This window comes from Lathyrus oleraceus, chromosome 2 (genome assembly GCF_024323335.1).
Source record: "Lathyrus oleraceus cultivar Zhongwan6 chromosome 2, CAAS_Psat_ZW6_1.0, whole genome shotgun sequence".
NCBI lineage: Eukaryota > Viridiplantae > Streptophyta > Magnoliopsida > Fabales > Fabaceae > Lathyrus > Lathyrus oleraceus.
In genome coordinates this window covers 209,207,401-209,279,489 of record NC_066580.1, presented here as the reverse complement: position 1 = coordinate 209,279,489, position 72,089 = coordinate 209,207,401, and the positions used below count along the sequence as shown (strand labels likewise).

General features: G+C 39.5%; 1 protein-coding gene across 1 annotated transcript; it reads right to left on the bottom strand.

The window, feature by feature from the left end:
• Nucleotides 1–34,521: 34,521 nt before the first annotated feature.
• LOC127122627 (uncharacterized) lies at nt 34,522–35,025 on the bottom strand. The gene has a single exon (XM_051052931.1). The coding sequence runs from the start codon at nt 35,023–35,025 to the stop codon at nt 34,522–34,524; it is 504 nt and encodes a 167-aa protein (XP_050908888.1).
• Nucleotides 35,026–72,089: the final 37,064 nt, after the last annotated feature.

Here is a 72,089-nt window from a genome sequence, read left to right as displayed (position 1 = left end):
TCTCCGTGAAGTACAGACGAGTTGGGAATACAAGATGATGGAGCAGAAAAGTCCAGAAGAGTCTGGGAGTTCTTAAAAGTGGAAAGTCAACACTATGGGTGGATGATGGATACCAGTGTTCGACGAGTCGACCGACATCCCTGTCAAACAAGCTATATCTCCCTAGAGGATTGAGAGTGTGATCTCCCTGGCAGATTCGAGATCGTTGTCTCCTCAGCAAGCCTGAAGGTTGTCACGTCCCCAGCAGGGGCAGGGGCAGAATGTTTCTCAGGGAGGAGGACGTTTCCCCCAGCCCAAACCAGTATTGAAGCTATCAGGGTTATTTCCCTTGCAGAGGTGTCTGTGGACAGTACCTTCTTTCCCCAGCAGATCTAAGGATTGCTTCTCCCCAGCAGGCCTATGCTTGCAGATTTCCCCAGTTGAGAATCCCCGCTGAGCGCCTGGCAGTTATTTTCCCCGGGAGTCCCCTAGTGGAGTTTATCAGTAGACTGTTGGTGTGTTCCCCAACAATTGGTTTTGTGATGCTACCTCCAGTATGGCCGTGAGTGCTTATCCCAAGCAGGTTTGTGGGAATTCATCTCCAGTATGATATGACGTGTTATCATCCTCAACAGAGTTGTTACTCTCACCACTATGGTTGTTCTCTCCACTAGGATCGTTCTCCTCAGCAGAATGGTGTGGTTTTTCCTCAGCAAGTTCCCCGAGTGGAGCGGGTCTCATGAAATACATCTCCAGCAGTGATTCTCCTACATATGGATTGGTTGGGTCGTCCCTAGTGGAGTAGCATTTATTTCTCCAGCAGAGTTCATCCTACCAGTGGATTGGGCGGGTTTCTGTAGTAGACTGATATCGGCATCCCCAGCTGAGTTGATTCTACCTATGGATCGCGTGGGTTATCCCTAGCGGAGTAACAGACATTCTCCAAAGCAGGGTTTATCCTATCTGAAGATTAGTTGAGTCTTCCTCTCAGTGAAGTCGCTTTACCATTCCCCAAGCAGGGTTCCCCGCAGAGTATTTCCCCAAGAGGAGTCTCCCCACAGAGTCAGAGTATCTGATCATTTCGGCTCCCTAGCCAGGGTTCATTTGCATTTTGCATGTAGTGATCATTGCATCCTCAAAAATCGCGTAGCATTTCCATTCATAAATGGAGCATTACGCCATAGAAAAATCAAACATATGCATTCATATGTTCGAAACCCCATTAGACCGTATTCCCTGCAGAGACGGATTTTTGTTCAACCTGAACAACGCATTTGCTATAGTTACTCCAGTCAACAATTGGTGTTGATAATCCCCATAGAGGTCTATTTCCTCATCCGTTGGTGAAAGGAAAGCCTGCTTCTCCCCAGTGAGACCCCCCTGCAAGTGTTCAGCCTTGCCCGGTCATCTTGTGGATGTCAGTACCCCGTCAGCACCCGCGTGTGTTTGTTTTCCTTGGTGTCGGTAAACACCATCTTTCGGTGATTCCCAGTCATGCGTAAGTGTCTGGTCTTCTTTGATGTCTGTAAACATCATCTTTCGATGTTCGTAACGTCGTCCCTCCCCTAGTGAAGATTCCTCCTCTCCGTTGGTGTCGATAAACGTCGAGTTTTTCCTAGTCATCCGATGATGTCTAGTCGTACCATTCCCCATGTGGACTTACCTCTCCGTTGGTGTCGATAAACGTCGAGTTTTTCCTAGTCATCCGATGATGTCTAGTTGTACCATTCCCCATGTGGACTTACCTCTCCATTGATTTCGATAAACGTTGAGTTTTTCCCATTCGTCCGTTGACGTCTGGTTGTATTTCTCTTTTGCCCATTCATCAGTAAATGTCTGGTTGATCCTTTTGGTGTCTGTAAACATCATCTTTCGATGTCTGTAAACGTCGAGTTTTCCCATTCATCAGTAAATGTCTGGTCGATCTTTTTGGTGTCTGTAAACATCATCTTTCGATGTCTGTAAACGTCGAGTTTTCCCATTCATCAGTAAATGTCTGGTCGATCTTTTTGGTGTCTGTAAACATCATCTTTCGATGTCTGTAAACGTCGAGTTTTCCCATTCATCAGTAAATGTCTGGTCGATCTTTTTGGTGTCTGTAAACATCATCTTTCGATGTCTGTAAACGTCGAGTTTTCCCATTCATCAGTAAATGTCTGGTCGATCTTTTTGGTGTCTGTAAACATCATCTTTCGATGTCTGTAAACGTCGAGTTTTCCCATTCATCAGTAAATGTCTGGTCGATCTTTTTGGTGTCTGTAAACATCATCTTTCGATGTCTGTAAACGTCGAGTCTTCCCATTCATCAGTAAATGTCTGGTTACCTCTCCGTTGGTTTCGATAAACGCCGAGTTTTTCCTGGTCGTCCCCAGTTGGTTACCTCTCCGTTGGTTTCGATAAACGCCGAGTTTTTCCTGGTCGTCCCCAGTTGGTTACCTCTCCGTTGGTTTCGATAAACGTCGAGTTTTTTCTGGTCGTCCCCAGTTGGTTACCTCTCCGTTGGTCTTGGTAAACGTTGAGTTTTTCCCATTTCGTCCGTTGACGTATGGTTGTATCCCTTCCAGTCATTCAATAACGTCTGGTTACCTCTCCGTTGGTCCCGATAAACGTTGAGTTTTTCCTAGTTGTCCGTTGGCATCTAGTTGTGATTGTTGTTCCCATTCACCATCGTTGTGATGTCTGGATGTGGCCGTACCCTTTGAAAACGAGACCAAAAAATATATACCCGGTAATAAATATCAAATCCCAGTGGATGTTTCCAGTGTTGGATCCCTGTATTGTGCAAATTCTACGGTTCTTGGTATTCAATCCCTGTGTACCCTGAAAGTCTGACAGCCGTTGCTATCATCCGTTCGGGTTCCCAGCTGATTGAATAGGGGCAGCTGTAGCACCACAAATTTGCACCCATCATTGTACATACATTCTCATATTAGGCCATAGCATAACATGGTCCACTGCATAGCATTGCATTGTCCCATTTGCCTCAAGTGCAAGCCAATCAAGAAGTTAGGTCAAACTGGTCAGGAGATCAGTCAACCAAGCAAGCAAGTACAAATTCCATTGAGCCAAGGCCCTAGGGTTGGTCCAACATGTTCACATGACTTGGGGATCCATTTGAAGTGTTTTGGTCAAGGATTGAATGTTCAGAAGTCATCAGTTCATGCACAGTCAGTCAGAAACCCTAAAAAGTCAAACTTGGTCAACTGTGTCTGATTTTATGGTTTTGATGGATGAATTTGGTTTGAGAGAGCTCATTCATGTCCAAATAGGCCTCATATATCATGTCAAACACCATCATGGAAGAATTTGAAGCCAGATCAGAAATTTCCAAAAATGGAAACTGGACCTGTAATTGAAACCTGCCAAAAATGGAAAGTCTTGATCCTCAAACTTACATCATGATACAAGCTTCAAATGAATTTTTGCCCAACATGAAAGTTGAAGATCTTGTTCTCCCATTTCCAAAAAGTCCAAGAACACTCAATTCCCATGTATGGTTGGCAAGTTATGATCAATTCATTTTCAGAAATTCTTGAACTTCAAAAGGCCATATCTCCCAAACCATTTGGCCAATTTGGGTGGGGTTTTTTCCAACAAGTCACATTTGACCTCATCTTTCCAAATATGTAACCATCATTCACCAAAACATCACCATGCAAAATGGCCTTTTTGAACTTGCCTTAATTAATTTCAAGTGAGTTGAATTTTGACTTTTCAAAATAATCATCTCTAACCAATTCTACCAATCAAACATGTTCTGAAAATGCATTTGAGACTTGTTGGAAGCCCATTTTCATGCAGTACATACACACATTACCTACTTGCTTGAAAATTGGAAAGAAAGTACACTTTCTACTAACTCTATCCCACCTTTTCATGGACTTGGATTTGTACCACAAGCAACATCAAACAACAGATCTTAACATCATTTTCTGTCATTTTTGAAACCCTAGTTGCAGCCTCAAAAACACAGAACTTCACTCATTCTCTAAAACTTCATCTTTGCATTTTTCCAAAATCTGTCAACATTGGCCAAAGAACTGAACCTTGCCTTGCTTAATACAACATCCATTCATCATTTTGAACCTGTTTTCACCACCATTCCCCACCTGGAAGCTCACTTACACGACTGTTTTTCTTCACACATCATCCATGGCAGAACTCGGTTTAAGCATTTCCAAGGGTTGTGGAGCTACAAACCACTCACCATTCATCATTTCAAACCACTAGCTTCATCTGTTTGAGCTTATAACACACAAACAACACTGTTTTGTTGATTTCTTCAAAATCAAGTAAGAACTCGAGTCACTCTTTTCTCTAAATCATGCATTGCTTTGTGTAGAGCTCTTTGTGCTGGTCATTTTGGAACTTGAACCACTAAAAATGGTTGAGTATTTGTGGAGTTATGATGTTTTAAAGTTTGATGATGAAATGAGTTTTTATTCGATTCTTCTTGTTTAGCTTGATTTAACGAAAATGAATTTTGGAATGATGATGTGCATTGTGTGCTGGTTCGAATGTTATGTCCAATTCCCATTTCTGGGATTTTTGTTCATCATTGATGATGAACATCACTGTTCATAAAACCCTAAACTACTTTGTCTGCCCAGAAAATGGTTCACGTGTGTGCATGCTTTCGTTACTGTTCCAGCCCCCTTGCCCAATCAGAACATTTCCAGCCCTGGCCCTAAACGACCGTGTTTCAATTAGTGACCCTGGGAATTACAAAATTGCCACTGGCGTGGCATGGGACATATTAAAATATGTTGTTTTCTTAATTCTTATTCCATTTTGTGACCAATCTTTGAAAAATCATTGCGCATCCAATTTTAATCCAAATCTCATGGAATTTTTTGCATTGTGTTCATCTGGATCTCTACTTTTTTATCATGATTTTTGCTGATTTTTTTGATGGATGGTTTTTAATTGGTATGAGGGTTTGTGACATGTATGCATATTTTGTACACTTTGCCAAAACATTTGTGAAATGGTGATACTTTATCCAATGGCTCCCAAATTTTTTGTGCTTAAACTAGACACACTCATGATGATTTTGATGTAGAGTTTGTGAATTTATCTTATCTGGATTGTGAGTTATGAATTTTTGAATTAGGGTGTGACAATTTGTGTCACACCATTGATGTCCAACTTGCTGATTTTTGTATCCATGCTTCTTGACCTCCAATTGATCTGATTTTTTGCATGAACCTGATCTTGTATGTCTAGTTTACATGTGAATTTTGTTGGAATTATTTGTGGCATTTCCTAATTGTTTGAGATTTTCTCCCCTGTTTAGTCATATGTTGACTTTTTGTGACACATGTTCCCATTTCATTTGTGAAATTCTCATACTTTATTAGATGGACATGAAATTTTACATGAGATAACTAGACATCCCAATCTTTGCCATGGTTTTAGTCCCATTCATTTATCATACACCATCCCTGATTTATGATTTTTCTAAGTTGATGCATGTTTGGTTGACTTCCTTGAGCATGTTCAAAATTGCCTTGCCTTTCTGATTTTCATTGACTGCCTTCCACTTGTCCAAATGAGATGAAATTTGACATGCTTACCATGATGTGGGTTTTGATTGATCATGATTTATTTGGTGATTTTTGGAAATGTTTAAGATTGCTTTTGAGTTAAGTCTTGCTGTTGACTTCTATGAGCTTCTGTTTGCTATACCTTGACCTAAATTGTTTATGAAATGATGATAGTGATTGATATGAATGTGAACCCAATTGGTTGTGTTTCTTAATTGTTTGAACATGATTTTGGATGCTTGCCCTTTGCTGTTTTGACTTTTTCATTCTCCTTTGACCCTAGGCTTGCCCTAGTGGTCCTGTTACTCACTTTTGAGCTTGTGTTTTCAGGTTGACCAACAAATGACCAATGAGACCATTTCTTTTTGATTGAGCTTGCTTAAATATCATTGTCTAACTTGTTTGTTTTGTAGGTGGCTTGGCTCACATGCCTTGAGCCTTGTGCCTTGCACATTCATTTGCTTCTGACTGACTGTTGACTTCTGTTTCCTTTTGCTTTGTTTGAGGTTGTATACTAATGTCTGCTTGACTATTTCAGGTGCTTTTAGTTGCTTAGTTCCTTGTGAACTTTTGCTTTGCTTTGCTTGTATAAGCAATTTGCATTGAGGTATATTTCTCATCTTCATGTAGTCTGGAAGACCTGGCCTGTTACTTGGCCAGGCAACTGTCTGAAGTCCTCCTTAAGAGGCAATGTTTGTGACTGTTTACATTTGTCCTTGCATAGAGTCAAAGACCTCCTAAGTGAAGAGGCAATTGGCAGAACCCAAGGGATATGCAACCTATCCCCTGCTATTCTGTGTGTCATCTGTTCTGCTCACACCACTGTGTTGATGCATTGCAGATACAAACCCAAGATCTTGTACAATTGTACAGTTGAGTCAGTTTTAAATGTGTAGAAGGGTTCCCCCTTTCTGAACCCACACATTCTTGTCTTAAGCTCTCCCAGGCCAGGGATAAGAGCTGTGAAGTCTTATCTTCACTCACCTTTCATCTGCTTCACCTTAGCCCCTCAATGGCAAGGTTAAGAGCACATTCACCCAGTTCCAGAGGTTTGTTTGTTGAGGTTGATATGACCCCTTGACTAAAACCTAACCCTTGTTTGAGCCACTTGCTTGTGTATAGTGTGTGCTACTTGTGCTTGTATGTTTGTTTGACTTGCTTCCTGTGCAAGTTAGGGTTAGTTTAGACTTGCTTCCTGTGCAAGTTAGGTTTTGCTTGGCTTGCTTCCTGTGCAAGTTAAGTGTGTGTGTGGCTTGCTCCCTGTGCAAGTCATGTTTAGGATAGGCTGGCTCCCTGTGCCAGTTAGCTAGAAACCTTAACTTAGGGATGAATTTGCATGACAACATCTAGGCTCGAGTCGTAGTCTCCCTAGTTGTGTCTCCCTCTGTTATCTGGTTAGGCTAGTCCTTTATCCCTCCGTAGGGGAACTACATCGCCCTGATCCTCATACCAGATGAGGTACGTAGGCAGGAGATGAGCTGATCTCTCCGGGCGCCTGTGTCTTTGTTTTGCCTTGTTGTGTGCTTGGAAGCTGATGTAAGTCCATCGAGTGGCAGTTAGGTTCCAGTGTGCGTGCGTTTTGGTTCGGATGCTGATGTAAGCCCAGTGATTGGCATTCAGGCTCCATGTTTGCCCGTGTCTGTGTTTGTCTGTGTGCGTGTCAGTCGAGCTACGAATGCTCTGATTCTCCTTCGTCCAAAGGAGATACGTATGCATAGGATGCGATATCCTAGCGAGCATGTGTCGTTTCCCCAGTCCGAACTACTTCGACTCTGATGTCTATGCCTGATAGACTAAGTAGGCCCAGGATGCGGTATCCTGCCGAGTCAGTTTCAGTCAGTTTCTTGTGTCTCTTTCAGCCAGTGTGTGTGTGTTTGAGCAGCGTTTTAGCAACCATTTTCCTTTCTATTGTGCGTGGATCCCGTCGAGTACGACGGATGCGTAGGGGTGCTAATACCTTCCCTTCGCATAACCGACTCCCGAACCCATTCTCTTTGGTCGCGAGACCATGTTCTTTCCAGGTTTACTCTGAGCGTTTCCTTTCCCTCCTTTGGGATAAATAACGCACGGTGGCGGCTCTGTTGTTCTTATTTTCCCGCCGGTTTTTCGCGTGATGCAACAGCTGGCGACTCTGCTGGGGATAAAGAGAAGTTGACCTATGCTGGTCCATCTTCCCTGAGCGAGTCTCTCCTAGCGCTCTCTAGGTTAGGGTTTTGGTTGCTTTGTGCTGTGTTTATTTATTGCATTCATTATTTACTGTTTGCATTCATGTCTATTGTTTGCATTTATGTTTGTAATTATGTTTGCATTCATATTCATTATTCATCTGCCTGGCTGGTTGTCTGTTTTCCTTTGTTGGGGTGGGAGTCACTTGAGGTAAAAGGTCCAATACCCAGACCATGAGTGAAATCTAGGAAACCTAGGAATAGAGTGATTCATGGGAAGCGGGTGGTGTACGCCACTTAGCGGAACATTGATATCACGAGCAGTTCAGACCCTGGTGGGATATTATCGGTGCATACATCGGGTGTGCACAGGATGATATTCTGCGAAAGGTTATTTATGCTGCGTTTCTCTCGACCTTACCCTGGCCTAGATGACACCCGTGAGTGGGGAAGGGTTTGATCATTACAGGTACAGTTGCTGATTGGTGATGTGTTGGTGACTCTTGGTACTGATGGTGACTGTGAATTATGGGGCATTTATTTCTGGGACGCCAGAGTTCTGTCCGTGGTTTATCAGCGGGTTCCGTTTATTTCGGATCCCCGGCTGAATTGAGAGTACTTGTTCAGAGGATCCGTTTGTCACCCGTTCAGTGGTTGTTCCTGTGAAGCTAGTGATGTAATCTCCGGTTCCGTTTATTTCGAAACTCCCCAAGTTGGATTTATGGTGACTTGGTCCCGCAAATTGACTGATTCAGAAAAGCAGAGGGTCTACAGTTGACTTGGCGGCACAGTGGCCTGCATTCATGCATTTGCATCATATCATTTCGCATTCATCTGCATTCAACTCATGTCTATCCGTACTCAGGGTCCATTATTTTTAATTAAAACTCAGGTCGAGAGACATCCAGATGTCAAAATGTTGTTGATAAAATTTTATCTGTCTCAATGAAACCAAAAAAAAACAGGACTGAATATTCCTAGTACGGACAGACATTGCATGTGTGAGTCATACTAACCCATTTGCTGTTTTGTAGGTTCCAGTAATTCAACCGGTGCGCATAGCTTGTCTGTTCAGATAACCTGCTAGGGGTCAACAAATCCAAGCTGATGGATCTTCTCAACGCCAATATCCTTGAACTGAAAGAGATGATGAGGGAGTTGTTCAGTGTTGTGCAAGGACTTGCCTTGGGGGCAGAAAGCCATGTCTGAAAGATTGGAAAGGATCGAGAAATGGCTGATAGTGGAGAAAGTCCAGGGGAAGGCTCCGTCCTCCGAAGTGAACAAACCTTCTGGTACTACAGCAAAGAAACCCTCTGACAGTGGTCCATTCCAGAAGGAGGTTGAGCCAGTTGGTGCGCCCGCAAAGAAAGAACGCAGCAAAGATCGTTATCATCCTTATGCTGCCACTGTAACCACTCCTGTCAGCAATCCACCTGCTCAACAGCAACAACTGCCACCTCAACAGAAGACACCGGGAGCTAAGAGCCGGGTGAGGAAGAAGAATGGGGATCGTCAGTTTGAGGAACCACCTGTGACTTATGCCCTTCTTTTCCAAAGGTTGAGGGATCTAGGATTAGTTCGACCGAGGATTTTGATTCCGATAGAACAGCAGCGGAGGCATGCAAACTATGATGAGAGTGCCAAGTGCGAGTTTCACTCTGGGGCACCCGGACACAGCATTGAAGGTTGCAGAGCTTTTAAGCATATTGTCCAAGATCTGGTGGACTCCAAGGCTGTCAGCTTGGCACAGATAATGAATGAGGATGTCAACCCCGTACTCAGGCAGGGACCAGTAAAGGTAAAGATGATGAAAAAGGTCAAGAAAGGAATAGAAGTGATTGAAGAGGGTCAGCTAAAAGGTCCAATGGCTATGGTTCCAAAACTTCTGCTACGGGATGGAGCCTTCCCTGCTGTTGATAATGCTTGTGCGACTGTCACTACCAAAGGGTGTGTATTGATGAAGGACCCGACCCAGAAGATGAAGAAAGTAGAAATGGACAATGAAAGATGTAAAGCACCCAGTCTGGCAGTTGAAACCGTCCAGGTGGAGAACGCTCTTGTCGCCGAGAAAGAGAAGAAGCTGTCCATTTCTTCTTATAAACAAGCTCTGGAAGTGGTGAAGAACAAAGAGGCCCAAGGCTGGGGAAGGATTATTGACATCGTGATAAAAGCAGACATGTTTGGGGTCGGTTATCAGCCGGGTCAAGAGTCGTCTAGATCAAATAGAGGATGTCGCCCACCTTACACCTTCGTCAGTGCAGGGATGTTGGATCCTGGCCATGCCCGTTCAATGGGTGAAGATGTTGACAGCGACCGCGAGCTTGAGGCGTGGATAAAGTCGTGCGTACCAGGCGATTGGAAGGCCTCCAAAAGCATCACTGTCACTCATCCGGAAGTGTAGTATTTCTGTGTTTTAATTTTTGTTTGCATGAAAGCCATACGTTTTGCCCGAAACGTAATGGTCCATTGTAAGGGCCATCTCACGTGTTTTATTATGCAACATTTTGCATCAGTAATGAATGGATGTTTTTGTAGTTAAAAGCGGTGTTCCCTGTTTTTCATTTAATTTTGCAATTTAAAAAGGAAAAAAAACAAATAAAAATGGCAACGTTTTTTCATTCTCTTTCCTTTTGACTTTGTCTCGTTCCAAAGTGATTATTCTCCTGATCTCACCGATAACGATTTGGCTACACCTCTGTATGACTTCGACAATTCGATCTATCATGCCAGAGAAAAAGGCGAAGAAGATTGTGATTTGCTGGAATTAGCCAGGTCATTGAAACGAGAGGAGAAGGTGATTCAACCGCACGAGGAGCGATTCAAGATTGTTACTCCAAGCTCCGCCGAGGTTAGAAAGCGAAAAGCTGAGGCCGACAAAGGATAAGAAAAGGAGAGAATGTGTATGGACCACCAAGACGTGAACAAAGCTAATCTGAAGGATGAATTCCCGGTACTTCACAATGAGGTATCGGTTGATTATATGGCTCAGGTCTCAGTGTTTATCTTCATGGATGGCCTCTTGGCCAAGACCAGATTGAATTGTCGCCAGATGATGTGAAGTAAACCAGGTCTACCACACAAGGGGCACCTTCTTGTTCTAAGGTGATGCCATTCAGTCACAAGAGGCCGGTGCCACGTATCAGAGGTCTACGGTGACTTTGTTTCATGATATGATTCATCATGAAAGCAAATGCCATGTTGATGACATGATGACAAAGTCCCAAGCAGAAGAGGGGCATCCGGTGGGCTTGATCGAGTTGGTTGATTGGTTGAGATAACTCACACTGTTGAGCCCAAATCAGTGCACTTATGGAGTGCTATTCATCAAGCTACCGAGGCTTGTTGTGAGTAAGTCAGAGGAATCAAAGTTGATCCTGCAAAAAAAAAAAAAAAAGAGGTAAGTTGCAGGAACCTCTGATTCCGATACTTCAGTGAAAGAAATAACTGTTAATCCGGTGTTTGATAACCCTCGAGGGGTCTATGAGGTGCGTATTGGGTCAACATGACTAGTCTTGTCGAAAAGAGTATGCAATTTACCTAAGCAAAAAGTTTATCGACTGTGAAACAATACACTCACTGTTTGAAAAAACTTGATGTACTTTGGCATAGGCTGCTCGCCGACTGAGACAGTGTATGCTGATTCATACCACTTTGTGGATGTCCAAAATGGATCTGATTAGGTATGTGTTTGAAAAGCCAACAGCAACCCGTGGAAGGTCATCAACCAAGGAAGTTTGAGGTCCCTGATGAGGACATCTCGAGGTACTCAAATCGAAAGATTGAGAGTGACTGATCCCGGAGGAGGGGTCTGACCCCGAATCCGAACGGATTCCGATGTCTGAGGGGGAAGGAGACGAGGTGAATAAGGTAGTGCTTCCCGGATCACAGTTGGTTGCACCAACAATGGTGGCTGAACATAAAGTCTGTATCCTGGATATTGAACCTAGGGATGTGCGTCTACCTGGGGCAGTGTCTTCCTCACAGAAATATGAGAAATCAGAGAAGACTGAATGGATAAAGACTCGGAATGACACGTTGAGCCCAGCTGAAGGAAAGGGCTGACAGTTACCTGGCATGGGGCAGTTGTACCCAGTGAACGAAGCATGTTGTTAACCAAGAAGTGTGACCTCGCGCGTACCACGTGGAAGAGTTGGTTGAAAGGGATCCTTCCTCCTCAAGACGATTGTGGGGAAAATGGAGGAACAGTCATGAGTGTCCATTCGTGGTCAAGAAGGTTTCCTCTGACAGAACCTTGTTATTGACAACCACGGATGACGACAATTTTCCATCCCCTGTGAGTGCGGACGCAGTTAGAAAATACTTCGTGAAAGAGACCCGCTGGACAAAAAGAATAAAGAGTCCAGGCAAAAATGGGCATCCCGGCGAACCAAGAAAAAAGAGAAAAGGTTCGGGCAAAAGTTAGGGATAAAAATAAAAGAAAAGAACTGTACACCCGGCAAGTTGAAAACCCGCAAGGGCGACTTGGGCAAAAAAGGGTATCCCGGTGGACTGAAACCCGAAAGGGCGGTCCAGGCAAAAGAGGGAATGAAACGAACCACTGCGTCTAGCATGATCATTTGTGCTCATGATGACTTGGATAATCTCCGACAGAGACCGATCGGAAGCGTCTTGTTCAGAAGACAGAAGGTGCGGAAAGTCCTGAGGACATATGAGGTGTAACTGAGTGGGAACCCGATGAGATCACAGTTTCACGTTGCCATTAGGATAGATTTTTTTCTTTTATGTGCAATCACCTCTTTCCAGGGTTTGCTTCCTGTGTGTTGCTCAATTGTGAGCCATCTTTTATTCCAGTCAAATAAAGCGTGTGTTCGGTCAAATAAATTTCGTTTTTGTGTCATTACTGTTTTGATTACAAAAACATCTATTCATTTTGATAAGAATATTTGCATTTTTGAAACATAGAGGTCCCTTCTGATGCATGCTTGTGAGATTGAAATCTGGAAATCTTACTTGGAAGTCTGAGTGACCTAAGTGTTGAAATATCAGAACACCTGGGGCATACCTGGAGCACGTTTTTATCTGACGATCTCTGGTGCAGGTGCTGTTAGATATCTTCATTCACTAGCCAGTGGTAATATGGACCTTTTTGACAAGAAAAATCTGCAGAGCCCGATCAGGGGCAATGGATAGTTGAACGGTGAAAAGACGGTGAAGGATTACGACAACGATCCTGGAAAGTTAATCAAGAAGACTCTTCAAAGTCTGATGATTGGAAAGTATGTATGAATCCCAGGAGTTTGATCTCCGTGAAGTACAGACGAGTTGGGAATACAAGATGATGGAGCAGAAAAGTCCAGAAGAGTCTGGGAGTTCTTAAAAGTGGAAAGTCAACACTATGGGTGGATGATGGATACCAGTGTTCGACGAGTCGACCGACATCCCTGTCAAACAAGCTATATCTCCCCAGAGGATTGAGAGTGTGATCTCCCTGGCAGATTCGAGATCGTTGTCTCCTCAGCAAGCCTGAAGGTTGTCACGTCCCCAGCAGGGGCAGGGGCAGAATGTTTCTCAGGGAGGAGGACGTTTCCCCCAGCCCAAACCAGTATTGAAGCTATCAGGGTTATTTCCCTTGCAGAGTTGTCTGTGGACAGTACCTTCTTTCCCCAGCAGATCTAAGGATTGCTTCTCCCCAGCAGGCCTATGCTTGCAGATTTCCCCAGTTGAGAATCCCCGCTGAGCGCCTGGCAGTTATTTTTCCCCGGAGTCCCCTAGTGGAGTTTATCAGTAGACTGTTGGTGTGTTCCCCAACAATTGTTTTGTGATGCTACCTCCAGTATGGCCGTGAGTGCTTATCCCAAGCAGGTTTGTGGGAATTCATCTCCAGTATGATATGACGTGTTATCATCCTCAACAGAGTTGTTACTCTCACCACTATGGTTGTTCTCTCCACTAGGATCGTTCTCCTCAGCAGAATGGTGTGGTTTTTCCTCAGCAAGTTCCCCGAGTGGAGCGGGTCTCATGAAATACATCTCCAGCAGTGATTCTCCTACATATGGATTGGTTGGGTCGTCCCTAGTGGAGTAGCATTTATTTCTCCAGCAGAGTTCATCCTACCAGTGGATTGGGCGGGTTTCTGTAGTAGACTGATATCGGCATCCCCAGCTGAGTTGATTCTACCTATGGATCGCGTGGGTTATCCCTAGCGGAGTAACAGACATTCTCCAAAGCAGGGTTTATCCTATCTGAAGATTAGTTGAGTCTTCCTCTCAGTGAAGTCGCTTTACCATTCCCCAAGCAGGGTTCCCCGCAGAGTATTTCCCCAAGAGGAGTCTCCCCACAGAGTCAGAGTATCTGATCATTTCGGCTCCCTAGCCAGGGTTCATTTGCATTTTGCATGTAGTGATCATTGCATCCTCAAAAATCGCGTAGCATTTCCATTCATAAATGGAGCATTACGCCATAGAAAAATCAAACATATGCATTCATATGTTCGAAACCCCATTAGACCGTATTCCCTGCAGAGACGGATTTTTGTTCAACCTGAACAACGCATTTGCTATAGTTACTCCAGTCAACAATTGGTGTTGATAATCCCCATAGAGGTCTATTTCCTCATCCGTTGGTGAAAGGAAAGCCTGCTTCTCCCCAGTGAGACCCCCCTGCAAGTGTTCAGCCTTGCCCGGTCATCTTGTGGATGTCAGTACAGTACCCCCGTCAGCACCCGCGTGTGTTTGTTTTCCTTGGTGTCGGTAAACACCATCTTTCGGTGATTCCCAGTCATGCGTAAGTGTCTGGTCTTCTTTGATGTCTGTAAACATCATCTTTCGATGTTCGTAACGTCGTCCCTCCCCTAGTGAAGATTCCTCCTCTCCGTTGGTGTCGATAAACGTCGAGTTTTTCCTAGTCATCCGATGATGTCTAGTCGTACCATTCCCCATGTGGACTTACCTCTCCGTTGGTGTCGATAAACGTCGAGTTTTTCCTAGTCATCCGATGATGTCTAGTTGTACCATTCCCCATGTGGACTTACCTCTCCGTTGATTTCGATAAACGTTGAGTTTTTCCCATTCGTCCGTTGACGTCTGGTTGTATTTCTCTTTTGCCCATTCATCAGTAAATGTCTGGTTGATCCTTTTGGTGTCTGTAAACATCATCTTTCGATGTCTGTAAACGTCGAGTTTTCCCATTCATCAGTAAATGTCTGGTCGATCTTTTTGGTGTCTGTAAACATCATCTTTCGATGTCTGTAAACGTCGAGTTTTCCCATTCATCAGTAAATGTCTGGTCGATCTTTTTGGTGTCTGTAAACATCATCTTTCGATGTCTGTAAACGTCGAGTTTTCCCATTCATCAGTAAATGTCTGGTCGATCTTTTTGGTGTCTGTAAATCTTACTTGGAAGTCTGAGTGACCTAAGTGTTGAAATATCAGAACACCTGGGGCATACCTGGAGCACGTTTTTATCTGACGATCTCTGGTGCAGGTGCTGTTAGATATCTTCATTCACTAGCCAGTGGTAATATAGACCTTTTTGACAAGAAAAATCTGCAGAGCCCGATCAGGGGCAATGGATAGTTGAACGGTGAAAAGACGGTGAAGGATTACGACAACGATCCTGGAAAGTTAATCAAGAAGACTCTTCAAAGTCTGATGATTGGAAAGTATGTATGAATCCCAGGAGTTCGATCTCCGTGAAGTACAGACGAGTTGGGAATACAAGATGATGGAGCAGAAAAGTCCAGAAGAGTCTGGGAGTTCTTAAAAGTGGAAAGTCAACACTATGGGTGGATGATGGATACCAGTGTTCGACGAGTCGACCGACATCCCTGTCAAACAAGCTATATCTCCCCAGAGGATTGAGAGTGTGATCTCCCTGGCAGATTCGAGATCGTTGTCTCCTCAGCAAGCCTGAAGGTTGTCACGTCCCCAGCAGGGGCAGGGGCAGAATGTTTCTCAGGGAGGAGGACGTTTCCCCCAGCCCAAACCAGTATTGAAGCTATCAGGGTTATTTCCCTTGCAGAGGTGTCTGTGGACAGTACCTTCTTTCCCCAGCAGATCTAAGGATTGCTTCTCCCCAGCAGGCCTATGCTTGCAGATTTCCCCAGTTGAGAATCCCCGCTGAGCGCCTGGCAGTTATTTTCCCCGGGAGTCCCCTAGTGGAGTTTATCAGTAGACTGTTGGTGTGTTCCCCAACAATTGGTTTTGTGATGCTACCTCCAGTATGGCCGTGAGTGCTTATCCCAAGCAGGTTTGTGGGAATTCATCTCCAGTATGATATGACGTGTTATCATCCTCAACAGAGTTGTTACTCTCACCACTATGGTTGTTCTCTCCACTAGGATCGTTCTCCTCAGCAGAATGGTGTGGTTTTTCCTCAGCAAGTTCCCCGAGTGGAGCGGGTCTCATGAAATACATCTCCAGCAGTGATTCTCCTACATATGGATTGGTTGGGTCGTCCCTAGTGGAGTAGCATTTATTTCTCCAGCAGAGTTCATCCTACCAGTGGATTGGGCGGGTTTCTGTAGTAGACTGATATCGGCATCCCCAGCTGAGTTGATTCTACCTATGGATCGCGTGGGTTATCCCTAGCGGAGTAACAGACATTCTCCAAAGCAGGGTTTATCCTATCTGAAGATTGGTTGAGTCTTCCTCTCAGTGAAGTCGCTTTACCATTCCCCAAGCAGGGTTCCCCGCAGAGTATTTCCCCAAGAGGAGTCTCCCCACAGAGTCAGAGTATCTGATCATTTCGGCTCCCTAGCCAGGGTTCATTTGCATTTTGCATGTAGTGATCATTGCATCCTCAAAAATCGCGTAGCATTTCCATTCATAAATGGAGCATTACGCCATAGAAAAATCAAACATATGCATTCATATGTTCGAAACCCCATTAGACCGTATTCCCTGCAGAGACGGATTTTTGTTCAACCTGAACAACGCATTTGCTACAGTTGCTCCAGTCAACAATTGGTGTTGATAATCCCCATAGAGGTCTATTTCCTCATCCGTTGGTGAAAGGAAAGCCTGCTTCTCCTCAGTGAGACCCCCCTGCAAGTGTTCAGCCTTGCCCGGTCATCTTGTGGATGTCAGTACCCCGTCAGCACCCGCGTGTGTTTGTTTTCCTTGGTGTCGGTAAACACCATCTTTCGGTGATTCCCAGTCATGCGTAAGTGTCTGGTCTTCTTTGATGTCTGTAAACATCATCTTTCGATGTTCGTAACGTCGTCCCTCCCCTAGTGAAGATTCCTCCTCTCCGTTGGTGTCGATAAACGTCGAGTTTTTCCTAGTCATCCGATGATGTCTAGTCGTACCATTCCCCATGTGGACTTACCTCTCCGTTGGTGTCGATAAACGTCGAGTTTTTCCTAGTCATCCGATGATGTCTAGTTGTACCATTCCCCATGTGGACTTACCTCTCCGTTGATTTCGATAAACGTTGAGTTTTTCCCATTCGTCCGTTGACGTCTGGTTGTATTTCTCTTTTGCCCATTCATCAGTAAATGTCTGGTTGATCCTTTTGGTGTCTGTAAACATCATCTTTCGATGTCTGTAAACGTCGAGTTTTCCCATTCATCAGTAAATGTCTGGTCGATCTTTTTGGTGTCTGTAAACATCATCTTTCGATGTCTGTAAACGTCGAGTTTTCCCATTCATCAGTAAATGTCTGGTCGATCTTTTGGTGTCTGTAAACATCATCTTTCGATGTCTGTAAACGTCGAGTCTTCCCATTCATCAGTAAATGTCTGGTTACCTCTCCGTTGGTTTCGATAAACGCCGAGTTTTTCCTGGTCGTCCCCAGTTGGTTACCTCTCCGTTGGTTTCGATAAACGCCGAGTTTTTCCTGGTCGTCCCCAGTTGGTTACCTCTCCGTTGGTTTCGATAAACGTCGAGTTTTTTCTGGTCGTCCCCAGTTGGTTACCTCTCCGTTGGTCTTGGTAAACGTTGAGTTTTTCCCATTTCGTCCGTTGACGTATGGTTGTATCCTTTCCAGTCATTCAATAACGTCTGGTTACCTCTCCGTTGGTCCCGATAAACGTTGAGTTTTTCCTAGTTGTCCGTTGGCATCTAGTTGTGATTGTTGTTCCCATTCACCATCGTTGTGATGTCTGGATGTGGCCGTACCCTTTGAAAACGAGACCAAAAAATATATACCCGGTAATAAATATCAAATCCCAGTGGATGTTTCCAGTGTTGGATCCCTGTATTGTGCAAATTCTACGGTTCTTGGTATTCAATCCCTGTGTACCCTGAAAGTCTGACAGCCGTTGCTATCATCCGTTCGGGTTCCCAGCTGATTGAATAGGGGCAGCTGTAGCACCTCAAATTTGCACCCATCATTGTACATACATTCTCATATTAGTCCATAGCATAACATGGTCCACTGCATAGCATTGCATTGTCCCATTTGCCTCAAGTGCAAGCCAATCAAGAAGTTAGGTCAAACTGGTCAGGAGATCAGTCAACCAAGCAAGCAAGTACAAATTCCATTGAGCCAAGGCCCTAGGGTTGGTCCAACATGTTCACATGACTTGGGGATCCATTTGAAGTGTTTTGGTCAAGGATTGAATGTTCAGAAGTCATCAGTTCATGCACAGTCAGTCAGAAACCCTAAAAAGTCAAACTTGGTCAACTGTGTCTGATTTTATGGTTTTGATGGATGAATTTGGTTTGAGAGAGCTCATTCATGTCCAAATAGGCCTCATATATCATGTCAAACACCATCATGGAAGAATTTGAAGCCAGATCAGAAATTTCCAAAAATGGAAACTGGACCTGTAATTGAAACCTGCCAAAAATGGAAAGTCTTGATCCTCAAACTTACATCATGATACAAGCTTCAAATGAATTTTTGCCCAACATGAAAGTTGAAGATCTTGTTCTCCCATTTCCAAAAAGTCCAAGAACACTCAATTCCCATGTATGGTTGGCAAGTTATGATCAATTCATTTTCAGAAATTCTTGAACTTCAAAAGGCCATATCTCCCAAACCATTTGGCCAATTTGGGTGGGGTTTTTTCCAACAAGTCACATTTGACCTCATCTTTCCAAATATGTAACCATCATTCACCAAAACATCACCATGCAAAATGGCCTTTTTGAACTTGCCTTAATTAATTTCAAGTGAGTTGAATTTTGACTTTTCAAAATAATCATCTCTAACCAATTCTACCAATCAAACATGTTCTGAAAATGCATTTGAGACTTGTTGGAAGCCCATTTTCATGCAGTACATACACACATTACCTACTTGCTTGAAAATTGGAAAGAAAGTACACTTTCTACTAACTCTATCCCACCTTTTCATGGACTTGGATTTGTACCACAAGCAACATCAAACAGCAGATCTTAACATCATTTTCTGTCATTTTTGAAACCCTAGTTGCAGCCTCAAAAACACAGAACTTCACTCATTCTCTAAAACTTCATCTTTGCATTTTTCCAAAATCTGTCAACATTGGCCAAAGAACTGAACCTTGCCTTGCTTAATACAACATCCATTCATCATTTTGAACCTGTTTTCACCACCATTCCCCACCTGGAAGCTCACTTACACGACTGTTTTTCTTCACACATCATCCATGGCAGAACTCGGTTTAAGCATTTCCAAGGGTTGTGGAGCTACAAACCACTCACCATTCATCATTTCAAACCACTAGCTTCATCTGTTTGAGCTTATAACACACAAACAACACTGTTTCGTTGATTTCTTCAAAATCAAGTAAGAACTCGAGTCACTCTTTTCTCTAAATCATGCATTGCTTTGTGTAGAGCTCTTTGTGCTGGTCATTTTGGAACTTGAACCACTAAAAATGGTTGAGTATTTGTGGAGTTATGATGTTTTAAAGTTTGATGATGAAATGAGTTTTTATTCGATTCTTCTTGTTTAGCTTGATTTAACGAAAATGAATTTTGGAATGATGATGTGCATTGTGTGCTGGTTCGAATGTTATGTCCAATTCCCATTTCTGGGATTTTTGTTCATCATTGATGATGAACATCACTGTTCATAAAACCCTAAACTACTTTGTCTGCCCAGAAAATGGTTCACGTGTGTGCATGCTTTTGTTACTGTTCCAGCCCCCTTGCCCAATCAGAACATTTCCAGCCCTGGCCCTAAACGACCGTGTTTCAATTAGTGACCCTGGGAATTACAAAATTGCCACTGGCGTGGCATGGGACATATTAAAATATGTTGTTTTCTTAATTCTTATTCCATTTTGTGACCAATCTTTGAAAAATCATTGCGCATCCAATTTTAATCCAAATCTCATGGAACTTTTTGCATTGTGTTCATCTGGATCTCTACTTTTTTATCATGATTTTTGCTGATTTTTTTGATGGATGGTTTTTAATTGGTATGAGGGTTTGTGACATGTATGCATATTTTGTACACTTTGCCAAAACATTTGTGAAATGGTGATACTTTATCCAATGGCTCCCAAACTTTTTGTGCTTAAACTAGACACACTCATGATTATTTTGATGTAGAGTTTGTGAATTTATCTTATCTGGATTGTGAGTTATGAATTTTTGAATTAGGGTGTGACAATTTGTGTCACACCATTGATGTCCAACTTGCTGATTTTTGTATCCATGCTTCTTGACCTCCAATTGATCTGATTTTTTGCATGAACCTGCTCTTGTTTGTCTAGTTTACATGTGAATTTTCTTGGAATTATTTGTGGCATTTCCTAATTGTTTGAGATTTTCTCCCCTGTTTAGTCATATGTTGACTTTTTGTGACACATGTTCCCATTTCATTTGTGAAATTCTCATACTTTATTAGATGGACATGAAATTTTACATGAGATAACTAGACATCCCAATCTTTGCCATGGTTTTAGTCCCATTCATTTATCATACACCATCCCTGATTTATGATTTTTCTAAGTTGATGCATGTTTGGTTGACTTCCTTGAGCATGTTCAAAATTGCCTTGCCTTTCTGATTTTCATTGACTGCCTTCCACTTGTCCAAATGAGATGAAATTTGACATGCTTACCATGATGTGGGTTGTGATTGATCATGATTTATTTGGTGATTTTTGGAAATGTTTAAGATTGCTTTTGAGTTAAGTCTTGCTGTTGACTTCTATGAGCTTCTGTTTGCTATACCTTGACCTAAATTGTTTATGAAATGATGATAGTGATTGATATGAATGTGAACCCAATTGGTTGTGTTTCTTAATTGTTTGAACATGATTTTGGATGCTTTCCCTTTGCTGTTTTGACTTTTTCATTCTCCTTTGACCCTAGGCTTGCCCTAGTGGTCCTGTTACTCACTTTTGAGCTTGTGTTTTCAGGTTGACCAACAAATGACCAATGAGACCATTTCTTTTTGATTGAGCTTGCTTAAATATCATTGTCTAACTTGTTTGTTTTGTAGGTGGCTTGGCTCACATGCCTTGAGCCTTGTGCCTTGCACATTCATTTGCTTTTGACTGACTGTTGACTTCTGTTTCCTTTTGCTTTGTTTGAGGTTGTATACTAATGTCTGCTTGACTATTTCAGGTGCTTTTAGTTGCTTAGTTCCTTGTGAACTTTTGCTTTGCTTTGCTTGTATAAGCAATTTGCATTGAGGTATATTTCTCATCTTCATGTAGTCTGGAAGACCTGGCCTGTTACTTGGCCAGGCAACTGTCTGAAGTCCTCCTTAAGAGGCAATGTTTGTGACTGTTTACATTTGTCCTTGCATAGAGTCAAAGACCTCCTAAGTGAAGAGGTAATTGGCAGAACCCAAGGGATATGCAACCTATCCCCTGCTATTCTGTGTGTCATCTGTTCTGCTCACACCACTGTGTTGATGCATTGCAGATACAAACCCAAGATCTTGTACAATTGTACAGTTGAGTCAGTTTTAAATGTGTAGAAGGGTTCCCCCTTTCTGAACCCACACATTCTTGTCTTAAGCTCTCCCAGGCCAGGGATAAGAGCTGTGAAGTCTTATCTTCACTCACCTTTCATCTGCTTCACCTTAGCCCCTCAATGGCAAGGTTAAGAGCACATTCACCCAGTTCCAGAGGTTTGTTTGTTGAGGTTGATATGACCCCTTGACTAAAACCTAACCCTTGTTTGAGCCACTTGCTTGTGTATAGTGTGTGCTACTTGTGCTTGTATGTTTGTTTGACTTGCTTCCTGTGCAAGTTAGGGTTAGTTTAGACTTGCTTCCTGTGCAAGTTAGGTTTTGCTTGGCTTGCTTCCTGTGCAAGTTAAGTGTGTGTGTGGCTTGCTCCCTGTGCAAGTCATGTTTAGGATAGGCTGGCTCCCTGTGCCAGTTAGCTAGAAACCTTAACTTAGGGATGAATTTGGATGACAACATCTAGGCTCGAGTCGTAGTCTCCCTAATTGTGTCTCCCTCTGTTATCTGGTTAGGCTAGTCCTTTATCCCTCCGTAGGGGAACTACATCGCCCTGATCCTCATACCAGATGAGGTACGTAGGCAGGAGATGAGCTGATCTCTCCGGGCGCCTGTGTCTTTGTTTTGCCTTGTTGTGTGCTTGGAAGCTGATGTAAGTCCATCGAGTGGCAGTTAGGTTCCAGTGTGCGTGCGTTTTGGTTCGGATGCTGATGTAAGCCCAGTGATTGGCATTCAGGCTCCATGTTTGCCCGTGTCTGTGTTTGTCTGTGTGCGTGTCAGTCGAGCTACGAATGCTCTGATTCTCCTTCGTCCAAAGGAGATACGTATGCATAGGATGCGATATCCTAGCGAGCATGTGTCGTTTCCCCAGTCCGAACTACTTCGACTCTGATGTCTATGCCTGATAGACTAAGTAGGCCCAGGATGCGGTATCCTGCCGAGTCAGTTTCAGTCAGTTTCTTGTGTCTCTTTCAGTCAGTGTGTGTGTGTTTGAGCAGCGTTTTAGCAACCATTTTCCTTTCTATTGTGCGTGGATCCCGTCGAGTACGACGGATGCGTAGGGGTGCTAATACCTTCCCTTCGCATAACCGACTCCCGAACCCATTCTCTTTGGTCGCGAGACCATGTTCTTTCCAGGTTTACTCTGAGCGTTTCCTTTCCCTCCTTTGGGATAAATAACGCACGGTGGCGGCTCTGTTGTTCTTGTTTTCCCGCCGGTTTTTCGCGTGATGCGACACATGTCTTTTCCAGGTTTACTCTGAGCGTTTCCTTTCCCTCTTTTGGGATAAATAACGCACGGTGGCGGCTCTGTTGTTCTTGTTTTCCCGCCGGTTTTTCGCGTAATGCGACACCAAGACCTTCTGCAGAGCCTCTCTGTGCGGTTCTGAATTCAGAAGCAACGATAACACGGAGATCTTGGATGGTGTTTGTAGAAGTTGATCTACAACATTGTACTCACTCTTCTTGATGAGCCTCAGCATCTCATCACAGTCTTCATTCACAATGCCACTAGGGCCAACAGAAGAAGTAGGAGTCTTTTGTATAGAGGAGGGTTTAGCAACAGGTGCCGGATTCGGAGAATTCACTGCATTCCCAACCGGACGCTCAACAAAATCAGCTCTAGCCTGAGGCTTCGGAGGTGCAGAAAACACACGACCGCTACGGGTCAACCCGCTCACATCAGCTATATTCACAACAGAAGGATAAGGCAAAGGCACTTCTTTCCCATCTTCAACAGCAACGACATTATAGCGGAAGGGAATTGCTTTATCAGATGAATAAGGCACAGGACCTGCAGGCTTGATAATCAGGGAAGGAGAAACCTTCTGCTTGCTACCATCATATCGAATGACAACAGGCTCAGGGATCCTGAACACCGGAGAAATCACGTTAACCTCTGGCTCATCTTCATCCACGTTCCTGTTCTGGAGGATCTCGATGGTCCCATCGTCCCACAAGTCTTGAAGATCTTTCCGCACTTGGCTACAACCCAATCTATTAACAGAGAAAATACGGCATTTGTCATGGTCGTGCTCCAGATGACTGTAATCACACAGTAGACGATGCAACTCAACAAGCGACTGTCGGATATGGCTAACATATTTGACCTTGTATTTTCCAGGGCAACCCTGGACCATGTTAACTGATTTCCCATGCTCGGGCAATGGGTTCTTTGTAACATTAAGACCTGAGTCCTCAAAGCTCAGAATACCGCATCTCATAAGGTCTTGAACCTTAGTCTTCAACGGAAAGCAGTTTTCCACATTGTGGCCCGGAGCACCCGAATGGTAAACACAATGCTGATCAGGCTTATACCACCACTGAGGGTTAATAGGTATAGCCGGAGGATCCTTGGGAGTAATCAATTTCCGCTCTATCAAAGAGGGATACAACTCTGCATATGATACAGGAATCGGATCGAAAGTGATCTTCTTCCTTTCATAACCCGTACTAGCTGGATTACTGTTGCGAGGCTGGTAAGCCTGCTGTTGAGGACGATGTTGTTGCTGATACTTCTGAGACGGTTGATGATTATTGTTCTGCTGATATTGCTGATTGTTGTCTCTGAAGACAGGTGCTATGTGAGCCACCTGGTGCTGATTGCTGGCATGACGCACAGGCTTCCTCTTCACAGAGGGTCTTCTGGGTTTCACATGGGATTGCACAGCATGTGCCTCTCCATCTTTCTTCTTCGCAAACGCCCCATATCGCTTGCTAGAAGGGCCTTCATCTTTGGTCAGACGTCCTTCACGGACTCCCTCCTCTAGTCGCATCCCCATGTTCACCATTTCGGTGAAGTCCAAAGGAGCGCTAGCGATCATCCGCTCGTAATAGAATGAGCTCAAGGTCTTCAGAAAGATCTTGGTCATTTCCTTCTCTTCCAGCGGAGGCACAATCTGAGCTGCCAGCTCTCGCCACCTCTGGGCGTACTCTTTAAATGTCTCTTTGTCCTTCTGGGACATGGCTCTGAGCTGATCCCGATCAGGAGCCATATCCATATTATATTTGTATTGTTTGATGAAGGCTTCGCCAAGATCATTGAAGGAACAGATGTTTGCACTGTCCAAACTCATATACCATCGCAGTGCAGCACCGGACAGACTGTCCTAGAAATAATGAATAAGCAGCTGATCATTATCCGTTTGAGTAGACATTTTCCTGGCATACATAACCAGGTGGCTGAGCGGGCAGGTGTTCCCCTTGTACTTCTCAAAGTCTGGGACCTTGAGTTTCAACAGAATCTTCACACCGGGAACCAAACACAACTCGGCAGCAGACCTGCCGAACAAATCCTTTCCTCGAAGGGTCTTCAATTCCTTGGGGAGTTCAAGAAATTGGTCATTCATCGCGTCCATCTTCTCATGAAAATTTGGGCCCTCAGACGGCTCAGAATGATAGATGGTGTCATCTAACCTAGGAGTGGTATGCACGACAGGAGGAGGAATAGCAAGGACCGGGCTAGATGCCGGCATGGAAGCGAAAGTTGGAGCAGGAATATCAGGCATAAAGCCGGGAGGCATCCCCCACGGAAACCCGGACGGCATGGCTGTTGGCACGAAATGGGCACTGGCAGCTGGCACTATAGAGGAAACAACCTCAGAAACGACTGTCCTCTGGGGAGGAGTTACAAGTGTTGGAGACGGCTGATTCTGAGCAGCTAGGAAAGATTCCATCAAAGCACTCAGTCTGGCGACTTCCTCTTTGAGCTCACGGTTTTCTTGCTCAAGATGATCCATCAATCTAGAAGAGTTGGCTCTGGTGTAGTACCGATGAGTCAGCTTGTCTTCAAAATAAATGAAGAGCACAGAGTTAGACCACAAGACCAGAAGCTGAGAACAACACCTGCTTATGCAAATGATGCATGCAATGCTCGTGCACATGATTTGTTTTTAATTTCGAAGGAACTTTAGGGTATTATTTGCAAATTTGGAATATCAAGCACTTATCGCATATGGAGAATATCTGATCAAATATATTTGAGAAAAGAAGTACAACATTGTCACTTATTACAAGAGAAAAGGAAAATAAACATCCTATGGATCCCTAGAAGCTCGGGACGCCGGAAGATAAGCTGCACGAAGCCTCTTAAAATCTCTCTCATATGCTGCTTCCATATCCACCTTCTCTTTGGCGAGTCTGTCATACCTCCTTTTCCAGAACTTGGAAGACTGAGGAAGTATAGAAGTCCAAGCATCATTCGGATCATCAATCACCTGATGCTCGAGGAACTCAATCAGAGCATCCTTCTCCTTAAGCTGTTGAAGCAATTCTTCTCTTTCACGGATCCAGACACGTGAAAGGTCTTCGTCTCTCAACTCTTCCACTCCTTGGTTAGGGAGGGTTGAAGGCCCAGCCACAACCAAAGGTGTAGGTCTCGGATAGTCATAAGGCATGAGATACTCGGATGCTCTCTTCCTCACCCAAGTAGTATACGACTCCAAAGCTATGCAATTCTTCGGACCCAACTCACTTTTACCCTTCTTGTGAATCTTGCGCCAAGCGCGAACCATCCTGGCTTTCAAGCCTTGGGGATCTTTACCCTCCTGAAAGAACACACCTTCTAACAGAATGTTATTAGGTTTATCCTTTAGGGGGAACCCAAGCTGACGACGTGCTAAGATAGGGTTGTAGCTGATCCCACCACATGTACCAAGAAGAGGCACATTGGAGAATTCACCACAAGAGTCGATGATCTGGACACCGTCATATGCACGATTATACCAAGAGATATCATCATTAGTGAGAGACATAAGCCTCGTAGATCACCATAGACATCCCTTGTTCTCCTTGAAAGCGACCATCTGAGGTAAGTGAGAAATAAACCACTTATACAACAGAGGCAAATAGCACACAATAGCGCCACCACCCTTTGCATTCCTCAAATGCAAAGAGACATAGGTATCACCCAACAGAGTCGAAACGGGATTAAGAGTAGAGAAGATCCTAATAGCGTTCACATCCACAAATTTGTCAATGTCGGGGAACAATGCCAATCCATAGATGAGAAGCACAAATATGGCTTCAAAGGCATCCTCACTCATGGCCTTCCCATAAACGGTAGCTTGAGCGATGAGGAAATCAGAAGGAAGACCTTGAATTCCACCTTTGGTAGTCATATGAGCTTTAACCAAGGATTCATCTATGTGCAACAAGTCTGCGATCTCTTGAGAAGTAGGAATACTCTCCAAGCCACTGAACGGAAACTGATCCAGAATAGGAATACCCACAAGATGAGCATACTCCTCAAGGGTAGGAAATAGCTGAAAGTCTGGAAAAGTGAAGCAGTGATACAGAGGATCATAGAACTGCACCAAAGTACCCATCAACCCTTCGTCAACCTAAGTAGTCAGAAGAGGAAGCAGCTTCCCTTAACGAGCTTTGAAACCCAAGGGATCTAGTACATAAGACGTCAGATTCCTTAACTCTTTCAGATCGGGTTGTCTGAAGTTGTACTTCTTTGTATGCCTTTTTTGCCTTTCCATATCTGAAAATTTTGCAAATAAACCCCTTAAGTTCCTTGAAAATTTTCTTTTTCTGATGATATGGATGCAGATGAGTGCATGAATGCATGAATGCAACAATCACACTCAAGGATCAAGCAAAGCACACCAGACAAAGGTCATGGGATGGTTCATATTATCCTTAATATCAATCATCCATTTTGGTGGATTATGGTTTTCACCTTATCGACACCCAAGTTCCATTGATATTAACGATATACGAACGGTTCAACCATCCTTAATATCAATCATCCATTTTGGTGGATTATGGTTTTCACCTTATCAACACCCAAGTTCCATTGATATTAAGGAGGTGTGAACGGATCAACCATGAATCACGGGTTTGTTGTGAGTCACGAGCATGGAGTCTCGGTTAAGAACCACCCAAAGGGAGTGTACTATGGTTTAAACCTGCCGAACATGTTCTACCAGAGGTTCCCATATTCATCATCCCATCTTTCGAATATTATCGGAGGAACGAATACTCGTATTCTAAAAATATTCTCAAGAGAGACTCTTATGAGTGTAGTATCGCGTAACAATCGCATCAAATTTGACATTTGAACGACTTCCGCACTATGTCCTAAAAATAGGCCAAGATGGGCTTGGTAAACTAAGGTCCTTGCCTTCTACGACACATATTGGAAAGATAATGCCTAACCACAAATGACTTGTGTGACATTATTAATCCAACATGACCTCCACCAAGTGAATGGACTCGCAAGTCAACTTGCTAAGGAATAACTCCACACAAGTCGACGAGACTATGCCATTCTCCTATCCTAAGGTGCACTTGAGTTCGGGTATAGAACTCATCTCACAGAGATCACCAAAGCAATGCAAGCAATTGATATATCAAGCAATTCAAACATTACAATCAATACAGTAATCCCAAATAGCACCAAAATATGTCATAAACAAATAGACAAATATAATACAACAAGGTGTGAAAAGTTGGCAAACCCATTAGGAAATGCACTACCCAGCAGAGTCGCCACTTTTCTATAGCGGTGTATTCGTCACTTTTAGATTTATTGACTAAATCAAAAGCGAAGCATACAAAGATAGAGTCGCCACCACACTTCTATTTATCCAAAGGAATGGCTAGAAAGTGAACAAAAGCCTAAGAAGTTTTGCAAAGAAAACTAATGAAAAGGGTACAGAGATCTGGGTAAGGGGGTAATTATGTTGTGGGAAGGTGTTAGGCACCCACAACATCCTAGGTACTCCTAGGGAACCTCTTTTCACAAATGTTGTATTATTATTGTTTATGAAATATTTTGTGCAAACATGATTGAAGAGATGAGAAAAGAATGTACAAGTTAGTTATTTTTGTGTTTGAATGGATGAACCAATTGCCTACGTACCTTTTCATGAAAGATAAGGATCAAAACGCCATAGTTCGGCTAAAAGATTTCCAAAAAGTGAGTGGATCGATTTTAAACAAAAGCCTTAAGGTCTTTCATTATCAACGGGAGAAAACTCAACCTGAACCAACAATCCACCATGTGAGAACAACTTCAACATGCTAGTGAGGGGTTAACCCTATAATAAGCATGGAAGTCTTACAATTCAATCACTAAGGATGCGGTGAGATTTACATCAACCACTATAATAATTCAGATCTATGGCTAATGTATGAAAACTTGATTAAGAAGTGGACAAGGGCCACAAAAGCATTTGAGTGAGTGGAATTAACCAATTAGAAGTATTCACAAAAATGAAGTCAAAGTATGAATTAGAGTTCAATTACAATGAGTATTAGGGAAAAGAGAGCTTGAAAATCAAAGGCATAAGGCCTGAGTTTCTAGTTTTGAAAACAAGTGAAAATGTTTGCACAAAAGTTTTCTGGTTTTGGGTTAAGGTGAAAAAGTATGGATCAAGGTTAAGGGACAAAGCCACAAACATGAGTTGCTTTCTCAAGATCATAGAAATGATCCAAGGAAGTTCCTTTGGAAATAGGCAACACAAAGCAATAAGCAAATAAGCAAGCTCAAAGGAGCAACAAAACTGGAAATGGATTGCCAATAAATGGTCTTACATCCAACTCCGAAACGAGATGGGAAACGGAGTGCCAACAAATGGTCTTACGTCCAACTCCACGAAGCAACATGGGAAACAGATAGCCAATCAATGGTCTTATATCCAGCTCCACAGAAGAAAACAGATAGGAAACAGATAGCCAATCAATGGTCTTATACCTGACTCCTCAAACAAAGTAAATAACAAATGCAAAAGCAATATGCAAAACAATATGCAAAAGTAATACCCAATCAATCACATCAATCAATTATCACACTCTATACACAAGCAAGAGGCTCAATCAAGGTCGGGCTTTAGTCAAGGGGTCATATCAACCTTGACAAACAAGCCAATACTGTTATGGGTGCTGAGATGCTCTTAACCACTGACATTGACCGTCAGGGTGAGCAGATAAAATGGGAAATGAGGATTAGACCTCATAGCTCTTAACCCGGGCCTGGGTGAGCTTGAATCAAAGAAGGTGTGGGAGTCCAGAATGAGGAACTCTATTCCACATGACTGACTCGATATACAAGATTTTGGGTATTTATTCAAAATGCATCAGCACATAGTGCGAGCAAGATGACAGACTCAACTGAATAGTAGGGGATTGATTGCAAATCCCTTCTATCTGCTAATCGCCTCTTCACTTAGGAGGACTTGAAATACATGGCACAAATATAAACAATCACAGACATTGCCTCTTAAGGAGGACTTCAGCCAAATGCCTGACAAACAGAAACGACAGGGCTTCCAGACTACATGGAGTTAGAGAAATTACCTAAGTGGCATGCCAACCACAAGCAAAGCAAAGCTCAAATAATGAGCTAAAGCGGCTAAGGTACCTATGTGAAAAGCTAAACAATCAGTATTCACATTCAGACAACCAAACAATTAACAACAGTCAGACATTCCCAATATATACAAAATGTAAGCCATAAGAGGAAAACACTCAAGTGAGTTAGCCACCAAAGGACATACAACATAATCAAAATTAGTTAAACAAAGTAAATTGCATCTCAAGCAAGGAGATCACATCATCCATTAGAACTAATTGCTTGAACCTGAAAGGGAAAGCTCAAATTGTGAGTACAAACCACTAGTGCAAAGACTAGGGTCAAAGGCAAAGCAAAAAGTCAAAACAGCAACCAATATTCAACATAAAGCACATTTAATCAAGTAAGAACATGTCCTAAAAAGGATCAAGGCTAAAGAATCAAGCAAAGTCATCACATGAGCAAGATAGGGCAAAGACAATTTCAAAACACACAATTGGTCATCAAGAATGAAAAATCTATATTAAAACAGAAATGAATCAAACACTCATGAAATTTTTTATGTGCATACAACATGTTAAACACAATCATCATGCCAAAAATTGGAATCAGAAAAGCTCAATTGACATGGAAATGAAAATGAACAAGATCAACATCAAATTGTGTGACACACATTGTCACACCATGCATCCATGTGCCTAAAACAGAGATGGAAAATGATAAAAATGCACAACTAAACCTCAAAAATCATGCAACATGTTGGGAATCAGCATACCAAATTTCAAATCAATTGGCCAATGTATGAGCATTTCACAATAGAATTGGTACAACATGTCACATTTGCATACATGTTCAAATAATCAATCGCATTTAAAATTTCAGAAATGATAAAATCATAAAATCAGCATCACAAAATAATAGACATCCATATGAACATGTAGCAAAAAATTGGAAGTGATTTGGATTCATTTTCTATTTATTATGATTTTTCAAAGTTGGATGAAAATAATGAAATAAAATGAAAATCATGGAATAAAATGAAATGAAAAATGAAATTGGCACAATGCAATTGGCCAGATTCGAACCATGTACATGCAAAAATGCGTTGGAAAAGAAGATAAAATCACAAATGGCACCGCTAGGAATCGAAGTGAGGTGCGTATCAAAACGTTGCGCTTCAGTTATTGAGTTGGCGCCCAGTCATCAAGTCAATGCGCACAAGGCTTGGTCAAGTGAGCGATAGCCAATCATCTGGACAGCAGGACGCTCGTGTGGATGTACACGGGGACAAAACCCTAGCGAAAACCACCAGTTGCAGACGGCGGCGGGAGCGGTGGTTTCCACCGTCTTCTTCATGAAGACGGTGGTGCTACAGTAGCACGCAACAAATTTTTCTCCAGAAATAGGCAAATCATATACCGTTCGAAAGCTTATCACATGTAAAACACAAACCTAACATTAATTAATCCTAACAACCCATGGATCATGAGAATCGAATGAAAACATTATTGCACTTAAAACTTCTATTCAACATAACTCAAGCAATACTTCACCAAATCAGAATCTAAAAGCATAAGTGTGATCAACATTCAAAGATCTACAATAATATATGTATAAAATCAAGAATTAAGAGGATCGAAATCCCTACCTCTTGAAGAGCAGAATGAGGAAACAAGCGATTCAAGCTCCAAAAGTGTCCAGATCCAATCCTGAGATGATGACTTGAAGTTTGATGTATGAATTAAGGCTTGGCATGACCTAGATCTAGCTCAAATGGCAGTTTCCATCTTCATGTTCTTGAGCTTGCACAACTTGATTCTGGCTCGAATTCTTCAATCAAGAGCTTGATCTGCACTCAATGATGATCAGAGAACACGAATATCCAATAAAACTCAGGTGCTATGTGGAAAATTTTAAAGTTTCAATTGAGAGCAAAAATGGAGAGAAAGCAAAATTTGAGATCTAGAATGTGATTGTTATGAAAACTCTGTTAGGATTAAGGCTTTATATGACATGTTAATCACTCTGAAAAATTAATTAAGCAATGGTTATTGAAAAATTAGTGAGAATGAGGTACATGGCAAAATTAGCAAAAACACCCTTGCATGGTGAATGATCACGTGAACAGTGTTATATGGAGGTGTAGGATCACTTAAAATCATCTCATAAGCATAATGGCAATGGTATTTTGTTCATATGATGCACCAATTTTGAATTTCCAAATTTCCCTCCAAAATGTTCATGAATGAGCAAATGGTCATGTGATGAAATTTCATGCAATGCAATGAATGATTTGGAAAATATTGGTCATAAGAAGCATAATGCAAAAAGAGGCACTCAAATTGGAGCTTTGGATCAAAAGTTATGGCTTCTTGAAGTTCCATGCACACTTGGCAATCATTTGATCATATCTCCTCAACCATCCATCAGATGCTCATGATCTTGGACTTTTTGGAAATGGGAGAGAAAGATCTTCAACCTTAATGTTGGACAAAAATTCATTTGAAGCTTTTTTGATGTTGGAAAGTTCAGTTGAATGTGAACTAAAAACTTGTTATTTTTGGAAACTTGAAATTATAGGTAACTTTCCATTTTGGGAAACTTTTGATTTGGCTTCAAATTCTTCAAATTAGATGTTTGAAATGATGAATAGGCCTTGTTTGAACATGAATGGGATGAAGATATTCAATTCTCACACTCAAAGCCCTCAGTTGACTTGCATTGGTCCTTAGATGACCTGACAATGCCTGATGAACTTGGGCCTCAACCACTTGGGGAATTTGCTCCAAAATGAACCTCTAGCTCATATAAGCTCAAGATAATTCCATGTGGTCTTTATACCAAGAAAATACCATCTGCTCTTGTACAAAGGAAAACCTTGAATTGCCTTGACCTGCCTTGACCTGTGCTATTTAGACTGCAAAACAAAAGGTTAGATGACATATTTTTTGTGCTTTTGGTTAGTGATTAAACAAGAAATGCAAATGATATATAATGCAAGCCATGCCTGGTGATCCAAAACCACTCACAGGGAGATCCCACCCACAGGGAAGGAAGCAAGGTGCTCAATGATCCTTGAGGCTATGTAATGCTATGATATGATGCCATGAGGGATCTTAGGGTCAAAAATTGGGGTCTTACAGCGCCCATTCCCATATTTTTCCTACAGTGAAGGCACCATCATCTAATATGTCCACTCCGACAAGAAAGAAAAAAAATAAGGCCAAGAAACCTTGTTCGAGAATTGTTTCTTCGACCGCAAAGATCTCTGTCCCTGATGATCTTACTGAAATCTTTACGCCCATTCATCAAGAAGAAACTACTCCAGCTTCCCCACAACACGTAGCTCCCAAGGTATATGACCACTCTTATTTTATAACCTCATGAACTATTCTCCAACATTGATAATAACTTCTTTATTGTAGGGAAACAAGGCTGATTCGAATCTTGTTGAGGCTACAAGCAACGTAAGGGTCGAAACCCAACTAGTTGAGGCTGCCACCCTCTTGAGTCCTCAAAGGAAAGATGAGTTTTGAAACGTGTCGCCTGAAACTAATCAAAATCTCGATATTCAGAAAATTCAGGGCCCTCCGGCCGCTGCTAGAGAAGGTACATCCCTTTGCACTCTCACTCCGGAGGAGGTTATATCCATGAAGCAGCAGAATCCGGTAGAGACCCTGAGGAAGCTGCAGCAATTTCGCCATGCATCGACTGAGGTTTAACCCTCTTCCTCGACTGTCATGCCGCTCCATAAATGGATGCTTCTGTCACTCTCAAACTCTAACAACTAAAAGACTATTTGTTTGAGCGTGAGGTTTTGGCTGTCGTCGAAGAGGAAGAGGCCTTGGCACTCGACATCCTCAATCTACTTGACGAACTTGCTCGAAACAAGCTTCATGCTCCTATAGCCAGGTGCTTGATTGAATTCGAAGCTTTCTTCACACAACTGGTCAAAGATCTCGCTCTTCATCGGCATGCTAACTTTCAAATTAAGACAAAGATCAACGAGATGAGATGAGAGTGGCATTTTAGTGAAGTTTGTGAGAGAAAGCTCAATGATTTTGAGGCCATAAAGTAGGAACATATCAACAAATAACAAACCTTCGACCAATAAATCTTAGAATATCAAGCTCAAATAGTTGAACTTAATAAGAAGATTGCTGAAGTCGAGGAAGAAAAGGCTTCTTTGGATTCGACTGAACCTCTTCCGGCTCAAGGCGTTGTCGACTAGGAGATTCTCAAAGGTATTGCACATGGCAAAAACTCCCTTTAAATCAAAGAAAGGATTGGCCAATTGTAGGAGAAGAAAGGCCTCCTTGACAGCAGAATTGGTCATGAGAAGACCCTTTTTGAAGATTTTAAGTCTAGGTTTCCTGCCTGATGTATTTCTTTGTCAAGACAATTGTAACGCTGATTGGCTATTTTGTATGACATCTTGGCTTTTATAATTAATGATCAATTTCATTACCTTTTGATTTCAATCTCTTGGAGCATAGGTTTATATTTTTTCAAATATTTCCCATTTACCCTTCATATTCGTCGATCAATGCCTAGCTCTTGAATCTCGTAGGCATTGTTAGTAAATGTTTGGATTACGTGAAATGGTCCTTCCCAATTTTGTGAACATTTTCCTAAAGTTAGATCTTTTTTATCCATAGGTAAAATCACCTTCCATACGTAATCATTTATTGCAAAAAAAATTATCTTAACCATTTTATTTACGTTTTGGCCACATGTGCTTTTTGTCGTATCAACATGTCTACTGCAGTCAACCTTTCTTCGTCTAAATCAATTATTCCGTCGAACATCAGTCTCCAATATTGTTTTGACAGAATTTCGTTTTTTCGTTTCAACCTAACTGATTGTAAACAAATATTTGTTGGCAACACAGCATCATGCCCAAATGTCAAACGAAAAGGCGTTGACTTAGTTTCCTCCTTTGGGGATGTTCGACAAGCCCATAAAATTCGGTCTAATGTTTTATGCCAATTCTTACGTTTCTTGGCAACAATTTTTTTTATTAAACCAATTATCACTTTGTTGGCTGCCTCGACTTGGCCATTTGCTTGAGCGTAGTAATGTGTGGAAGTAACCAACTTGAATAATGTTTCAGCAGCAAATTCTTGCATCTTTTGACCCATAAAAACTGAACCTTTATCTATAGTAATGGTTTCAGGAATTCCAAACCTATACACGATGTATTTTTTAATGAATCCGATCATATCCTCTTGATCCACTTTTATCAAAGGGATAACTTCTATCCATTTTGTGAAATAGTCTATTCCAACTAGGATAAATTTTTGTTATTTCGACGAGGTTGGTCGAATCTCACCAATGACATCTAATGCCCACCCTCGAAAGGGCCAGGGCTTGATAATTGCATGCAACTCGCTAGCTGGTACATGTTGGATGCTTGCGTGTATCTGGCATTCTTGACACCCTTTGGCGAAGTCAATACAGTCTTTTAAACACTTGACCAGTAAATACCTTGTCGAAATAATAACCAATTCATTTTATGGCCATCTTGGTGGGGCCCACATATTCCCATGTGTACCTCAGACATTGCCAAGTATGCTTCTGTATCCCCAAGACATTTGAGCAACTCCTTCTGGAGTCTTTTTCAATAACTCATTTCACATACGTACATAGCTTAACGCTCTATACTTAATTTTCCTGTCAGTGTTTTTGACTAGATTTTTTAGGTACTCTATGATTGGTTTTCTTCAATTTGTTTGTGACAAATTGTCAACGATGAAAACTTCGTGTCTCTCAAAATTTTTAAAAAATTTACTAAAGACATTTGCCCCCAAATTTTTGGGATTTCCATTTTGGGTGATAGTGAGACGTTCGTCACCTTCTTCTCTTTCACCTCAACAAAATCCTTGAGCTTATCTTTCGACACTTTATACCCAGAGGAAATTTGTGCTAAATTGTTAGCTTCTTGATTTTCCATCATAGGCACATGTGTGATGTTGACAACCTCTAAGCACTCTAATAGGTGTTTAGCCATTGCAAAATACAGATTTTCTTTAATGCACTTATATTCTCGTGTGATTTATTTGATCACTAGCTCCGAATCACCCTTTATTTCGACCTTCTTGGCTCCTAAATCCCTCAATATTTTGAGACTAGTTATTAGGGCTTCGTATTCTGCTTCATTATTATAACACTTCCCATCGAATTCACATTTGAACTTCGTCGGAATGTCTTGTGGGGATAATATTAAGATCCCAACTCTTGTTCCATTTTTATGATTTGACCCATCGAAGTATAACCTCCAAGGGTTTGTGTCGACCATGTTTAGTGATGGTTCGACTATTGTGTGATCTACTGATAACGAGAAATCGTATCATGTTTTTAGGATTATGTCGCATTTTATTCATACTTATTTTAATATATTTTATCACCTTTTAGTTTGTTTTTATTTGTTTTGCAGTTGTCACCTAGTTTCAGTGCGGATTCAAAAGCAAACCGGAAAAGGAGCAAAAGAGCAGTAAAAGAACAAGATTTTGCCCATTCTGCTGATATGGCGTTCGCCGTGTGTATATGGCGTTCGCCATTGTCTAAGCATGTCGCGTCATTTAATAACCAAGGCAATGGCGCTCGCCATATGCACATGGTGAATGCCATATCAGTAGAATGGGCAAAATCTTGTTCTTTTGCTGCTCTTTTGCTCCTTTTCCAGTTTGCTTTCAAATCCACACTGAAACTGGCTGACAATTGTAAAAAAATAAAATAAAAATAAAAGGTGATAAAATATATTAAAATAAGTATGAATAACATGCGACATAATCCTAAAAACATGATACGATTTCTCGTTATCAAAATCCCTCACACTTAGATTGTTGCTTGTCCTCAAACAATCACCCAACGCAAATGAAAACGATTAAGTACAGTGTCTGAGACATAGGCACGACAAAACTCTAAAAAGTAAGAGGCTTCTAGGCTAGTTCTAAATAGATAGGTACTAGATATTTTCAATAAGGATATCGTAATGACACATATCCTCATTTCGCAGACGAAAATTCCCCCTTATGCAAAACCAATCTGAATCGTGCCATTATAACTCGACCTATAATCTTTGTTCTTTTTCACCTTTTTTTCATTCAGGCGTATGCTACGGCAGTAATCTAGATCTGTAAATGGTGTATCTAGAGGCTCAAGTGTAGCCAACTCTATGCGCAAGTATAACGTAAGGGCTATAGATGTAATCAGCCCTCCAACACATATAAGACCTCCTACCCTACCACTGGCAGACTGAAGATGTGCTAATAAGAATGGTGTTGGGTTAACTTTAGTCTCAGATAGAGCATAGTAAATGAAGAAGAGGTATCTAGAGTTCACATTCCCAGTGTTTTCCCGATCGAAAATGGTGTTGGCTAAAATTTGGTGCAAGTACCTAATGGTTGGGTTCTGGATACTAGTGGCTTTAAGACATTCCCAACGAGTGGTGGTTTTCCAGTTATTTGCTGCCACAATCTAAGAGCATTATATTCTCATTCTATATCTAGAGGGGCTTTGCATGTATATTCATCTCCATGAGGGAATGAAAATATATTGGTCATTTGGTCTTGGCTATAAATGTAATCTCAATTGAACATTCTAAAATTAACAGTACTGGTGGTACGTGGACCTCTAGTGGGGGTGTAATATCTAAAAGAACTTAAAAACTAATAGGTAAGCCTAATGTATGTAGGGATGGTTAAAGAATATAAGTAAGACATACCAAGGTTATTAAGCATCCAATTAACATTGTTAAATAGGTCTAAGTCACGGAGAGCAGCGTTATCGGGATACCTTGTGGCCAAGACATTCCTCTTGAAAGGCTTATCATAACTTCTTCTTTGATTTTCGCCTTCGATACCATCTACAAATGTGATTCCCATGTAGTCAATATCTCTTCTTGGCCTTGCTAATCTAGGAGGCATGGTGAGTGATTAGAATAAGAAAGTTTGAAAGAATGGGTAATGAGATTGTGAAGAGAGAAGAATGAGAAAGATGGGTTGTGATGGTCGTATATAAGTAAGTTATGGTGATTTATAGTAAATGAGAAGAAGTGGGATGGTTGGGGTTGAAATAGGATTTAATGTGGATTAAAGTAGGTGGTTAAGAGGGAAGTTAAGAGATTTGAAGGGATAATCATTGAAGAACACGCAAGAGAGGTTTAAAAAATTCGTAACAACATGTTTTATTGATATGGTGAACGCCATTAGGATAATGGTGAACGCCATTTTCCTTAAACGTTGTAATTCAAAAATGAATCTAATGGCGAACGACAAGTGCCTAAAATGTATAATTTTTAACTTTAAGCCTAGAAACAGTGAAATTCTATGTTCTTAAGGCCATGATACTACTAGTTGAAATAATTATTGCATATGGTCTTAATCAGAAACATAAAAATGCACGAAACTAAAGGAATTTATGATATAAAATAAAAATGAAAATAAACAACTGAAAGGGAAATTACATGAATTGAAATAGCAGTAACATAAGTTCTTGTCGATAGCTCAACGGTAGTGTAAAAATAAACTGATGAAAATAAAACAACAACAAAGGGAAATATTGATGAAAATAAAACATTCCTAACTAGAAAGCAAGCAATAACAGTACAACCAACAACACTAGCCATTATGGCGTCTAATATTAGGCTCGAAGGAACGTCGCATGGAGTAAACTTGCTAGAACAGATGGTCGAACTGCTCATTAGCAACGTCCATAAAGCTGAGGATATTCACTCGAAGAGAAGTGAGGTCTCCTTTAAGAAAATCAACTTCAGACTGTAGATCATAGATAGCAGTAGCGACATTAATGAAAGGATTAATATGATGAGCACAAGAGACGTGTGAAGTAGTATCAAGGAGAATGACATTTCGGTTTTCATAAGGCTGAGGACTGGAAAGTGGTGTGGATGAGTCACTTTGTCCCTCCAAAACATAAAGCCAATTATCATGGTTGTGAACATTTGTCTTCTCATGGTTAGGTAGTGTAAACTTATGGACCACTTGATTATCAATTAATAGTTCAAATTTTGTCGATCCTAAATTAGCAATGATGCCACGGTTAAAGCAAAAGTCGATATGTATGGGACGGATACCTCCAAAGGCATGTATGCGGTTAAGTTGGTATCTTAGGCCAATGGCATCAACAATCAGGGTGACTAACCCTCCAATGAGAATAGTACCTTGGGTCTCTCGGGCAATTTTGACTAGGTTCACTAACATAAAAGTAGCAGCATTCACGGGTCTACCTTGGGCGGCATAGTACATGATGCCATTTCTCTCTGAGTTAAAAATTTAAAACGTCTCCTCTGAGCTTTGTTCCTAACGACAACCTCTATATCATAAACATGATGCATTCTCCTAAGTTAGTATTGAGTTATCCTAAGCTATGTTAGCCTGAAAATAGATGAAGATTATATTATTAGTTAATTGAACCGCATGTAGTGCTAAAAGAGATAGTAATAGTAATAATAAGAATAAGAATAAAAGTAAAAAATAAAAATAAAATATAGAAGTAGTAGTTATAATTAGTAAAAATAAAAACTTAAGATCGTGGGTTGCCTCCCACGTAGTGCTTCATTTAATGTCGGGAGCTCGACATTAATTCAGAATTGGGCTATTCTTTCGAAAGAGCGGACAACTCTTGTGATTTGTAACTCATGCATAAATCCTTGTTTTCTATGCTATGTTAATGCTTAATTTGCTTCCCGTTTACAACGAATGTCTAATTGGATTTACCTCTTATTTCTATAGCTTCGCTTTGGAAAACTCTTATGACCTCAAAAGGGTCAGACCATCTAGAATGGAGTTTTCTTGGAAATAATTTAATTTGAGAATTAAAGAGAAGGACCATTTCACCCTCATTAAATTCTCGCCTTAATATCTGTTTATCATGCCACTGTTTAGTTCTTTCCTTGTAAATTCGGGAATTTTCGTAGGCGTTTAATCTAAGTTTTTCTAGTCCATAGATATCTAAGATTCTTTTCTCTCCTGCGGATGTGTAATTCATGTTTAGGGTCTTAATTTCCCAATAAACCTTATCCTCTAATTCTATAGGCAGGTGACATGATTTACCATAAACTAATTTAAATAGAGTGGTTCATATTGGTGTTTTGTAAGCTGTCCTATAAGCCCACAAAGCTTCATGAAATTTTGCATACCAAACCTTCCTAGAAGTTGCAACGGTTTTTTATATTATTTTCTTAACTTCCCTATTGGAAATCTCAACTTGCTCACTTGTTTGAGGGTGGTAAAGTGTTTCTACTCGGTGTCGGACTCCATATTTAAGCAACAGTCTTTCAAAGATGTTTGAAATGAAATGGGAGCCATCGTCGCTAATGACAATCCTTGGTACACCGAATCTAGGAAAAATTACATTCTTGAAAAGTTTGATGACTACTCGAGCATCATTAGTAGGAAAGGTCATTGCCTAGATCCATTTCAATATGTAATCGACTGCAACGAGTATGTACTTATTACCAAAAGAAGATGGGAAATGGCCCACGAAATCTATTCTCCAAACATCAAAGGCTTCTGTAAGACCCCAATTTTGACCCTAAGATCCCTCATGCAATTTCATCATATGAATTAGCATTAGGATCACACCTTGGCATCCTCCTTACCCCTTGTTCATTGGGTTTGTTTTGGGAGAGATCACCAAGCAATATGTTATTGTATCATACTTGTATATTATCTTTTTACTAACCAAAATGCCGAAAATATGTCTTTGTATTTTTGTAGGTGAGGCATGATCACCATTGATCTAGCAAGTTCACATCTAGGGTTTGAGACCCTCATGGATAAAAGTAGAATCAAGGATTGATCCACAATGTCTCAAAGCATCATATATGAGTCCTAATGATCTCTACATATCATATTGATCAAGTATTCTTCAAGAGTTTGGAGGTGATTTTCCTTGGAAACCCTAGTTTGACTGGGTATCTTAAGTAACTTCTCCAACAAGCTATCTCACCAATTGATCAAATTTGTCAATTAGAACTTAAAAATTCATCATCTTGTGCATATATGATCTACCATAAGCCTATAAAGTCAATAGAATTGGAAGCTAGCAAGTTGGTTGGTGGTGGTTGGCCAGATGAATTCATCTGATCAAAACTGGGTCTCCCTAGACCATATCTCCTACAATTTTCACCATATGAAAATTATTTTAAAAGCACATTTACTCTAAATGACATTACACATAACTTTCATGTTGATACCTAGAGCTAGTTTTTCTTGGAAAATAATATTCTAGGTTGAAACATTATAGGTCATTTTTGCCCTATACCATTGAACAAGTGATTTCTCTCAACTTCAAAAATGCATAACTCTATCATTATAAATCCAAATGACATGAAATTTATGACCATTATGAAGGACTCTGAAAGAGATACAACTTTGATTAAGACACTTTTCTCATTTGAAGCTCACATAAAAAGTTAAGCAAGGTGGAATATTGAGATATATGGCTTAACACTTAGAAAAAATTTCAACATGTTGAAATTTCCAAACTTCCACCTCAAAATTCACCATGATCCAAGTTCCAAATGAAAAAGTGTCCAACATCAAAGTTGTTCCCCTTGATCTAAGCTTTCCAAAGAACCAAATTTCATGCATTTTGGATGAGATTTGCTAGGGCTGTGCATGGTCTTAACAGGTCTGCATCAAGTGGGAAAATCAAATGTCCAAAACTTCACATTACATTGCCTTGCCATTCAAGCATCATTTGAACTTCAGTACAGTTGGAATTGGATTTCTTCATGGGCATGTACACGCCCATGCAAGCTTGTGCATCACCATGTCCAAATTTAGCAATTTTTCAAGTGTGAAAATATCACTCTCAAATTCTATAAATACAAGGCCTTTGAGCTCATTTCAAAGACACCTTGCGTGCCAACTTTGCCCCCCAATTGAAACCCTCATTGTTTAGAGATTCAAAAACTCCAGGATCCAAAGCTTTGTACCATTGCCAAACCTCTTCTGCAAGCTTCTCAAGTGTGATCAGATCAAATTTGAAGCAAGCAAGATCCATTTCTGCATAGCATTAAAGGTAAATTTCAGAAAACTTCTTCTCTTCGATTCTCACTCAATTCTCATCAATTTTCTTGGATCTTTGCTCTTTCATATTTTGAATTAAAATTATTTTTTGGATCATTATTAATATTTTTTTCATGATTTAATTGATTTTGTGAATATTTTTAATTGTTTAAAAATACTTTTAAGTCTCTAAAAATTCTAAAAAAAATTCTCCAAGGTCCTTTGACCTTGTTTGACCTATGATAAATCTCATGGCCATTTCTTTGGTGTTTTGATGAGGTTTTAGGAATTTGACAAACCATATTTAATTTAATGCATTATTTTTAGTATTTTTAATTTGAATAAATGCCAAATAATTGTGTTGAGCTATTTTGATTGGTTTGTGTAAGTTTGACTTGTGTTGTTGGGTCTTGGTCAAGGTTGATTTGACTTTGCTAGGTTAAGATCATTGGATTTAGGGGATTGATAGAATGTACATTCCATTTCCCAAAATGAATGAATGATCTTAATTTGGTAAAAGTCCTCCTTTGACCAATTTGAGTTTTGATCCATTCCCTTCCCTCTTCATCTAATTCCCCTTCTTTATATATCCATTTCATTTGGCCTATGATGTCTCTAAATCCTAAGACTAGTTGATTGCAAAATCAACATAAGTATGGATGACATTAGGCCACCTCTTTTACAAATTCTTTTTGTGTGTGGTATGTTTCATGAGCATAGTCCATTATACTATGTCTCTAACATGCATTAACACCAAAATTCTATTTCCCGGCCTCAAATATTTGTGACTTCTACATAAGTCCAATTACGATTGCTTAACATAGTGCTAAATTTTTGACACAAAAAGGCATAGCATTCTAGTCAGTGAGATTGTAAGTCTCCCATCTTTCATGGTATTGTGTGGAAACTTGGCCTTTTTTCCTTCCTTTGAAGGATGTCTTGGTTCAAGGATCCATGCTTGTGTTAAGTGGGTTGAGTGTTCTCCAAAGAATGACTTAAAAAGCAAAAACAAAAACAATACTAACTTCTAATTCATTAACAACTAACATTTAATTTCAAACCATTTACTTTTAAGACACTTTAATTTTTAAGCTCTATTCATTTGTCGTTATACATACCATTCTAATTGTTTATATTAATTCCTTTTCACTTTGTCCACTTGGACCATATTGTGAGATATATCTTGTTTGTGTATTTTGTTTGCTTGTGTGGTCTTTGGCCATTAATGTACATAATAAGAAACAAAAAACCTAAAAAGTTATTGTGTGGACTGTTAGTTTGATCTTGAACAATTGGACTTAGAATCTAGGTAACATCCCTATGCAAAAGGACTTGGCCAATGCCAACTTTCATTTAACCAAGTGCTTGCAATTTGAAACTTCATCTGATACATATTGAAGATTCCTTTGAGTTCATTTGCTACATAACATTGTGAAGCTGTTATTTTGAACCTGTGACTTATGGAATTCAGCTGTTACATGAGCAAATTTGAAGGAGATCATGGAGTGGCTAAAGCTTGGATGTGGATATCTATATTTGATGCCTTGCACTTCAAGTTAATATTGTATGCATTGTTTGTTGCTTGATTCTAGTATCCAAGGGAATTTGGGTTTTCTATATGGCATTCTTGCCTATTGGATTGTAGCCCATTGGTCAGATCTTTTCAACTCTTAACTTTTAAATTTGTGCTTAGGATTAGTCTCTTCGTCTCCTCCCCATCTCTTTAATTTCAAAATCTCTCCCTCCTTTTAAAAACTTCTTTCTTTGAACTTATTATTTTTTAAACTTAGACCCTTTGCAAATTAGAAACTTTGGCCTTATGCCATTGCATTTTCAAACTTCTTTTCTTAAAAAAACTTATAAATAAACTTAACTATACTTAACTTAAAACTTTCAAAATCCAAAAAGAACTAACTCATTCAAACCATTTTCTAGGCTCTTGTGCCTTTCAAACTTAATTTTTGATTAAAATCAATGCATCCACTTTGAAATTTGTATCACGATCTACGAGGTTTTGATACCTCATTTTTATGTTGGTACGTAGGCACAAGTCTGAAGGTCTTGTCAAACACAAAAATATAATTAATGAATTATTTTCTCATCCCCCCATTCTATTTGTTTGTAAACATCACTTTGTCCAAAATACATATGCACACAAGAAAGGGCTCCCTAGGAGTACCTAGGACACTTTGGGTCCTAACACCTTCCCTCTGTGTAACCAACCCCCTTACCTGTAATCTCTGGTATTTTATTAGTTTTGATTTGAAAACTTCTTATTTTTGGGTTTTGTTCGTACTTTTCTCTTTTCCCTTGGAAACAATGAAAACGCGGTGGCGACTCTTGTTATTGGATGTCTTGCTTATCCATAGCTTGATGATCATGAATTTACCGCTACAACTTCTACTTCTAAGATACCTTTCAATGGCATCTCATCACGTCTAGAGATATTTCCAGTGCATTGACACCGGTCATAATTTATAATCGTGGTGTGGACATATTTCCAAAGATTAGGTAAAAAGAGACCAGATTGTAAGATCTTCGCACAAGTATTTGAAGTGCTTGCATTCCCTCTATAGGGTGCAGATTCGCAATGAGATATGATATCATTTACTTCCGATTCAGGGACACATCGACGGAAAATACCATTGGCGCCTCTCTTGAATAGTAGGGGCTCATCATAATAATAATGTTTAAGATCATGGAAGAATTTCTTCTTTTGCTGGAAATTTAAGTCTGGTGGAAGTACTTCAGCTGCTAAGTAGTTGACAAAATTAGCGTACCATGGCAATGTGGTTTTTTTGTGCAAATTGATTCCATAACTTTATTAGCTTCTGCGTCATTATATATCAAAGAACATTTGACTATTTCGTTTTCACTTTCTAACTGGGCTACAAGTCGATTGTAAGGGAAATCATCATCGATGGGCACTCGTCCGGGTTCTAGGTTTTCAATCCTATAGAGATGACTTGCCATTACATTTTCGGTGCCCTTCTTATCTTTGATTTCTAAATCTAATTCTTGCAAAAGCAGAATCCATCTGAAAAGCCTTGGTTTACCATCCTTCTTACTTAACAGATGCCTAATTGTGGTGTGGTCGGTATAGACAATTAATTTTGCTCCCACTAAGTAGAAATGAAATTTATTCAAAGCGAACACAATGACTAGGAGTTCCTTTTCTGTAGTGGTGTAGTTCATATGCGCGTTGTCTAAGGTTCTACTTGTGTAGTAAATCACATGAAGCTTTTTATCCTTTCTTTGTCCTAAGACAGTGCCAACGGCATAATCACTAGCATCACACATTATTTCAAATGGTTTACTCCAATCAGGTGGTTGCATAATAGGTGCGGTAATAAGAGCATTTTTCAGATGTTCGAACGCTTTTAAGCAGTCTTTATCAAATATGAATTCAACATCTTTCATTAGTAAGCCCGTTAGTGGTTTGGTTATTTTAGAGAAATCTTTAATGAATCGTCGGTAGAAACTGGCGTGTTCTAAGAAACTACGAATTTCTCTAATGGTTTTCGGAGGTTGAAGGTTTTCTATAATCTCTATTTTTGCTTTATCCACTTCAATTCCTTTGTCGGATACTATGTGTCCAAATATGATTCCTTGTCGGACCATGAAATAGCCTTTTTTCCAATTCAGTACAAGATTAAGTTCAACGCATCTGTCAAGTACCATTTCTAGGTTCGATAGACATCCTTCAAAAAATTTCCCACAAACAGTGAAGTCGTCCATAAGCACTTCCATTATGTCATCAATAAAATCAGCAAAGATCGATATCATACATATCTGAAATGTTGTTGGAGCATTACACAGTCCAAATGGCATTCGTTGATAAGAAAACGTACCATAAGGACAAGTGAAGGTAGTCTTTTCTTGGTCATCGGGATGAATACGAATTTGGAAGAATCCTGAGTATCCGTATAAATAACGGAAATGAGAATGTTTAGCTAGTCGTTCAAGCATTTGATCGATGAAAGGCAATGGAAAATGATCTTTACGAGTGGCTTTATTCAATTTTCTATAGTCTATGCACATCCTCCATCCGGTTTGAATTTGTTTTTCTATCGATTCTCCCTTTTCGTTACTGAAAACTGTAACACCTCCCTTCTTTGGTACGACATGTACTGGGATGACCCAATTACTGTCGAATATCGGGTATATAATTCCTACTTCTAATAGCTTTTGTACCTTCTCTTTGACTACATCGCTCAAGATAGGATTTATTCTTCTCTTATGTTCTCTAGAGGTTTTACAGTCCTCCTCTAGCTAATATGATGCATACATATAGAGGGACTTATTCCTTTTAGATCTGAGATGTTATATCCTAGAGTTATTGGATACTTTTCTAAGACATGAAGTAATTTTTTTGTTTCTATCTGTCCTAAGTCAGCATTGACTATTACTGGTTGTTCAAGCTCGGCGTATAGGAATTCATACCTTAGGTCCTTGGGTAGTGTTTTAAGTTCTACAACATGTTTCTTTGGGCAAGTCATTGGATTGGGTGTTAGTGCTAGACATTCCTTCAGACTATCATCCATGTATGGCCCATGCAAATTATCGTCTTCGAATGTAGGAGGATATGGAATCTTTAGTACTTTAGTGTACTTAGATGGTTCCATCTCTATTTCTCTTACGCATTTGTCGATGACGTATAGGAGATAACATGAATTTTCTATAGCTGGTGCCTTTAAGAATTGAGGCAAAATAAATTCAACTTTTTCTTCACTAACTTCAAAAGTTAGCTTTCCTTTGTTGACATCAATGATGGCTCCAGATGTGGCAAAAAAGGGTTTTCCTAAAATAATAGGAATGTTGGAATCCTCCTTAATATCCATTATTACAAAGTCGGTAGGAATATAGAATTGACCTATATGAACGGGAACGTTCTCTAGCATACCTACGGTAAATTTAACAGAACGGTCCGCTAGTTGTAGAGAAATTTTATTTGGTCTTAGTTCTCATAAATTTAGTTTCTTGCATATGAATAAAGGCATTAAACTAATACTGGCTCCTAAGTCTCCTAGAGCTTTGTCTATGACAAACTTTCCGATTACACAAGGTATGGAAAAACTTCCTGGGTCTTTCAACTTAGGAGGCATGTTGTTTTGGATAATAGGGCTACACTCAACAGTAAGCATAACGGTTTCATTATCCTCAAGCTTTTTCTTATTAGATAGGATCTCTTTAATGAATTTAGCATATGCAGGCATTTGTGTAATGGCTTATGTGAATGGTATAGTTGTAATACCCCAAAATTTACCCTTCATTTTTCCTGGAAGCATGGGATTATGTTTTACACTTCATTAGCATCATATTAGGTCATACTCATTGCATACTGCATTAGTGACATGGAGATCAGGTTTTGATTAATCACTCCTTAACAGAAGGAGCCCACACAAAGCAAGATTGAGAATTGGACTTCATTTTATAAGTATACAAGTCTCAAGGGTCTCAGGGGGTCCAAGTATCTTATTATGGTCCTCAGTTCATCAGTGAAGGATTCAAAGTTATCAGAGTGTTCATCTAGATTTAATCAGAAATTAGGGTCTCATGGCTACCTGCAACAGGCAATGTTTGGTTGGAAGTAGAAGATCTCATCCATGTCATGATTAGAGAGGCATCTTGGCCTAGGAAGATTCACAATTATCTCAGAAAGATCCATTGGCAATCAGTGCAATCAGTTCTTGATCATTTTGCCCTAAAACTAGGGTTTGGTATAAAATCAGTTTATTTCTGATTCTTTGGGTGAAACTCTTTTCCATGGCCCTCCATATGTCCACAAGGGTCTACATACAAAAGATCAGCTCTTTATTTGAGCTAGAAGTGCTTCAATTGATCAATGGAATCGGGAATCAGACAGTTTGGGAAAAGTCAACTGTGGGGCCAGAAAAGTCAACTCCTGACATTTTAAGAGTGGAATCTCAAAATCCATGCCTAGGGGATCCTACATGTGAAAATGGATTCATCATTTAATCAGGAATTGGAAGAGTTATTTAATTTGGAAATGGTTGACTTTCCATTTAGGGCAAGTTTTCATGATCGTTGCACTCACTTTAAGCCCATTTTGCATCAAGATAAAAGCTCCATTTGAAAATTTCTCCAACATGAAAGTTGTTCCTCTTGTTCCAAGCTTTCTAGAGATATAAAGTTTTCTCCATTTATATTAGAATTGGGAAAGTTATGCTTAGTCAAAGTGAGACATTTTTTTAGGACACTTAGAAAAATTTCTAAGTCCAAAATCTTCAAAATTTGTCAAGACTTCTTGGCCAGTTTTCTTGTACTTCAAGGCATTATTTGAAAATACTTTATTCACAACAATTGTACCTTGACATGTCCTCTTTCACATCCTTTTGGAATCATCTCATTTGGATCCATGGTTTGAGAGATAAATTCATTTAAAGTGGGCACCATGACTTGATTTTCTATGCAGATTTTGGGCCTGGCTGACCCAATCAGATTTTCTAAGCATGCTGCACAAACCAGTCATGTTTTTTACCTCTTTTGGCCATGCATTGGACATCCTTTCACTTAAGTTTGGCCCAAAATAACAACATTTTACACCTCACTTCACACTTTTATTCTTATGGATAAATCACTTATTAAAAAGCCCATGAGAACACCTAATCCACCCTATTTAAGAAGCTGAAACCCTAACCCTAAAGGAGCATTAGAATTTCGTGGCAAGGAGGCAAAGCTTCATCACATATCAGATTCCATTCCAATTCTATTTTCCATTCGGTAATCATCTCTTCCATGGCCATGTTTTGATATATCTACGCTTGCTTACCATGTTCATCACCATTAATCCTTCCATTTTCATATTTCTTTTTCTTATTTAAAATATTTTCTTCGTCCATAAAATTACCCAAAAATATTTCTCACTTTTCTTAACGTTTTATTTAATTTTATATAATTTTTATTTTCGTATTTTTTTAATATTAATATTTTGTTTTAATTATTTATTCTAAATGGTCTATTTTAACACACTTTTTTATTGATTTTATTTTTATGACTTACAATTAGTGTTAGCATTTGATTTTTGGGACGAAGGTTGACCACTGTCTCATGGTCAACCTGACCTTTTCTTGGAATTTTATTTCACAGTTTCAATTTATTTTGGAGTTATTTTTGACCTAGTTTGGTTGGTGGACTTTTAATTTGACTTCTGTTTTATTTTAATTAATTCACGTACCAATTTTCATTATTTTTAAAATATTTTTGGGGGATGATGATGTCCTGACCCCACCTTATTTAGTTTAATTTTTCATAATTTTCATGATTAATTTACTATTTATTCTTGATTTATTTCTAACCTAGTCTTATTAATTGACTTTTGGTTTGACCTATATTTTGTTTTAATTAATTCACGTGGCAATTTTCATTATTTTTAATATCTTTTTGGGGGATGATGATGTCCTGACCCCACCTTATTTATTTTAATTTTTCATAATTTTCTTGATTAATTTGCTATTTATTTGTTATTTTTTAAGTTGACTTGAATTTTCAGTTGACTTCTTTATGATCGATGTTTGACTTAGGGATTGCTTATGGCAATTGAAGAGATCTTTTGATCCTCCCTCGTTCATCTCATATGCCATGTATTAGAGGCCTTTTACCTTGATTTTATTTGGTCCTTACCTCATTTCCTGATTAAATTATTCAGTGGACCTTTCATGTGCATATTTTCATCTGTTATCTTTTATATTTGTTTCTCTCATTCATGCTTTCTATTGCTTGATTATTTAACATGTTCATACTCCCATGCATTGTTTAAATGCTCCATTATTTGATTCTTTGGTTTGATTATATATTGTTTATTTATCCGATCTGATTGATAACTGTTGCCTACTTGTATGATGTATGAGGCATATATTCTTATTGTTTGTTTGCCATGAACAATCCCCATTCATAACAAATGTACCCCTCTCCCATAAAGTGTATAATATTTATTTCTTTATTTCTTTAGTCACCTGTTAATACAAGAATTAAAACGAACATCCGATAACCATTTCAAAATAAGATCAAAAGCTCGATCCAACGTCGAGTAAACATTTTCAAAACTTAACAGAACCAGCACGCATTCATCCATCCTCTTGTAAGTCGATTGCCTCAGGCATCGCCATCTACCTGTAAGTGGATTGCCTCCGGCATCGCCACCTACCCTTATCCGTAACTCCTCTTCGCGCTCCATCCGTCGACTCTTGTTCCGTTTAGGTAGCACCCATTAGGTAGAACCCTTTGTATGATAACATATGTAGAATTCCCTTATTCTTTGCATGTTAACATTAGGTAGATGTTCCCCTTTGTAAATCCTAACACATAGGTCCATATTGCATGACAACTCTAGAGCAGAGCTTCCCCACTTTTAGACCTTCCGTGCGTCTCCGATCTTGTGGCATGTCAGTCCGTTCTATTGCAAAGAGGTAACTGCCTAAGACTCGATTCAGCGAGCTGCGACACCTACTGCTAGGACGTTGAACACACTGCCCACCCTCCTTTGACACAGCCGGTATCCTCTTTTGTAAGTCCATGTTCAGATAGCAATCCTTAACCCCTAGTTAGCCGAACTACGTTTTGCTCTGATTCTCATTCCAAATGAGATACGTAGGCATAAGACGCGACGTCTTACCGAGCACACTTCTCTTTAGCCCATAGGTAGCCGAGCTACAAAGACTCTGATTCTCATACTCAGATGAGATACGTAGGCAGTGGATGTGACATCCTTGCGAGTCATTTTCTTTTAACCTTCCTTTTAGTAAATAGTACTTTAGATATACCTACACCCTTTAGACTAGAACAACACTTATGAAAAGGGCTCCCTAGGAGTACCTAGGATGTTTTGGGTGCTTAAAACCTTCCCATTGCATAACCAACCCCCTTACCCAGATCTCTGACATTTTTACTAGTTTTTGATTCGATAAAACTTTTAGGTTTTTGTTCTCTTTCTAACCATTCCTTTGGATAAATAGAAGTGTAGTGGAGACTCGACTTGTATGGTTTACCTTGGATTTAGTCAATATCTCTAATGGTAACGAATACCCCGCTACAATAGTGATATTAAGCTGCTTCAGAAGTTCTACAAATTTCTTAAATTGTCCTTCATTTTTAGACTTAGAAAGTCTTTGAGGATAAGGTATAGGTGGTTTATACGGAGGTGGAGGTACATAAGGTGTTTCTTTCTCTGCGGCCTCTTCGCTTTTGTCTTCCTTTCCATTTTCGGTTGGTTCGTTTACCTTTTTAGTTCCTTTACTAGAGTTTCGATACATGGCTGGATTTTGGAGTCTTAGGTCGACTGGTCCATTTAATTATGTCCCACTTCGCAATGTGATAGCATTAGCATGACCTTTTAGGTTTGGTTGTGGTTTACCAGGAACTGAACCCATAACAAAATGCTAGGAAACCCAAATTTCCCAAGTAGCCCAACAACAACCAAACCCAAAAGGTCATGCTAATGCTATCACATTGCGAAGTGGGACAGAATTAGACGGAGCAGTCGACCTAAGACTCCAAAATCCATCCATGTATCAAAACTCTGGTAAAGGAACTAAAAAGGTAAATGAACCAACCGAAAATGGAAAGGAAGATAAAAGCGAAGAGGCTGCAGAGAAAGAAACACCTTATATACCTCCACCGCCGTACAAATCACATGTATCTTATCCTCAAAGACTTGCTAAGTCTAAAAATGAAGGACAATTTAAGAAATTTGTAGAGCTTCTGAAGCAGCTTAATATCATTATACCATTCACAGAAGTCATTACGCAAATGCATTCATATGCTAAATTACTTAAAGAGATCATATCTAATAAGAAAAAGCTTGAGGATAATGAAATTGTTATGCTTAGTGTTGAGTGTAGCGTTACTATTCAAAACAAGATGCCTCCTAAGTTGAAAGACCCGGGAAGTTTTTCCATACCTTGTATAATCATAAAGTTTGTCATAGATAAAGCTCTATGCGACTTAGGAGACAGTGTTAGTTTAATGTCTTTATCCATATGCAAGAAACTAAATTTAGGAGAACTAAGACCAACGAAAATTTCTCTACAACTAGCGGACCATTCTGTTAAATTTCTCGTAGGTATGCTAGAGAACATTCCCATTCGTATAGGTCAATTCTATATTCCTACCGACTTCGTAATAATGGATATTAAGGAGGAATCGAGCATCCCTATTATTTTACAAAGACCCTTTTTAGCCACAGCTGGAGCCATCATTGATGCCAAGAAAGGAAAGCTAACTTTTAAAGTTGGTGAAGAAAAAGTCGATTTTATTTTAGCTCAATTCTTAAAGGCATCAGCTATAGAAGATTCATGTTGTCTCCTAGACGTAATCGACGAATGTGCAAGAGAAATGGAGATGGAACCGTCTAAGTACACTGAAGTACTAAAGATTCCAACTCTTCCTACATTCGAAGACGATAATTGGCATGGGCCATATGTGGATGACAGTCTGAAGGAATGTCTAGAACTAACACCCAATCCAATGCCTTGCATAAATAAACCTGCTGTAGAACTTAAAACACTACCCAAAGACCTAAGGTATGAATTCTTAAACACCGAGCTTGAACGACCATTAATAGTCAATGATGACTTAGGACATATAGAAACCGAAAAAGTACTTCATGTCTTAAGAAAGTATCCAACAGCTCTAGGATATAACATCACATATCTAAAAGGAATAAGTCTCTATATATGTGTGCATCACATTATGCTAGAGGAGGATTGTAAAACCTCTATTGAACATCAGAGAAGAATAAATCCTATCTTGAGTGATGTAGTCAATAAGGAGGTACAAAAGCTATTAGGAGCAGGAATTATATACCTGATATCCGACAGTAATTGGGTTAGTGCAGTACATGTCGTACCAAAGAAGGGAGGTGTTACAGTTGTTAGTAACGAAAAGGGCAAATCCATAGCAAAACGAATTTAAACCAGATGGAGGATGTGCATAGACTATAGAAAACTGAATAAAGCCACTTGTAAAGATGATTTTCCATTGCCTTTCATCGATCAAATGCTTGAACTACTGGTTAAACATTCTCATTTCTATTATTTAGACGGATACTCGGGATTCTTCCAAATTCTTATCCATCCTGATGACCAAGAAAAGACTACCTTCACTTGTCCTTATGGTATGTTTGCTTATCAATGAATGTCGTTTGTACTGTGTAACGCTCCTCCAACATTTCAGAGATGTATGGTATCGATCTTTGTTGATTTTATAGATGACATAATGGAAGTGTTTATGGATGACTTCTATGTTTAGGGGCAAGTTTTGAAGAATGTCTATCGAACCTAGAAATGGTACTTGAGAAATGCGTTAAAGTCAATCTCGTACTGAATTGGGAAAAATGCCATTTCATGGTCCGACAAGGAATTATACTTGGACACGTAGCATCCGACAAAGGAATTGAAGTGGATAAAGCAAAAATAGAGATTATAGAAAACCTTCAACCTCCGATAACCGTTAGAGAAATTTTTAGTTTCTTAGGACACGCCGGTTTCTACCGACGATTCATTAAAGATTTCTCTAAAATAACCAAACCACTAACGGGCTTACTAATGAAATATGTTGAATTCATATTCGATAAAGACTACTTAAAAGCGTTCGAACATCTGAAAAAATGCTCTTATTACTGCACCTATTATGCAACCACCTGATTGGAGTAAATCATTTGAAATAATGTGTGATGCTAGTGATTATGCCGTTGGCGCTGTCTTAAGACAAAGAAAGGATAAAAAGCTTCATGCGGTTTACTATGCAGGTAGAACCTTAGACAACATGCAGATGGACTATGCCGCCACAGAAAAGGAACTCCTAGCTGTTGTGTTTGCTTTGGATAAATTTCGTTCCTACTTAGTCGGAGCAAATATAATTGTCTATACCAACCACGCCGCAATTAGGTATCTGTTAAGTAAGAAGGATGTTAAACCAAGACTTTTAAGATGGATTCTTCTTTTACAAGAATTTGATTTAGAAATCAAATATAAGAAGGGCACCGAAAATGTATTGGTAGATCATCTCTCTAGGATTGAAGACCTAGAATCCGAACGAGTGCCCATCAATGATGATTTTCCTTATGATCAACTTGTAGCCCAGTTAGAAAGTGAAATCGAAATAATCGAATGTTCTTTGATGTATAATAACACGGAAACTAATGAAGTTGTGGAATCAATTTGCACAAAAACCACATTGCCATGGTACACTGACTTTGTCAACTACTTAGCAGCTAGAGTACTTCCACCAAACTTAAGTTACCAGCAAAAGAAGAAATTCTTCCATGATCTTAAACATTACTACTGGGATGAGCCCCTACTCTTCAAGAGAGGCGCCGATGGTATTTTTCATCGATGTGTCCCTGAATCATAAGTAAATGATATCATATCTCATTGCCACTCTACACCCTACGGAGGGCATGCAAGCACTTCAAAGACTTGTGAGAAGATCTTACAATTTGATCTCTTGTGGCCTAATCTTTGGAAAGATGTCCTCACCACGGTTATAAATTGCAACCGGTGTCAACGCACTAGCAATATCTCTAGACGTGATGAGATGCCACTGAAAGGTATCTTAGAAGTAGAAGTCTGTGATGTTTAGGGAATAGATTTCATGGGCCCTTTCCCATCTTCTTTTGGTAATAAGTACATATTTATTGCAGTCGATTATGTATCAAAATGGATCGAGGCAGTAGCCTCTCCTACTAATGATGCACGATTAGTCATCAAACTTTTCAAGAATGTAACTTTTCCTAGATTCGGTGTACCAAGGATTGTCATTAGTGACGGTGGCTCCCATTTCATTTCAAACTTCTTTGAAAGCCTGTTGCTCAAATATGGAGTCCGACACCGAGTAGCAACGCCTTACCACCCTCAAACAAGTGGGCAAGTTGAGATTTCCAATAGGGAAATTAAGAAAATACTAGAAAACACCGTTGCAACTTCTAGGAAGGATTGGTCTGCAAAACATCATGAAGCTTTTTGGGCTTATAGGACAGCTTACAAAACTCCAATAGGAATCACTCCATTTGAATTAGTTTATGGTAAATCATGTTACCTGCCTGTAGAATTAGAGCATAAGGCTTATTGGGTCATTAATACCCTAAAATGAATTACACAACCGCAAGAGAGAAAATAATCTTAGATATTCATGAACTAGAAGAACTTAGATTAGATGCCTATGAAAATGCCCGGATTTATAAGGAAAGAATATTTTATTTTTATTTTTATTTTTTACTTTTATTCTTATCATTATTATTATTATTACTATTATTATATCTTTTAGCACTACATGTGGTTCAATTAACTAATAGCATAATCTTCATCTACTTTCAGGCTAATGTAGCTTAGGATAGCTCGATACCAACTTAGGAGAATGCAACATGTTGATGATATGGAGGTTGTCTTTAGGAACGAAGCTCAGAGGAGATGTTTCGAAGTTTTATCTCATAGAGAAATGGCATTGTCTATTTATCCTGATGGACTCACCATGATCACCTTAGGAATCTGAGATAGTGTGATGTATCTTCTTAACCAGATAGGTTGGGATAACTTTACTGTGAGAAGAAGGTTTATCCGGTATTGTAGTCTTAACCTTGAGTTTCTGAGTTCCCTTTACTATGATCCTAACAGAGGATTTGGATTTGCCAAAGGCCTGGCTACCTTTAGACTTTTTGGGATAAAATACCATTTTACCCACCATGAGATGGCTGACCTTTTAAGATTTCCTAATGGCCCAGATGCTTTTACCATAACTCCAAATGACGCCTTTACCAACCTTGACCTTGACTATTTCTAGGGAACCATAACTGGAAACTACCACCCTGAGCCACTCACTATGTTTTCTGAAAACATTCACAACCCAACTATCCACTCTGTTTTAGGATAAAATACCGTTTTACCCACCATGAGATGGCTGACTTTTTAGGATTTCCTAATGGCCCAGATGCTTTTACCATAACTCCAAATGACGCCTTTACCAACCTTGACCTTGACTATTTCTAGGGAACCATCACCAGAAACTACCACCCTGAGCCACTCATTATGTTTTCTGAAAACATTCACAACCCAACTATCCACTAATTCCACAAAATTCTAGCCCACACTCTATTTGGTAAGGAAGAAAACATTACCTCTGTTTCTAGAGATGAGTTATTCATCATGTATTGTGCCTCCCAAGCTGGGCCCGTGAATGCTACTACTTTTATGTTAGTAAACCTAAACAGAATTTCCCGAGAGACCCAAGTTACTATTCTCATTAGAGGGTTAGTCACCATGATTGTTGATGCCATTGGCCTAAGATACCAACTTAACTGCATACATGCCTTTGGAGGTATCTGTCCCATACATATCAACTTTTTCATTAACCGTGGCATCATTGCTAATTTAGGAACGAAAAAATTTGAGCTATTAATTGATAACCAAGTGGTCCATAACTGTAGACTACCTAACCAGGAGATGACAAATGTTCACAACCGGGATAATTGGCTTTATGTTTTGGAGGGCCAAACTGAGCCATCCACACCACCTGACAGTCATCAGCCTTATGAAAACCAAAATGTCATTCTCCTTGATGCTACTTCACATGTATCTAGTGCTCATCGTATTAATCCTTTCATTATATCGTTACTGCTATCTATGCTCTACAGTCTGAAGTTGATTTTCTTAGAAGAGAACTCACTTCTCTTTAAGCGGATCTCCCCAAAATTTACACTTCATTTTTTCTTGGAAGCATGGGACTATATTTTACACTTCATTAGCATCATACTAGGTCATACTCATTGCATACTGCATTAGTGACATGGAGATCAGGTTTTGATTGATCACTCCTTAACAAAAGGAGCCCACACAAAGCAAGATTGAGAATTGGGCTTCATTCTCTAAATACACAAGCCTCAAGGATCTCAAGGGGGTCCATGTATCTTATTATGGTCCTCAGTTCATTAGTGGAGGATTCAGAGCTCTCAGAGTGTGCATCTGGATTTAATCAGAAATTAGGGTTTCATGGCTACCTGCAACAGGAAATGTTTGGTTGGAAGTAGAGGGGCTCATCCATGTCATGATTTGAGAGGCATCTTGGCCTAGGAAGACTCACAATTATCTCAGAAAGATCCATTGGCAAGCAGTGCAATCAATTCCCGATTATTTTGCCCTAGAATTAAGGTTTGGTATAAAATCAGCCCTAGGGTAGACGACACTATCTATCATTCTGAGCCGTCTGAGGGCCCAGATGTTAATGAAAAGATGGATGCGATGAATGACCAATTCCTCGAACTCCGCAAGGAATTGAAGACCCTCCGAGGGAAAGATTTGTTCGACAAATCTGCTGCTGAACTATGCTTGGTTCCCGGTGTGAAGATACCCGTGAAATTCAAAGTCCCTGACTTTGAGAAGTATAAGAGGAACACCTGCCCTCTCAGCCACCTGGTTATGTATGCCAGGAAAATGTCTACTCAAATTGATAATGATCAACTACTGATTCATTACTTTCAGGATAGTTTGTCTGGTGCAGCTCTTCGTTGGTATATGAGCCTTGATAGCGCAAACATTTGTTCCTTCAACGATCTTGGCGAAGCCTTCGTCAAGCAATATAAGTATAATGTGGATATGGCCCCTGACCGTGATCAACTCAGAGCTATGTCCCAGAAGGACAAAGAGACATTTAAAGAGTACGCCCAGAGGTGGCGAGAGCTGGCAGCTCAGATTACGCCTCCGCTGGAAGAGAAGGAGATGACTAAGATTTTTATGAAAACTCTTAGTTCATTTTATTATGAGCGGATGGTCGCTAGTTCTCCCTCTGATTTCCCCGAGATGGTGAACATGGGGATGCGATTGGAGGAAGGAGTCCGGGAAGGACGGTTATCTAAGGATGAAGGCTCTTCTAAATGATATGGGGCGTTTAAGAAGAAACATGAGGAGGCACATGTTGTGCAATCCCATGCTAAAAGCAGTGCAATCAATTCCTCCATATGTCCACAAGGGTCTACATACAAAAAATCAACTCTTTATTTGAGCTAGAAGTGCTTCAATTGATCAATGGAATCGGGAATCAGACAGTTTGGGAAAAGTCAACTGTAGGGCCAGAAAAGCCAACTCCTGACATTTTGAGAGTGGAATCTCAAAATCCATGCCTAGGGGAGCCTACATGTGAAATTTGATCAAGGTTGGATCTTGGATTCATCATTTAATCAGGAATTGAAAAGGTTACTTAATTTGGAAATGGTTGACTTTCCATTTAGGGCAAGTTTTCATGGTTGTTGCACTCACTTTAAGCCCATTTTCCATCAAGATAAAAGCTCCATTTGAAAATTTCTCCATCATGAAAGTTGTTCCTCTTGTTCCAAGATTTCTAGAGATATAAAGTTTGCTCCATTTGGATCAAGATTGAGAAAGTTATGCTTAGTCAAAGTGAGACTTTTTTCTAGGACACTTAGAAAAATTTCTAAGTCCCAAAATCTTCAAAGTTTGTCAAGACTTCTTGGCCAGTTTTCTTGCACTTCAAGGCATCATTTGAAAATTCTTCCTTCACAACAATTTTACCTTGTCATGTCCTCTTTCACATCCTTTTGGAATCATCTCATTTGGATCCATGGTTTGAGAGATGCATTCATCTAAAGTTGGCATCATGATTTGAATTTCTAGGCAACATGTTAAGCCAAACTGGCCCAACCTTTTTGGTATGATGAAACCTGAACTTTAAGCCCATTTTTCACCTTCTTCCATTCATCATTTCCATTTGTGCTCAACATGAAAGATGCTAAGCTCCATGAACTCTTTCTACTGTTTGCATTGTCTTGCCAATTGGTCATGTTCTCATTAAGATACATAGTCACAAAGTCATCATCTTGGACTGTTTTCTTGCCAGACCAAACCAACCATGTCATGCTGCAAAACCAACCAACCCACGTTTTTACCTCTTTTGGCCATGAACTTTTATGTCCACTCACTCAATTTTTGCCAAAATGAGAAACTTGCTCACACCACCTCACTTTTGCTTCAAATGCACATAATCAAAACCAAACATTTCTGAGCCCATTAAGGATTTATTGACCCACATATTTAAGCATTAAAACCCTAATCTGAAGAGGGGTTGTGGATTTTCGAGCTAGGCAAGGAAAAGAGGTCATTAGAGTCAGCTTGCATTTCATAGCATTTCTCAAAGTTGAAGCATTGAAGCACCATCAAAGCAGCATCATTCTCCTTCCATTCCTCAATTACTAAGAAGCAGTGGACTAATCTCCACTAGGTAATCATCTTGCTCCTTTTTCCATAGCCATGTATAGCTTATTATGTTCACCATTATGCTTGCTTCATGCCATTGCCATGCTTGCTTCATGCTGATTTTCATGATTAACCATATGCCTATGCCTGTTTCTGAAGCCCTTAACATGAGGCGTTGTCATTGATTTTGAGTTGTTGTTGTGATTTTATGTTCATGCTCGTGGCCATGGTGTCATCTTACTGTCCACATTTCTCCATGTTAAAGCCGTTATTTTCACTAAAACAAGTTGCCATGATGAACCTCACATTTCACACTTGAACTTTGGTTTTTATGTCATGCCATTTAGTGCACTACGTTGGTTGCATTTTGGAATTGAAGTTGGAGAAAATACACTGTTTTTTCGCGTGTTTTGCATGAATATGGGGTTAGGGTTTTGTCCATGAAGAAGATGGAGACGTGGCGCTGCATTAGCCTTTAGATCCCGCGCGCAGCTTTTAATCGTGACCATCTATGCTATTAATGTCTTTAGTCACTTAAACCAAACGTGACCAATTGACATGAGTTACATGTTATTTTTTAATAAAACGTACATTCATTTTGTGTCACGCGCCCTGAATAATCATTTGGATTGTGGGCTTCCCTCATTCGCTTTTAGCACCCCTGCGTTTCAGGCCCATGAGCGTTTTCTTTTGTTCTTTTCAATTCAGTCCAATACTTTTACACCCCTTCCATTTTCATTTTCCTTTTTATTTCAATTTTAATCTTTGTTTTGATTTTTATTATTTTAAAATATTTCCTTTGTCCATAAAATCCCAAAAAAAATATTTTCCACATTCTTGATGTCTTATTTAATTTTATTTAATTTTTATTTTTGTATTTATTTAATGTTAATATTTTATTTTAATTGTTCATTCCAAATGGTTCATATTAGCATACACTTTTTCATTGATTTTATTTTCATGACTTAAAATTATTTTTAGGTTCTGATTTTTGGGATGAGGGTTGACCACTGTCCCATGGTCAACTCGACCTTTTCTTGGATTTTTATTTCACCATTTTCTATTTATTTGATAATTATTTTGGTTGGTTGACTTTTAATTTGACTTCTGTTTCATTTTAATTAATTCATGAACCAATTTTCATTATTTTTAAAATCTTTTTGGGGGATGATGATGTCCTGACCCCACCTTACTTAGTTTAATTTTTCATGATTTTCTTGATTAATTTGCTATTTATTTCATATTTTTTAAGTTGACTTGACTTTTCAGTTGACTTTCTATGATTGATGTTTGACTTAGGGATTGCTTATGGCAATTGAAGAGATATTTTGATCCTCCCTTGTTCATCTCATATGCCATGTATTAGAGGCCTTTCATCTTGATTTTATTTGGTCCTTACCTCATTTCCCGATTAAATTATTCAGTGATCCTTTGTGTGCATAGTTTCATCTGTTTGATTCATCTGTCATCTGCTACACTTGTTTCTTTCATCCATATTCACTATTGTTTGATTTTTTAACATGTTCATACTTCCATGCATTGTTTAATACTCCATTATTTGATTCTTTGATCTGATTATATCCTTGATTACTTATCTGATTTGATTGATAATTGTTGCCTACTTGTATGATGTATGAGGCATGTATTCTTATTGTTTGATTGCCATGAACAAACCCCATTCATAACAAATGTACCCCTCTCCCATGAAGTGTATAATATTTATTCTTTCATTCTTTATTCATCTGTTAATACAAGAATTAAAACGAACATCTGATAATCATTTCAAAACAAGATCAAAAGCTCGATCCAACGTCGAGTAATCATTTTCAAAACTTAACAGAACCAGCACGTATTCATCCATCCTTTTGTAAGTCGATTGCTTCAGGCATCACTATTTCTCTTGTAAGTCGATTGCTTCAGGCATTGCTATCTACCTCTTGTAAGTCGATTGCTTCAGGCATCGTCATCTACCCTTATCCGTTGCTCCTCTCCTTGCTCCTTCTGTCGACTCTTGTTCCGTTTAGGTAGCACCCATTAGGTAGAACCCTTTGTATGATAACATAGGTAGAATTCCCTTATTCTTTGCATGCTAACATTAGGTAGATGTTCCCTTTGTAAATCCTAACACATAGGTCCACATTGCATGACAACTCTAGGGCAGAGCTTCCCCATTTTTAGACCTTCCGTGCGTCTCCGATCTTATGGCATGTCAGTCCGTTCTATTGCAAAGAGGTAACTGCCTAAGACTCGATTCAGCGAGCTGCGACACCTACTGCTAGGACGTTGAACACATTGCCCACTTTACTTTGACACAGCTGGTGTCCTCTTTTGTAAGTCCATGTTCAGATGGCAGTCCTTAACCCCTAGTTAGGCGAACTACGACAAATCTGATTCTCATGTTCAGATGAGATACGTAGGCACGAGATGCGATGTCTTGCCGAGTTTTGACTGACAACTAACAACTAATCCTTGCTTGCTTTCGCCCTTGCTGCGATTCTTTTCTCTCGCCCTCGTTGTGATCGAGACCTTCCCCTTTCTCTTGCCCTAGTTGCAATAGAGATCCTTGTTCCCGTAGTTAGCTGAACTGTGGTTTGCTCTGATTCTCATTCCAGATGAGATATGTAGGCATAAGACGGAATGTCTTACCGAGAACACTTATCTTTAACCCATATGTAGCTGAGCTACGAAGACTCTAATTCTCATATTCAGGTGAGATACGTATGCAGTGGATGCAATATCCGTGCGAGTCATTTTCTTTTGACCGTCTTTTAGTAAATGTTACCTTAGATAAACACACACCCTTTAGACAAGAACAACAAGAGTGGATCCCGTAGAGTACTACGGATGCGTATGGGTGCTAATACCTTCCCTTCCCATAATCGACTCCCGAACCCTACATTTGGTTGCGAGACCTTGTCTTTTCCTTCTCTTCAGGTTTTCTTCGATCGTTTCTTTTCCCTCCTTTGGATAAATAACGAACGGTGGCGACTCTTCTGTTTTCTTTTTCGCCGGTTGTTTCGTTTCGCATTTTTCGATTGCGACAGCTAGTGTTGTTGGTTGTGCCGTTATTTCGCTGCTTTCTAGATATGAATGTTTTATTTTCATCAATATTTCCCTTTGTTGTTGTTATATTTTCATCATTTTATGTTTACACTTCCATCGAGCTATCGACAAGAACATATGTTAATGTTATTTCAATTAATGTAATTTCCCTTTCAGTTGTTTATTTTTATTTTTATTTTATATAATAAATTCCTTTAGTTTCGTGCATTTTTATGTTTCCGATTAAGGCCATATGCAATAATTATTTCAACTAGCAGTATCATGGCCTTAAGAACGTAGAATTTTACTATTTTTAGGGTTAAAGTTAAAAATTATGCATTTTAGGCATTTGTCATTCACCATTATGCTAATGGCGTTCGCCATTAGCTTCATTTTTTAATTACAATTTTTAAGGAAAATGGCATTCGCCATATCAGTAAAACATGCAGTTACAAATTTTTAAAACCTCTCTTGTGCGTTCTTCAATGATTATCCCTTCAAATCTATTAACTTTCCTCTTAACCACCTACTTTAATCCATATTTACTCCTCTTTCAACCCCCAACCATCCAACTTCTTCTCATTTACTATAAATCACCATAACTTACTCCTATACCACCATCACAACCCATCTTTCTCATTCTTCTTTTTTCAAAATCTCATTACCCATTCTTTCCAACTTTCTCATTCGCACCACTCACCATGCCTCCTAGAGTAGCAAGGCCAAGAAGAGAGATTGACTACATGGGAATCACATTTGCAGATGGTATCGAAGGCGTAAACTAAAGGAGCAGATATCACAAGCTTTTCAAGAGGAATGTATTGGCAACAAGGTATCCCGATAACGCTTCTCTTCGTGACTTAGGCCTATTCGACAGTGTTAATTGGATGCTTAATAACCTAGGAATGTCTTACTTCTGTTCTTTAACCAATCCTACATACATTAGGCTTACCTATGACTTTTTAAGTTCTTTTAGATATTCCACCCCCACTGGAAATCCACACACCACCGATACTGTTAATTTTACAATGTTCAACCGAGATTACACCTATAGACAAGACCAAATAGCCAATATATTTTCATTCCCTCATGGAGATGAATATACATGCAAAGTCCCTCTAGAGAGAAAACAGGAATCTAGTGTTCTTAGCTTTTGGTAGAAAATAACTGGAAAAACTATCACTCATTGGGAAGTGTAGCGGTAAATTCATGACCATCAAGCTATGGATAAGCTAGCTGTCAATTAAACTAGAGTCGCCACCGCGCTTTTATTGTTTCCAAGGGAAAAGGAAAAAGTAAAAACAAAACCCTAAAGATAAGAATTTTTCAAATCAAAACTAATAAAATGCCAGAGATTACTGGTAAGGGGGTTGGTTACACAGAGGGAAGGTGTTAGCACCCAAAGTGTCCTAGGTATTCCTAGGGAGCCCTTTTTGTGTGCATATGTGTTTTTGTACAAAATTATGTTTGAAATAAAATGGAGCGGAGGGATGAAGAAAGAATTTATTAATTATATTTTTGTGTTTGACAAGACCTTCGGACTTGTGCCTACGTACCAACACAAAATGAGGGAGCAAAACCTCGTAGTTCTTGGTATCAATTTCAAAGTGAATGAATTGCTTTTAACAAAAATTTAAGTTTTAACAAAGGCACAAAAGGCCTAAAAGGTTTGGATGAGTGTTAGTTATTTTTGTCTTTTGAAATTTTAAGCCAAGTATAGTTAAGTTCATTTACAAATTTGATTAAGAAAAGAATTTATAAATGCAATGGCATAAGGCCAAAGTTTCTAATTTGCAATATCGTCTAAGTTTGGAAGAAAAACACAAGTAAAGAAGATTTTTAAAAGGAGGGAGAGATTTGAAATTTAAGAAGTGGGGAGGAGATGAAGAGACTAATCCTAAGCATAAATTTAAAAGTTAAGGGTTGAAAAGATCTGATCAATGGGATGCAATCCAAGAGACAAGAATGTCATACAGAAACCCAAATTTCCCTTGGATTTAGAATCAAGCAATATCAATACACAAATATCAAGATGAAGAGCAAGACATCAAATAAAGATAGCCACATCCAAGCTTAGCAACTCCATGATCTTCTTCATAATTTCGTATGTATCAGATGAGATCAGAGATAGGCATTAAGCACAAGTTCAAAGTAACAGCTTCAATAAGACCATGTAGCAGATGAACTCAAATAGGATCTCAACACTTGCTTCAGATGAAAATTCACTCCACAAGCACTTGGTTTCAAGAAAGTTGGCATTGGACAAGTCCTTTTGCATAGGGAGTGTTTCCTAATTCTAAGTCAAATTTCTCAGATCAAATCCAACAGTCCACACAAATGTCTTTTAGGGTTTTTGTTGTTATTATGTACATTAAGGTCAAAAGACCACAAACACAAACAAGTATATACAATCACAATGTAATCACAAGATATGGCTCAAATGAGAAAAGTGAAAATGGCATTGAAGTAAACAAGTTAAATGGTATGAATAGTGGCAAATGAATAAATACTTAAAATTAAAGTGCATAAAAGTAAATGGCTTGAAATTAAATGCTAATTGTTAGTTGACTAGAAGTTAGTATTGATTTTGCTTTTGTTGTTTATGTAATTCTTTGGAGAACACTTAACCCATTATTCACAAGCATGGATCCTTGAACCAAGACATCTTCCAAAGGAAGGAAAATTTGCTAAGTTTTCACACAATACAATAAAATAGGGGAGACTTACAATCTCACTTACTAGAATGTTATGCCTTTGTGTCAAAATTTAGCGCTACGTTAAGCAATCGTAATTGGACTTATGTAGAAGTCACAACTATTTGAGGTCGGGCAATAGAAATTTTAGTGTTAATGCATGTTAAAGATATGGTATTATGAACCATACTCCTAAAACATACCACACTTAAAAGAAAAATGCAAAAGGGGTGGACCTAATCCCATTCACACTTATGTTGATTTTGCAATCAACTAGCCTTAAGATATTGAGATATCATAGGTCCACGAAATGAATGAGAAGAGAATGGGATTGAGATGAAGAGGGAGGGTAAATGGAATCAACACAAATTGGTCAAAGGAGGACTTTTATCAAATAAAAATCATTCATTCATTTTCGGAGATCAAATGTACATTTCATCAATCCCTTAAATCCAATAATTTTAACTCAACAAAGTCAAATCAACCTTGACCAAGGCCCAACAACACAAGTCAAACTCAACAAGTCAATATCAAAAGCTCAACACAATTTATTTTGCAATTAAACAATTAAAATTAATTAAAAAATGCATTAAATTAAATTATGGTTGGTCAAAATCCTAAAACCTCATCAAAACACCAAATAAATGGCCATGAGATTTATCATAGGTCAAACAAAGCCAAAGGACCTTGGAGATAAAATTTATAATTTTTGGAAACTTAAAAGTATTTTTAAACCAATAAAAATATTCACAAAAACAATTAAATCATGAAAAATATTAATAATGATCCAAAAAATCATTTTAATTAAGAAAATCAAAGAGAAATTTATTTAAATTTTTTTGGTGAAAGTCTCATATTTTTTGGATCAATATTAAAATTAATATGAATTAATGAAAATAAGTCAATTAAATCAAAAATCAGAAAATAGCAAATAAAGTGGACCACTTGATCTGCCTCATTAATTGAGGTGGAAGATCAAGTGGACCAGAGCGCGCGTTGCATGATGGACCCTGGTCAATCTGTCACACGCGTGGTAATCAGTTTGTACGCTCAAGATTAAAACAAAATGGATGGATCATATGGTTCTGAGACACGCCAACGCATCGTCGGAGCTATAACTCCGATCTTCTTCTGTTGTGGACCTCACCGGATTGGTCCACCTTCAACCATCACCAAATTAAAAAAGGAGGGCATCAATTTAAAGTAAAAATGCTCAGGAGTTTGAATCTGGCCTCAATTTCTCCTAACTCCAAGTATATTGAAAGATATAGGAAGTTGAAATTTGAGGATCATGATCTGAGTTGCTTCGATTTGACCTCAAAGCAACTCAGTCTTGTTGCCTACATTGGTAGGACTTTATACAATAAAAAATCAAGAAGAATTATGGAGAATTGAGTGAGAATCGAAGAGATGAAAAATTGGGAAATTCACCTTCACTGCAGGTCTGGATGAACACGATCTTGCTTCCAATTGCTCTTGGCCTCGCTCTGGACACTTGAAGGAATGGAATTGGATCAAAAAGGAAGCAGGACTCTCGGAAATTTGAATCTCAAAATAGTGGAGATTCAAACTCGATTTCCAATGGAAATCCTCAAGGTTATCCTTTGAATGAGAGGGTTTGGAGCAGGGGATTCAAAACTGGCGCACCGAGATCTTTATTTCTGAAGGCAAGGGTCTCTATTTATAGCCAAAGCATTGCTAATTGCATACTTGATTCAAATTTTCAAAAATAGTAACTTTCTTGCATGGATGCATGGGCGTGTGATAGGCCCATGTAATCATTCCTTCAGGTCCAAAATTGAGTACAAACATTGCTGAAGTCATGTGCAAAGTCCATGCATTTGTGTATGGAAGATTCAAGTTCACTTATGCCAAATGGTGATCCAAATTCAAGCCATGCGCAAGTCACTCATACCTTGTCCAAATGGGACGAAATTAGTCTTTTTGGAATGGTTAGATCAAGAGGAACAACTTTCATGTTGAACATGTTTTCATTTGAATCTTGGATCATGATTAATTTTGAGGTGGAAGTTGGGAAAATCAAACATATCAAAAAAAATTCTAAGTGTCAAGCCATATGTTCACTTCCTCCACCTTGGCTAACTTTTTATATGAGCTTCAAATGAGAAACGTTCCTTAATCAAATTTTTGTAGCTCTTTCAATGTCCTTAAAAATGGTAACAAAATTGACCTTATTTGGATTTATCATGAAGGAGTTATGCATTTTTGAAGTTGAGGAAAATCACTTGTTCAATGGCATTGGTCCAAAATGACTTATAATGTCTCCTCATATCACATGTATTTAAAATTTGAATTTGCTCTTCCTCCACACATAAAAGTTGAATTATACATCTTGAATTTTATTTTTCAACTTGAATAGATTTCATATCATAAAAATTGAGCAAGTTATGGTCTTGGAAAGTTGACCTTCAAACTAGGGTTCAGACAAAATGACCTATAATCTTTCACCATAAAAAATGATCTTCCAAGCAAACCTAGCTCTTGACTTAACCATGAAAGTTGTTTGGAATGTCATTTAGAGTAACTTTTCTCTTGGAATCATTTTCATATGACAAAATATTTAGGAGATAGGGTCTAGGGAACCCCAGTTTTAATTAGTTGACTTTCTTTGGTCAACCACCATGAACCAACTTGCTAGCTTGATATTCTCTTGACTTTTGGGACTTATGGAGGATCATATATGCATAAGATGATGAAAAATGAAGTATCCCTTGAAATATTTGATCAATTTTTGAAGAAACTTGTTGAAATAGTCACATAAGATACCCAGATGAATTAGGGTTTCCAAGGCAAACAAACTCCAAACTCTTGATGAATTCTTGAGCAAAATAACATGTGAAGATCATGGGGATCAATATATGATGATTAAAGCCATAGTAAACCAATTCTTGATTAAACTCCTTGCACTGAGGGTCTTAAACCCTATATGTGAGCTTGATAGATCAAAGGTGAGCATGTGCCCTACCTACAAAAGAGTTAAACTATACAATGACATATTTTTGGTATTTTGGTTAGTAAACATGATAAAATACAAAGTATGATACAATCAAATGGTGTTTGGTGATCTCTTCCAATGCAAACCCAATGAATGAAGGGTAAGGAAAATGCCAAGATGTGATCCCAATGCTAATGCATATGATGAGAATAGCATGATGGATTTTAGGGTCAAAATTAGGGTCTTACAGCTGCCCCTATTTAAGGATGTTCTAGCTGAGGAGATGAAGGTTAAAATATTTGCATCGGCTCAGTAGAATGGACTTAAATAACAATATATAGAAACAAATTTTTGGTCCCTAAGAGACCTCGTGATGCATATGGTATGAATGTTAAAATAAATCTCTGTGGGGAAAAATGTTGCCACAAAGGAAAAGCATCTAGAGAGACTGAAAGTCTACAGGAGTATAACACATTCCATAACGAAAACTCACTAGGGAGGCAGAGACTCTGGGGGGAATAAAGGGTTGTGTGTATGCCAGGTTACGACTTAAAAACAACTGGGGGACTCGAGGGATTCCATGAAAATAAATCAATGGAAAGAGTCGGTTGGGGAATAAAAGGAACACCTATAGGGGAAACTGGTAGATCAGAACAAAACTGAAATACTCGAACCAAACAGGAAACAACGATTTCACTGAGGAAATACGCACTCAAACTCGTTTAGGGAAGAAAAGATCTTCAACACAGGAGGAGTGGAAATCTATTATCCATTACCGGTTACTAGGTAAGGAGATAACAAAAATATGAATGGGAGGACATCCGTTACCGGTTAGGGTAAACATATCAATGATGACTCGCTGAAGGCAACCAGGAGATGTACTCATTACCAGTTACTGGATAAGAATAAACTGCTTGGAAAAGCCAAAATAGGATTTACAACTACCAGGTAATGGGCAGAAGACCAAAGAGAGAATATCTGTCACTGGTTAAAGTGAACATGTCAAGGATAGACTTGAAGGAAAGAAAATTCGTCATCGGTTAGGATGGACATATCAAGGATAGACTTGCCTGGGGAAATCAGGGAGGATATCCGTCACCGGTTAGGATGAACATATCAAGGATAAAATGCTTGAAAAAGTAGGGATTACATTTACTGGATATCAGATAGAATACCAAAAAGAGAATATTCGTCATCGCTTAGGATGAACATATCAAGGATAGACTCAGAGGGGAGAAATAGGAATTATGTCTATCGGTTACTGGATAGATTACCAAAAAGAGAATATTCGTCATCGCTTAGGATGAACATATCAAGGATAGACTCTGCAAAAGAGGAGCAAGCAGGATTTACAATTACCGGTTACTGGGCAGAAGACCGCAAAGAGAAGGAAATCTGTCACCGGTCAGGATGAACATATCAAGGATTAACTCTCTGGAGAACAAATTAGGGATTACAACTACCTGGTTATTAGGTAGAATACCAAAGAGAGAATATTCAGCATCCGTTAAGATGAACATATTAAGGATAGACTCAAGCAAGGGAGGAAAATATTTGTCATCGGTTAGGATGAACATATCAAGGATATACTTCCTGGGAAAACATGAAAACGAATCTGTTGGGGAAACAAGGTGGCTCTTGCCGGATATTGGGCAAAAGAGACAATACTTGCAAACTAAGAAGAATATTACCGGTTATTGGGTAATAGACTCTTAGGGAACCAAAAGCATTTATCTAGGTAAGATCTAGAAAGAAACGTTCAATCAAAGACTCAACCCAATGAAGATATAACTCAAGGGGGGTGGTTCCATCCAGATAATCAACTGGGGAGGAAACTGAAACAATGATCATCCACGAGCAAATAACTCAGTGAGGAAAGAGAAAGGTTAAAGTCTTTTTGCTTAACGGGATGACACTCTACAATTGAAAGAGGACACACAAATCAAATCTGCATGGGGGAAAAGCATACAACCATAGTAGAGGATCAGAGAGAATCACAAAGTGCAATAATGCAATAATAAATTATATGAGTGTATATGTATATGTATATATGATGATTATGCTGATAAAACGATCGTAAAAGATACAAATGTCACTGGTTTGAATCATCGATACAACTCCTAGGCAATCCTAACAAGAGGGAAACAACTGCTGGAGAGAATCAAATATCTCGAAGGCTCAATCCGGGCCGGGGAAAACACAAGGAGAGGATCTGCTGAGGAAGCTGCTACAAACTCTGCGGGGAATTTTAGGTCAACACCATATCAAATGGGAGACAACCCTGCAGGGGACACACACAATAGCTGCTCAAAATCTGGAGTAACTCTGATGACTTGCGGGGAAGCAAAGTTCTGCCGAAACCATGCAAACTGTCGGAATACAACTCAAGGGAGGCCAACAAACTCAGCTGGGGAAACCAACAAAACTCGGTTGCTGAAAAGCTGCGGAGGATGAAATAAGGATCACACCAACTGATGGGGGATAACCAACAATGCTCCACATTTAGGGCTCACCGTTTTTCAAACCGATGTTGATATTCCTTTAAATGTTATCGATTTCTTAAAGTAACTGCTTTTATACATTTAAAATTTAAAATTTAATTTTAAACATGATCATAATAAAATTTAAATCTATTTGGCTGAATAATAAATAAGAGTAGAAATAATTGGATAAAAGCTCAACTTTATTTAATAGGATGATAGTTTGTAAATGACAAGACTCCATAGATCTTTACAAAAGTTAAAAAAAAATGGTATTTTACATGGAAAAGGGTTACATTGAGTACAATGATCACTAATCCTTCTACCAACTTTTGATATCCACCGGGTTCTTGGCGTCTCCACTGGAGATGGTGAATCAGAATTGACCGGCTTGCTCGAGAATGTCTTCAAAACTGAAGATCAGCAGGATGCAATGACTTGTCATAATCCTTTATTTTTGCATAAATTTCCCAAAAGTGGGGGAGGGGGGTACTCAATTTATCGGGATCATTTTTTTCTGTTTTATGTCTCTAACTTTTGCCTGGATCGCCCTTTCGGGTTTCAATCCACCGAGACGCTCATTTTTGCCTAAGCCGCCCTTTCAAGTTTTCAACTTAGGAAGCTATTCTTTTCTTTTTAGGCAAAGTATTTCTTGATTGCATTTGCGTTCACAGGACGAGTGAACTCTTCACCATCCATAGTTGTAAGGATCAAAGCACCGTCTGAAAAGGCTCTCTTAACAACATATGGGCCTTTATAATTAGGAGTCCATTTTCCCCTAGAATCTGGTTTGAAAGATAGAATTTTCTTGAGCACAAGGTCACACGAGGTCTGACGTTCTTATCAAAAGATTTCTTCATTCTCTACTAATATAGCTGACCATGACACATGGCAGTTAACCTTTTTTCTTCAATCAAATTTAGATGGTCATACCTAGTCTGACACCATTCAGCCTCAGTCAACTTGGCTTCCATCAGCATACGCAATGATGGGATCTCGACCTCTACTGGGAGCACAACTTCCATGCCATAAACAAGTGAGGAAGGGGTTGCCCCTGTTGAAGGGTGGATGGATGTACGATACCCATGAAAAGCAAATGGGAGTATCTCATGCCAATCTTTATACGTCACAACCATCTTCTGGATGATCTTCTTGATGTTTTTGTTTGCAGCTTCAACAGCCCCATTCATCTTAGGTCTGTAGGGAGAAGAATAATGATGTGTAATCTTGAAGTCTTTACAAAGAGCTTCCACCATATTGTTATTCAAGTTCGATCCATTATTAGTAATGATCTTGCTTGGCACACCATACCGACATATAATTTGATTCTTGATAAACCTTACAACAAATTGCTTGGTTACATTCGCATACGATGCCGCTTCAACCTACTTTATGAAGTAGTCAATTGCCACCAGAATGAAATGATGTTCGTTTGAAGCTTTGGGCTCAATCATGCCAATCATATCAATTCCCCACACGGAGAATGGCCATGGGGAGGAAATGACGTTCAATAGTGTCGGAGGAACATGAATCTTATCTGCATAGATTTGACACTTGTGGCATTTCTTCACAAACTTGCAACAATCATATTCCATTATCAGCCAAAAGTAACCTGCTCGCAATATCTTCTTTGCCATAGCATGCCCATTAGAATGAGTACCAAAGAAACCTTCATGGACTTCAGTCATCAATAACTCTGCTTTGTGTCTATCCACGCATCTGAGCAGAACCATGTCGAAGTTTCTCTTGTACAACACATCACCGTTCAGGTAGAAGTTGTCGGTTAATCTCCTCAAAGTCTTCTTATCTTTCAAGGATGCCTCAGGCGGGTAAATCTGACTTTGGAGAAAACACTTGATAT

Excerpts from the sequence above, each read along its gene's own strand:
- LOC127122627 (XM_051052931.1), bottom strand. The coding sequence starts at position 35,025 with ATGATCGGATTCATTAAAAAATACATCGTGTATAGGTTTGGAATTCCT.